General features: G+C 45.3%; 4 protein-coding genes across 4 annotated transcripts; all 4 read right to left on the reverse strand.

Annotated features, from left to right (window-relative positions):
- Positions 1-8061: 8061 nt before the first annotated feature.
- On the reverse strand, positions 8062-12456 carry LOC109574525 (keratin, type I microfibrillar 48 kDa, component 8C-1-like). The gene is made up of 7 exons (XM_019982583.2): positions 12065-12456; positions 11879-11961; positions 11204-11360; positions 9550-9711; positions 9330-9455; positions 8938-9158; positions 8062-8492 (listed from the first exon to the last, which is right to left on the reverse strand). The coding sequence occupies exons 1-7, from the start codon at positions 12410-12412 to the stop codon at positions 8414-8416; spliced, it is 1176 nt and encodes a 391-aa protein (XP_019838142.2). The 5' UTR covers positions 12413-12456; the 3' UTR covers positions 8062-8413.
- Positions 12457-30332: 17876 nt separating this feature from the next.
- Positions 30333-34060, reverse strand: LOC109573405 (keratin, type I microfibrillar 48 kDa, component 8C-1). Its single transcript, XM_019980624.2, has 7 exons — positions 33681-34060; positions 33401-33483; positions 32911-33067; positions 31974-32135; positions 31754-31879; positions 31362-31582; positions 30333-30717 (listed from the first exon to the last, which is right to left on the reverse strand). The coding sequence occupies exons 1-7, from the start codon at positions 34026-34028 to the stop codon at positions 30564-30566; spliced, it is 1251 nt and encodes a 416-aa protein (XP_019836183.2). The 5' UTR covers positions 34029-34060; the 3' UTR covers positions 30333-30563.
- Positions 34061-42239: 8179 nt separating this feature from the next.
- On the reverse strand, positions 42240-49652 carry LOC109573303 (keratin, type I cuticular Ha7-like). Its single transcript, XM_019980466.2, is given in 8 exon segments — positions 42240-42640; positions 44219-44439; positions 45131-45256; positions 45345-45506; positions 45820-45976; positions 46951-47033; positions 49223-49591; positions 49593-49652. Coding segments are annotated over 8 exon segments (1299 nt in total). The 3' UTR covers positions 42240-42519.
- Positions 49653-61380: 11728 nt separating this feature from the next.
- LOC109573304 (keratin, type I cuticular Ha7) lies at positions 61381-65609 on the reverse strand. Its single transcript, XM_019980467.2, is given in 8 exon segments — positions 61381-61576; positions 61578-61613; positions 62219-62439; positions 62908-63033; positions 63122-63283; positions 63648-63804; positions 64838-64920; positions 65118-65609. Coding segments are annotated over 8 exon segments (1473 nt in total).
- Between the last annotated feature and the right edge of the window lie 5535 nt (positions 65610-71144).

Here is a 71144-nt window from a genome sequence, read left to right on the forward strand (position 1 = left end):
GAGACATGACCCAAAACAACAAAACAATGGTGTCATGAGACCCACATTCTGCCCAGTGAGCTCAGTAAATTAATGACTCCTCGGATATGCTCTCTACATAGATGAAAAATTATGGAAAAGTGACATTTCAAAGTAAAGATCCTCATTATACTGAAACCTGAAATAATTTTCCATTGTGCCATGACAGTTCTGGCTTGACCATGTAGAGACAAGAAAACCCCCCAACCCAACTTGGAGGAGGAGCTGATGTTGGAAGCACAACGTCTACTCAAGAATGAGGAAGAAAGTAGTCTTTTCCCCCTCTTCACTTTTTCCTCTGATTGTAAAATGGTAGCCCTCTAAGTTCTTGGGGCAGCACCCTCTTGTCCACCCACTCATAAGCCTCACAAGTATCCTATTCTAATAAATCACTTCTTATCTATCAGTTTGCTTCTTGGTGAATTCTTTCTGGGCTAAGACATCAAGGACCAGAGCTCTTAGGAGCCCCCTGAAATGCCACCTAGTGGTTTCATTTTGAAGGTAATTATATCCTCGCCCACATTCACAATCCACAATCTGCTCCTCCTGCCTGAATCTCTACCTTTAGGGAGATGTGGAACAGGTGTGTTAGTTCAAAATCACTACCAAATTGACTGAAGCATTCCTGGACAAGATCTGATAACGTAAAGCCAATTTGTTGTTTTGTTGTTATTTAGTCACTCAGTCTTGTCCAGTTCTTTTGAAATCCTATGAACTATAGCCCTCCAGGCTCCTCCATCCATGGGATTTCCCAGGCAAGGATACTGGAGTGGGCTGCCATTTCCTTCTCCAGGGGATCTTCCTGACTCAGGAATCAAGCCCAAGTCTTCTGCATTGCAGGCAAATTCTTTATCTCTGAGCCATCAGGGAATAGCTGAATTCATTAGCTTTTCTCTTTCTCCCCTTCTTCAATACCCCAAGCTTCAAAAGATAAAAATCTAGACAACAGCACTTTTTAAGGAATAGGAAAGGAATAATGTATTGTAGACTGGTAAATATGTCCATGGGGATCCCTATAACCATTACTGTAGCTTTCACCTCAGTTAGGAATAATCCAGAAGTAAGTATCCTGTATCTTCAAAAGTGGAGGGCAATGTTTAGAAAAGGCAACCATCTCACATCTTGCATAGAAGTAACTATGATCACTGCATAGTGGTCATTAGATGATGGTTGAGAGGACCTGTATCTATTAAGAAAACAGCCAAGTTTTAATTCACTTCCCAGAAATTCTGGAAGGCAATTGCCTTTTATTTTTTCTACTTACTGTGTTCTGTGAATTCTTACCTTTGTGTTAGTAATGACCTTGTCCCTAGTCAATGATCCTTCAATAAAAATGATGAGCAAATCAACCGCTAACAAACAGAAAGGTTTTACACCTGCTCATGTAATTGTGGCAGACGCCATGGTAAGGCTTCTGGTCTCCAGATGTGAGCAAATTGCAGTTGAGGTTGAAGGATACTATTTATTATGGAAGCCAAGGCTATTTCTGTGGGAGAGATCACACGCAAACTCTTAACCATGGAGTAGAGTCAGGGCAGATGTGCTGAGGCATCCTCCCTTTGGCAGGAATTTAAAGGCATCAGAAGCCTCTCTCCTCCTTCCCAAAACCTTCTCCCCTGATGGCCAGGCACTGCACCTGAAGTTCTCACCACCAGAAATGTAAAATGTATTCTGTGGGAGATGTGAAGTAACATCTGACCAAGCGGGATAGGGTGGGAAGGGAGGTAGGAGGGGGGTTCAGGAGGGAGGGGACGCATGTATTCCTACAGCCAATTCATGCTGAAGTATGGCAAAAACCATCACAACATTTTAAAGTAAAGGGCTTCCCTAGTGACTCAGCCAGTAAAGAATCTGCCTGCAATGAGGGAGACCTGGCTTAAATTCCTGGGCCAGAAAGATCCCCTGGAGACAGAAATGGCAGCCCACTCCAGTATTCTGTCCTGGAGAATCCCATGGACAGAGGAGCCTGGTGCACTACAGACCATGTGGCCACAAAGAGTTGGACTCGACTGAGTGACTAACCCACAAACATTTTAAGGTAATTATTCTCCAGTTAAAATAAATTACCTAGTTTTAATGTTTACACACAGCAAGGAGAGGCCAGGAGTGGAGTCACTAGGTGCACACAGATCAGGGGGATCGACTAATGCCAAAGAGTGATGAAGTATCGCTCACTGAGTGACAAGAAAATCAGAAACAGTGTCCAATAACAACACCAGGCCACCCAAATCAGCCCAAATTAGAGGTGCTTATAAGAACAGGATATAAGGCTTCCACAGACTGTTCCATAAAGGCTGCTGCTACTGCTGCTACGTGTCCGACTCTGTGTGACCCCATAGAAGGCAGCCCGCCAGGCTCCCCCGTCCCTGGGTTTCTCCAGGCAAGAACAGCAGAGTGGGTTGCCATTTCTTCTCCAATGCATGAAAGTGAAAAGTGAAAGTGAAGTCGTTCAGTCATGTCCGACTCTTAGAGACCCCATGGACTGCAGCCTACTAGGCTCCCCCGTCCATGGGATTTTCCAGGCAAGAGTACTGGAGTGGGGTGCCATGTTACCAATTTATTAATTATCCAGCCTCACTGCATTGAGGAGAGAAATTGTGATGGTGATATAGGAACTAAGCCAGCAGATTTGGCTCTGAGAAGATACTCACACAGGATTTCTATTGAGGGACAAGTAGCAGAGGACCTGGAGAATGAATCACCTCAGGAGCAAAATGAGCTGAGCAAAGAGAGATATAGACACTTCAGAGAGGATTCAGGGACCACTCCACAAAGCCTCTCCAGAGCACACATTTTTTCTCTTACACTTAGTCCTGGATTCTCAATAGGAATGGAGTCCAGGGAGGTTCTAAGAGACAAGCCAAGTTAGAAAAATGCAAAATTATTCCCTATGTTTTTAACTCTACCAGTCTAAAATAAAAAAGTTAAAAAAATGTGAAACAATCCAGGACAATGTAATCTCAATGGTTTTAATCTTCTGGGTGAGCTGGATTCAGGGCCCACTCAGAAAAGAAATGAAAGCCTGATTATGTGACTGCTCTGCCCCTCAAAAAGAAATCAAAGTTGCTCAGTCGTGTCTGACTGTTTGTGACCCCATGGACTATTCCATGTGACCCCATGGAATTCTCCAGGTCAGAATACTGAAGTGGATAGCCATTCCCTTCTTCAGGGGATCTTTACAACCCAGGGATTGAACCCAGGGCTTTCACATTGCAGGCAGATTCTTTACCAGCTGAGCCACCAGGGAAGCCCTCAAAGGGAAGAGCTAAAACATTTATCAAAGAACACAGAGAAAAAAGCAAGGTAAAATTCATGTTTACTATCAATGCACTGAGTTGAATTCTTGCATTAAGTTCACTATGGAGTTGGTGATCTAAGACAGATGTGAAAGCGCCTTGAAATATGACTCCTTCACCCAGAGTCCAACCATCTCTCCATATAGCCACCAGTGATCTCCCTGTTACTGTACCCAGTGGATTTGTCTGAATACCCATATTCCTTGCCCCAGATGCTATTGATCATGCCCTTGTCGAAACTGACTCCTTTAGACTTCTGTGCTTCTTCAGTTGCATCCCCACCTCCCTCTCCAACTGCTTATAACGAGACCTCATCTATTTCCTCAGTGGTGGCTTAGTCACTAAGTCGTGTCTGACTCTTGCGACCCCATGACCTGTAGCCTCCTTCTCCTCAGAGACTCAGCTCAGATCAGATCAGTCGCTCAGTCGTGTCCAACTCTTTGTGACCCCATGAATCGCAGCACGCCAAGCCTCCCTGTCCATCACCAACTCCCGGAGTTCACTCAGACTCACGTCCGTCGAGTCAGTGATGCCATCCAGCCATCTCATCCTCTGTCATCCCCTTCTCCTCTTGTCCCCGATCCCTCCCAGTGTCAGAGTCTTTCCCAATGAGTCAACTCTTCACATGAGGTGGCCAAAGTACTGGAGTTTCAGCTTTAGCATCATTCCTTCCAAAGAAATCCCAGGGCTGATCTCCTTCAGAATGGACTGGTTGGATCTCCTTGCAGTCCAAGGGACTCTCAAGAGTCTTCTCCAACACCACAGTTCAAAAGCATCAATTCTTTGGCGCTCAGCCTTCTTCACAGTCCAACTCTCACATCCATACATGACCACAGGAAAAACCATAGCCTTGACTAGACGGACCTTTGTTGGCAAAGTAATGTCTTTGCTTTTGAATATGCTATCTAGGTTGGTCATAACTTTCCTTCCAAGGAGTAAGTGTCTTTTAATTTCATGGCTGCAGTCACCATCTGCAGTGATTTTGGAGCCCAGAAAAATAAAGTCTGACAGTTTCCCCATCAATTTCTCATGAAGTGGTGGGACTGGATGCCATGATCTTTGTTTTCTGAATGTTGAGCTTTAGGCCAACTTTCTCACTCTCCACTTTCACTTTCATCAAGAGGCTTTTTAGTTCCTCTTCACTTTCTGCCATAAAGGTAGTATCATCTGCATATCTGAGGTTATTGATATTTCTCCCAGCAATCTTGATTCCAGCTTGTGTTTCTTCCAGTCCAGCATCTCTCATGATGTACTCTGCATATAAGTTAAATAAACAGGGTGACAATATATAGCCTTGACAAACTCCTTTTCCTATTTGGAACCAGTCTGTTGTCCCATGTCCAGTTCTAACTGTTGCTTCTTGACCTGCATACAAATTTCTCAAGAGGCAGATCAGGTGGTCTGGTATTCCCATCTCTTTCAGAATTTTCCACAGTTTATTGTGATCCACACAGTCAAAGGCTTTGGCATAGTCAATAAAGCAGAAATAGATGTTTTTCTGGAACTCTCTTGCTTTTTCCATGATCCAGCAGATGTTAGCAAGCTAAACCAAGGCAAACCTCAGGTCAAGGACTTTGGAGAACTCCAGGCCTGTTCTGTCATCCTCTACAATGATCCCCAAGGTTCTTTCCTACTCCAAGATCTTCTCCTTGACAGTCTAAACAACTCCCACAGCTCTATTATCATCTTTATTTAGGTAACTTTCTGACATCCCTCCCAAGTCTAGTCATCCTTTTCCAGCTCTCTCTCCTGGAGAACCACTGTTACTTCACTTTCTAAGCCTCAAAAACTTTATTCATGTTGACCATACCAGATAGTCAATCAGTACTGCCAGATAGTCAATCAGTACTGTTTCTTTCCTTTTCTCTCCATTGTTTCTCTACCTGCAGTTGGCTTCCATGTGCCTCTGAAATCCACCCCACCATTTGCCCCATTACTTCCCACCACCACCAACCATCTCAGTTCTCATTTTCTCTCACCAGCCTCCCAATTGATCTTCCTTCTATTTCACAAACTTCTAGGACCCATTACAATCCATCATATACATAGCTGCCCTATAGATCCTATGTCAACCTACCTTAATAGCAAATCTTACAGGTAACCATTCAAAGAACTGTTAGATATGGCCCTCCCTAACTAATTTGCAGTATCATCTTCTGCTAAACCACATTAATCCTCTGCTCCAAGATAGAAATTGGTATGTCAGGCTCTAAACACACCTCAGGCTCTCTCATCTCCCTATCAGGCAAAGTTAATGCTTAAAAAACTTTCCCTCTTCTTAGACTTGCACACATTCATCTGTCTAACCAAATCCCATCAAACTCTATTTCAGAATTATGCTAATATCATACAGTAATAGTTGATTGAAGTTGCAACTGTGGGCATTATATAAAGTTTTAATAACCTTCTCATGAACCCTCATTAGTGTTACTGTTCCTTATTTATTCCGCTTACAGTGCTCCATGGTTTACACTAGGCTTCTGTTAGGTGAAGATACTCTCTCTTGAAGGACCTATAATCAATGATGCAGGCAGGTGAAATTTATAGGAACAATGTTTGGGTTTTCAAAGCTTTGATTGAGTGCTACTTTCTTCTTAGAGTCTCTTGACACTCTCACATCTTGGAAATTCATCATTTTTATTTACACCTTTCTTGAGCAACATTTTATGAGAAATTTTATTGTGTCAGCTTCTGCTGTAAGGCAAAATGAATCAGCCACATGTATGCGTATAGCCCCTCTTCCTTGGATTCCCTTCTTATTTAGGTCACCACTGAGCACTGAGTAGAGTTCCCTGTGCTATATAGTAGGTTCTCACTAGTTATCTGTTTTATATATAGTAGTGTATATATGCGGAGAAGGTGATGGCACCCCACTCCAGTACTCTTGCCTGGAAAATCCCATGGATGGAGGAGCCTGGTAGGCTGCAGTCCATGGGGTCGCTAAGAGTCAGACACAACTGAGCAACTTCACTTTCACTTTTCACTTTCATGCATTGGAGAAGGCAATGGCAACCCACTCTAGTGTTCTTGCCTGGAGAATCCCAGGGATGGGGGAGCCTGGTGGGCGCCGTCTATGGGGTCACACAGAGTCGGACACAACTGAAGTGACTTAGCAGCAGCAGCAGCAGTGTATATATGTTGATCCCAATTCATCTCACCCACCCCCTTCCCCCTTTGGTATCCATACATTTGTTCTCTATGTCTCTGTCTTTATTTCTACTTTGCAAACAAGTTAATCTATACCATTTTTCTATATTCCACATATAAGTGTTAATATATGATATTTGTTTTTCACTTCCTGACTTATTTCACTCTGAATGACATTCTCTTGGTCCATCCATGTCTCTGCAAATGACACAGTTTCTATCATTTTTGTGACTGAGTAATATTCCGTTGTACATATGTAACACATCTTTTTATCCATTCCTCTGTTGATGGACATTTAGTTTGCTATTGAAAAATAGTGTTGCAGTATCCATTGGAGTGCAGGTATCTTTTTGAACTATGGAGCCACACTTATATTTGTCTGTATGATGTTTGTCTCTTTGTCTTCCCCACTCTAGACTATTAACACACTGGGGTCTAGGATTGGGGTTCACTTATTTGTGTGTCTGCAGTACCACACATAGTACTACACAACAGATGGTTGTTGGGGGCTGTGTCAGTCAGCATCAAAATGAATGAATCATTGAGACAGTGGCCAATAGAATTGAAAGTGTTGAATATTCAGAGAGGAGGCAAGTGAGGGTGGGGTAGGATTCATGTTCGTTGTAGGGAGACTTAATGAACACTGGCCTTTCTTGAAATGATAGGCAATGAAATGATAACAAGGTTATGGAAGAACATTCCAGATATGAGCAAAGAGCTAGTGGAAAGAATAACTTTGAAGAGAGGGAGGTAAAGAGATACACCCGTCTGCATTAAAGGGTCCTTAGATTACAAAGTGTTGAGTATAACAAGTGGGTAACAAGATGCACCAGTTTGGCAAAGACAAGTTGTCGTCCAATTAAATGCGATGTGATGACTTGATACCAAGTGAAACTGTCCTATGTGTGAAGACTTGGAACTCAAGCTGAGGTGCAAGATTTTGGAGTTGTCAGCATAGAGGTGTGAGTTCTCCATGAGCAGAGATGTAGAAGGAGAAACACAGACTCACAAATCCAGGCATTTCCTCCACTTGAGACAGAAAGAGGAAGGCAGGCTAATCAGAAGACAGAGAACAAACAGAGATCTAACAAGAGGACCCAGAATGTGCGGGGTGATGGAAATCATTGTAGGTACATTCTAGAAAGAGTAGGCATCTCCACTGGTGACACGTGTGCAGCCAAGAGGCTGAGACGAGAGGAGAGCTCCTCTTGAACAGTCTCCACAGGAGCTAGTCTTCACAGTTAGAGAGAAATGTAAACAGAGAATTCCAGAGTGATGGGGATGAGAGTGGGAGAGAGGTGTAAGGTTTGGGGAGGATGCTCACAATTGCAGCCGTGGCCAGAAAAAAAAAAAAAAGCATGAGTTTTAAAAGCCAGTTTTTCTGCATAGTCTTCCTGGGTGGGAGCCTCCCAGGAGGACAACCTTCTCTCTCCCTCTGTATTTACCAGTGGAGCATATGACTAGGACAGTTACTGAACTCATTTCATCCTCCTAATGAAGGGTTATTCTTATGAAACAGCCATAACAAGTACTTTACAATGCATGCATATGTATGAGAAACACATTTACTATGCCAGAGAAATAAAGTTTATTGGGAAGTAAATGAAGTAGCCTCCTTGCATTCCAGAGAATATCAAAGAAGCTAGGAAAGCAGGAAGCAGGAAACACAATACCTAGAGGAAACACCCTAAAGTAAAACCTGGAGCTCAGATTGCTGGACTGTCTTCAGAGACAGAGACTTGACCTTCAGCAGGAGGGAGTTTTCCAAACATCGGAAGCAGATGAGGTGTGTCTTGGCTCGTGGAGAGCATTTCCATGGGTAGAAATTTCAGAGCTGGCTTGACAAGGTATCTAAATGGTAACTGAGCTCCAGCCAAGGCAGGACCTGGGGATCTTTCCTGTGCTTGTTCTAGGCTTCATTGTCGTCTTCAAAGAGAAGGCAGGTTTTTGAATTAACAGCAACGATTTTGAGCGGAGGACCTACAGGAGATGCTACTAGCATTGGTGGTGGCACATGGGTTGCAGGGGAGCCTGGAAGAACACAGAGATTTAGAATGGGTTGGGGAGAAGACTGGTAAGAGTGCTGAGGTACTTTACGAGATACATCTGATTTCTCAGTGGTTGAAGTTTGTTGCAATCAACTTTGATTGTTACCAAACCTCTCTCCCTCTCTGCCATGTGCAGAGGGGGACAATTGTTATCTAATGCTCTTGAGATCTCACAGAACTCAACAGTCTCCCTTACCCAACAGCTGCTACTGTAACAGTTTCTACCACCACCCCTCCACTGTTAGCTCCCCGAGGCAGGGAATGACTGCCTTTCACCTTTGAGCTTTCACATTTGCCTAACCATCACAAAGGAGACACTCCATGAATGTGTGCTCTTTGATGAACTGAAAACATGGCCAACATGGGCATGCCCAGGGTCTTGTAGACCCACCACACATTTTCCCAGGATCCCTTCTCTCCCTACTCACTTGGAGTCCTCGCTGTCCAGCAGCCCACGGTAGGTGTTGATCTCACACTCCAGCCGGGCCCGCACGTCCAGCAGCACCTGGTACTCCTGGTTCTGCCGCTCCAGGTCACTCCTGATCTCCGCCAGCTGTGACTCCACGTTGCCGATCAGGCCCTGCACCTGGGCCAGCTGGCAGCTGTAGCGGGCCTCCGTCTCCGTCAGGGTGTTCTCCAGGGAGTCTCTCTGTCAGAGGGAAGGGGAGGAAAGTCACAGAGCTGCTCCTTCAGGGGCTTCTCCATCGCTTCCAAACAAGTCACCAGCTCCAAGGGTTCAGGAGAGGGTGGTCCGGAGGGCATCCCAGTGCCCCTGACTCCCCAACCTCACCTCCTCACCAGGAGTCTCATCAGTACCCACCAGGTTGTGCTGGGCCTGAAGCTCCACCTCCAGGGCGTTGACCGTGCGTCTCAGCTCGATGATCTCTGCCTGGTAGGACTGCAGCTGCTCTGAGCTGGACACCACCTGCTTGTTCAGCTCCTCAGTCTGAAACACCAAAGGGCAGAAGAGAGAATCAGACCCCACCTGAAGGGCCCCAAGGGGCTGAGGGTCCTGAGAGACCACGTGCCGAGATGCTCACCTGCCTGATGTACCATTCCTCCACGTCCCTGCGGTTGGTCTCCACCAAGGCCTCGTACTGAGCCCTGGTCTCGTTGAGCACACGGTTGAGGTCCACAGTGGGGGCGGCGTCCACCTCCACGTTGAGGCGGTCTCCCAGCTGGCTCCGCAGTGAATTGGCTTCCTGAGGGAGGGAGGAGAAGAAGTGAACCCACAGAAATGGATCTGCAATCTTCCTGCTGCAGGGAAGTGAGCACAACGCTGCCCAAAATGCACTGAAAGGAATATTCTGATCATTCCCCCAAACTGACACAGATAAGGTGTAGGAATAAACCCAAACAGGCATCACATCCATTCCCTTCCCCCAACACTGAAACAAGCTCACCTTTCCCATAAGCCTAAGTCCAAACTCGTTCACACATGCAGGTCCTTCCTACCTCTTTCCCATTACATCCCCGTAGATACTGCTTTCCCAGCCATACTCCCCAGGTATGCCATGCTCTGCCACATCTGTGTCTTTGCTCAGTCTCTTCCCTTAGACCAAAGTGCTGAAATCCTCCTCTTTCCTCTGATTTGCCTCTGAGAAGACTTCCCAATCTCCCTTCAGGCAGATCAAATTGTTCCCAGAGCCTGAGGCTCATACAACATGTACATATAAAGATTGTCTCTATATAACAAAAGCTTCTATAATAAAATACCCATTGGGCAAGTTTGACAAGCAAAAGATAAATCTAAACTTCCCATTCTACATGCCTACATGCCATGGAAGACATGTAGCAAAAATGTGTTTTTACTGTTTAAAAGCAGTGAGTCATCACTAAGGGCTTCCGCTTAAAATGGTAGAATAAGATCAGAATCAGAATTTAAAACTTCCTTGAGGTCCAACTATCTCCCTGACCATCCAAGATGCCCACCCAGGATCACAGTCAACCTCATTGCAGGTGGGACACACTCCCCCCAAATGGGTATTTCCAATTCCTTCCCAGAATTTCACCTGACCAACATGTGTTCCCATGGAGCAGTGATAGGAGAGAATATCAGTGCAACAGCAAAATGTCAAAGTCATGTGACAAGCGCTTTGTAAGACATTGAACCCACAAGGAACACGGTGACATCCACTAAGGATGAAATGTGACAGAGCTTTCTACTGCAAACACAGAGGCACACCAGGAAAAGGAAATGTGTTATTTTCTCCATTTGGAGTACCTAGCTAGGAACACACAATTGTGGAATTAAGTGATTTTGTTTTCTAGTAGGGCGAGTAATAGCAAGGAAATAATGATGTCATGATAGCAGCTATTGTATATTTATACTTCATATAATACTTATTTCCTTCTACCTGTATGATGCACTGTTTTGACATGATCACTTCCACAGCCTTAAGACTAGAGAGCGTGTTATTCCTTTTTCTCTCCCCCTCTATCTCTACCACCAAATTCAGGACCAGCAGAGAGGAGACCTCAATGAATATAAGTCCTTTCCCAGCATCTCCAACACCATCCACTACTCAGAGCTCCCCTCACCCCAGCTCTCTATGGAGACAGCATCGCCGTTCCCGGAGCTGACCTTGAGTTCCTTAGGGAAGAGTCCCAGCCCAGGAGGTCTGACAGCAGTTGCCTCCTGACTCCCAATGCTAAAGGCTTATCCCTGAAGCCTATGGTTTCTTTTCCTCTCACCTCCTCATGGTTCTTCTTGAGGCAAAGCAGCTCCTCCTTCAGGGACTCCACCTGAGCCTCCAGGTCGGCCTTGCACAGGGTCAGCTCGTCCAGGATCCTACGCAGGCTGTTTATGTCTGATTCCACCAGCTGCCGCGAGGAACGCTCCGTCTCGTACCTGCACGCACAGACCAGAGTGGGAGAATGAGCCAGGCAGAAGCCCTGCTCCCTGCCCCATGTCTTGTGTTCATGGGATTGGCCTAGCTCTCTTTGCACTGACAGTTTTCTGCCTCTTTGCATCCATGCTTTCTTCAAGATCTACATAAACAGGATGGAGAAGCCTTGGACTTACCCTAACACCAGAAAGCACTCAGGGGACTCATGAGGTGGACTCTATCTCCTGTCAATTTTGTTGGTTGATGTATCACCCAATCAATCAACTCCACCAAGAACAATTCACTACAGTCTCTGAATTTGTGGGGTTGAAGGCCTTTCAGAAAGAGTGATATAAACTGAAGCTCAAATAGCACATGAGTCCAGATCTCTGTTTGCCAATGGTTTTACCTAGCCAGCCTTAAAAAAAAAAAAAATGCCAGGAGAAATAAAAAGGGAGAAATGGCTTTCTCTTCTCTTCCAGGCAATGTTAGGCCCACACAGGGGCCTTGGAGGTCACCTGGCCCCAAAATCTCAACGTACTTGGTCCTGAAGTCATCAGCAGCCAGCTTGGCATTGTCGATCTGTATCACCAGCCTGGAGTTCTCAGACTTGGCACATAGGATCTGAAAACAAGATTCCATGGTGAGGACCATTTGAACTTGAGAACATTTTATTGCTCAAAGACAGGAAGCTGCTGCTGTGCATCCTCGCAGCCCAGCCCCTCACCTTCTGCTGGAGCTCCTCGATGGTCCGGAAGTAAGACTGGTAGTTGGGGCACAAGAGGGGCTCCTGCTGCTGGCTCCGCTCCAGGATGCGGCTCTCCAGCTCTGCATTGTCCCTCTCCAGCTGCCGCACCTTCTCCAGGTAGCTAGCCAAGCGATCGTTCAGAAACTGCATGGTCTCCTTCTCGTTGCCATTGAAGGAGCCCTCGCAGAACCAGTTACAGCTGCCCACATTGGCAGGGATGTTGCAGGCCCCGGGCAGGGTGGTACCACGGCAGCTGTGGGGCACACAGGGCCGGGAGGAGCAGCTGGAACGGTAGCTCAAGGTGGGCAGGCAGCAGCTGTAAGGCATGGTGCTGGGAGAGGTGATGGAAGGGCAGGTGAACTGATGGAGGTGGAAGTGGATGAGGTTTGAGTCTGTCCTTTCTCCATGGTCCTTTTATACCCATAATGGTGGGTGGGGTCTTGGCACTCCACATAGTTTCCTTTCCTAATGCTTTGGCTAATTTTTCTCTCCAAAATACGCTACTTAGGTGCCTCCCAAGAGTCCCCCCTCAACTCATAAAATTATTCCATTCAGCTTATGTCATAACAGGCTCCTCCAGGGTGCTCATGGCTGGTGATATCAGAGTTTCATCAGATGGCTTCAAAGGAGGTAGAATCATCATGGCCCCAAGTGGCTCTCCCCATTACTCAGAGGGGAGGACAGCCAGGGACATGGGGTGGAGTTGCTTAAGAATCAGGAACTCCTCGCCCATGAATTTCTGCCATTGGACTCCTTGGAAAGAGAGTGTGGAGTGAATAGTCTTTTCAATGGCCAGCCAGCTTCTCTCAAGTCTTCCCATGCTTCACTGTTCAGTTCAACCCATCCTTAGAGCAGAAGCTTTTTCTGTATTAACTATGAGGATTCTGAGCCTTACTCAGGGAGAGTATTTACTGGGGCTTAGGGAATTTGTCAATACCCGAAGAGACTGAAAATAATTGAGCATTATATGTAACATAGATAACCAAGAAGGACCTCCTGTAAAGCACAGAGGACTCTACTCAGTACTCCATAATAACCTATACAGGAAAAGAAACGGAAACAGAATGTGCTGTGTATTGTGCTAAGTCGCTCAACACGTCCAACTCTTTGTGACCCCACGGACTGCAGCCCCCCAGGCTCCTCTGTCCATGGAGTTCTCCAGGGAAGAACACTGGAGTAGGATGCCATTCCCCTCACCAGGGGATCTTCCTGGCCCAGGGATCAAACCCAGGTCTCCTGCATTACCGGGATTCTTTACCGTTTGAGCTACTGAGAAAGAATACATATATGTATATGCGTAACTGAATCACTCGGCTATACACCTGAAACTAACACAATATTGTACATCAACTGTACTTCAATAAAATTTTTTAAAAAATAAAAAAATAGGGGACTTCCCTGGTGGTCCAGTTGTTAAGAATCCTCCCGCCAATGCAGGAGGCATGGATTTCATTCCTGGTCAGGGAAGATCCCACATGTCCTGGAGCAACTAAACCCGTGTACCACAACTACTGAGTCTGTGTACCGCAACAACTACCAAAGCCCGTGCGCCTGCAGCCTGTGCTCCGCCACAAGTAGAGAAAGCTCATGCGCAGCAACAAACACCCAGCACAGCCAAAAATAATAAATAAAATTATTTTAAATAAAGAAAATAACTGAGTGTTCATGGTTAGAAAATGAAACCTCTGGACAGATGGGAGTGGCACTGAAGCTGCAGACTACAGCCCACAGGTCAGCCGGCAGCCTCTTTTTTGTAAATCAAGTTTTGTTGGGACACAGCCAGGCCTTTTCATTTAGGTGTTGTCTATGGCTGCCTTTGTGCTACATGAAAGTTGAGTAGTTGCAACAAATACCATTTAGACTGCAAAACCTAAAATATTTACTATCTGGTTCTTTACAAAAAAACGTCAACCAACCTGCACTGAAGCCATAATCTCCCTAAAAGTGAGAATGGGAAGAAATACCTAGAAGAAAAATTATGACGGAAATATTCCACAGAGTGAGAGTTCAAGGGTCAGTGTCGAAGCCTAAATACAAAGCAGACTACTTCAGACTCAACAAGAAAGTAAAACCAGAATCAGGCACTCAGAGGGATCTTTGTATCCATAGCAACCTTATCTCAAAGCCTCTAGAAATTTCTCTTCCTTGCTATTAGACTTACTCCTTTGAGAGCACTGAATACCCCTAGAGATATGACTTTTCCAGCCTGAGATGCTCTCAGACAGTCAGAGCCCATGAGAATGCAGTTGATTCTCATCCCTAAGAAGAGGGCACCACCCTGATAAGTACACAGCTCTCCATCAGCTCTGGGTTCAGATACCCTTTGACCCCTTCCCAGCCCTAGGGAGTCTCCCTTATTGCCAAGTAACAAATATTAATAAATTAGCCTTCCCCAGATCACCTTCTATTCCCTGTCCCTCTCCAGCTGTCCTTTGTTCCATAAAGGAACAAAATCATGGTTCAGAAAGAAGTCCCAAAAGATTATTCGTGGAACACAATATGAAAAGTGAAAGTGAAGTCGCTCAGTCATGTCCATCTCTTTGTGACCCCTCGGACTGTAGCCTACCAGGCTTCTCCGTCCATGGGATTCTCCAGGCAAGAATACTGGAGTGGGTTACCATTTCCTTCTCCAGGGGATCTTCCCGACCCAGGGATTGAACCCAGGTCTCCCGCATTGGAGGCAGACGCTTTAACCTCTGAGCCACCAGGGAACACAATATAAGACACTTTACAAGAATGTGTCCAGATTTTAAAAGCAGTGTTGAAGAGCAGAAAGGACCACATTTGAATCTAAATGACCTGGGTGCACATCCTTCCTGACAGTATGAGCTCAGAGAAGTGGATCCCTTTTTTGACTCTTGTTTTCTTGATCTCTTAATTTGAAGTAATGATAATGCTGCCCACCTCATGGGTTCATTGTGAAAGGTAACTAAGACATTGTATGTGAATATGAGTGGGGGTGATGATAGTTACTTCTGTAACCTTCCTCCTTCCTACTGTTGGCTCAAATGACTCAGGTGAAGAATTTTGTGAACATTCAATTTTGTTGAGCAGACACCTGGGCAGGTTGTCCAAGCCAACCCAGTGGTGATCAAACCTTACTCATCTCATGAATAGTAGAGGCACCGGACTATATTCATGAGTTAATCAACAAAAATGCAAATATGAACATTAATTTAGTGGCTAGATTAGGAAGTTGACAGATGGTCTATTGTCCCTACTTTCTCTGCTAACTTCCTCATCTTCTAGGTTTGTTTACCTCACTTGGGGTGATTCTTGAGGAGGAAGAGTTCTCCGCATGGGGTGATATTGCCAACAAGCCTCCTTTCTGGTGCTTGCATTGAAACAGGCTCTTCTCATCCTCTGGGAATCCTCCAGCCTTACAGCTGTCTGTGAACATTCATAAAATAATGATAGTGTTACTGCTGCCCCTGATGATGACGATGGCGACGATGATGCCACCATTTCATGAATACTTAGAGCTTCCCAGGTGATGCAGTAGTAAAGAATCCACTTGCCAATGCAGGAGTTGCAGGTTCAATCCCCAGGTCAGAAGATCCCCTGGAGTAGGAAATGGCAACCCACTCCAGCATTCGTGCCTGGAAAATTCCATAGACAGAGGAGCCTGGCGGGCTACAGTCCATGGAGTTGCAAAGAGTCAGACACAACTGAGCACACACACACACACACGAATTTACTTATTATGTGCCAAACTGGTGCTAAGTGCTATGGCACATTTCTCATTTCATCATCCCAACAACCCAGTAAGATTGACCTATAAAATTATTCCTATTTTACAGATAAGGGAACAGAACGAGAAAGGCTCAGAATTTTCAAAGCCTATAAGTAGCAGAGCAGGGATTTGAACTATTCAGATGTCTAACTCCTGAGCCTGGATACCTAAACACAGTGTGAACATTCGGCACAGAAGCTTCTCTGGTTTTGTGAGAGGAAAGAAACCTTAGATTCATTTCCGCTTATCGTCCCTCTCTTTATAGTTTTTGTTTCTGGTCCCTGCTGGGGCCTTCTTCCCCACTCCCCTTACCTCGTCAGTCCTCCAAAGGCCTCTCTGCTCAAGCAGTCCTTATACCCCGCTACGCACCATAGTACCTTCCTGAACTTGGTAAATAACCAAGTTTCACTCATTTACTTTTTCCCAAGAGAAATTTCTCTCCTTTTGCACAATTGATTGATCTGTCCAGATTGAAAATCAGATTGCCTTTTCTTAACATCTAAGCAAATGAAAATGCACAATGGCATGACCTAGGCAATTTAGAATCTGGGAGAAAGTCTACCTGCCTTACCCTGTAAACGTTCACCTCAGAAGTAAGTTCTGTTTTCTAGAATCAAAGAATCTGAAGCCAGAAAGACGTGAACTTATGAAGGAGAAAACTGAGGACCAGATAGTGATGTAGGCTGGAAATGAATAGCAATGGATATCTTTCTAGTCCGATGGTCTTCTAGGACACTTCACACGTAGTATTCCGTCCTCACCCAAAACACTGGGTGTTTGGATTCTGTTACTGTCATTGATTAACAGAGATGAAGATTCTAAGATATTAGGGATAGATTTAACTTGTGCAAATGACACAAGTGTGTAGACTCAAGTTTGCCCAGCCCAATGTACCTCGTTGTAAATTAGAGATGAGACACTGTTTAGAGATCAAAATGTGTCAAAGCACAAGAACTAGGAGAAAACACAGAAACAAGATCATGAATTCTGAGGCCAGTTCTGAGTACAGACAGGAAGACATACCTAGACTTACTGCATGCTGCTTTGCTCCTCAGTAAACTAGGGGTCAAAAAGTGACAGTCCTACAAGCTTGCAATGAGGCACGAATCCTGGAAGTGATGTGATGGGCTTGTATACAGGAAACTGCTGAGCACTCCTAGACAGCCCTGATCTTCCTGACAGCAGCCTCCGACCCCAAAGAGAACTGAAACCATGGCTTTAACATCAGATATGAAGATGGGGGAAAGTGCCTTACCTCTATCCCAAAGCAAATATAAAATAAGAGGGAAACAGAAATAAAAAGAATCAGCAAAGATATCCAGAATGTAAGCCTGGGGAAAAATCAAAGTGTGAGAATGGTATGTCCATTTGGCTAGGAGTTCAGACCAGGACAACCAGGAGCCAGTAAAACAGGTCATCAAGAGCACTGATGTACAACTGAGAAGGAACTGGGCCCCAGCAGAAGGTGGATCTGGAGTCAGAGTATCAGGTTAATGCTTAGTAGAGCATATACTCCTGCTGCAGAGCTGGGTGGGGGATTTGAAGAAAGAAACAGTGGCATAAAAGAACAGGATGATATAAAAGTTCTAACGTTGGGCATGAAAGAAAAAAGAAGACCATTGTTTTTTATTCTTAAGAATCTTAGCTATGTGTTAAGTCAGCAATAATCAAAATGATTAATAATCATAATAAAAATATCTGGTTTGCAAAGTCTTTCCATAAACATGGTCTTCCATGATCATCTTGGTAGATATACAAAGCCGATAGAGAGGAGAGTGTTACCTCCACTCTACCTTTGGAAAAACTGAGGCTCAGAGAGACTACATATTTGTCCAAGGACACAGAGCTGATGACAAGATAAATTAGAACTAAAACCCGGATTCTGGTAACCTGGCAAACTGACTCATTAGAACTATATACATAGCTTCAAAAATTCCCAGTGGCCAGGCTACATCCCAGACCAATTAAATCAGATTCTCTGAGGGCAGACTCAAGCCTCAGCTTATTTTTAAGTGTTCTAGGTTATTCCAAAGCACAATCAAGTTGAGAACCACATCCTGGTGTGTGTGTTTGGTGATGAGCACCTATAAGCAATTTAAAAGCCACGTGGGAGTATTTAAGCGACTGTAGGACATTTATTTATAAAATTAAGGAGTAGCTACAAAGACAGAGATTTAAAAAAAAAAAAAAAAAAAAGGCAGAGTTTACAGATCCAAAAAGCTTTGTCTCTGGCCAGAATTTATCCTTTATTCTGTTGATACTCTCTGCTCAGAGCATGTTTAGACCTTTCTGTTTTGACAATGTCTATGTCCTTCTAAGGGGCTTCCCTGGTGCCTCAGACAATCTGCCTGCAATGCAGGAGACACAGGTTTGATTTCTGGGTCAGGAAGATCCCCTGGAGAAGGGAATGGCTACCCACTCCAGTATTCCTGCCTGGAGAACTCCATGGACAGAGGAGCTTGGCGAGCTACACCCCATGTGGTCATAAAGAGACAACTGAGCAACTAACATTTTCACTTTCACATATCCTTCTAATACCCAGTTGTTTTTTTTTATGCAAACCTTTGTAATTTATTAATGGGTTTGATTTTTTGAAATTCATTCGAAAAGAAATCTTGTGAATCAGATAGACAATGAAATTAGATAATAAAAATTTTTTTCTATATGACTGAGGCTCATAATTGACTGGAATGCCATTTCCTAAATAGATTTGCCAAAAATTAGAACTAAAACCCGGATTCTGGTAACCTGGCAAACTGACTCATTAGAACTATATACATAGCTTCAAAAATTCCCAGTGACCAGGCTACATCCCAGACCAATTAAATCAGATTCTCTGAGGGCAGACTCAAGCCTCGGCATATTTTTAAGTGTTCTGGGTTATTCCAAAGCACAATCAAGTTGAGAATTCTAAAGTTGGAATTTGTGTGTAGAAGACAACTTTGAAACATGTCAGTGACTTGGATGGTGCAGTGGTAAAGAACCCTCCTGCCAATACAGGGGATGCAAGAGATGCTGGTTCGATCCTTGGGTCAGGAAGATCCCCTGGAGTAGGAAGTGGCAACCCACTCCAGTATTCTTGCCTGGAAAATTCCATGGACAGAGGAGACTGACAGGCTACAGTTCATGGGGTCAGAAAGAGTCACACATGACTGAGCACACACTGACCTGGATGTGTCAATCTGCTCCAATTTTTAAATTATTCTCCATAGTATCTTATGGATATAAGTATATACTATAAGTATCCTTATAGTATCCATAGTATCTTATGGATATCTATAGACAGAACTTGGTTCAAATCCCATAATTGCTAATGACTAACTGTGATTTGGAGCGTATTTCTAAGGCTCAGTTTCCTCATCTGTACAATGAATTTAATTTGCAGCACTTATAAAGATTAATTAAGTTCCTAGTATTTTACCTAACTTGTAGTTGATATTCAATAGATGCAAGCTATATTTTTTTCGTATACCTGCTGTCACAAATGACCTCAAATCTAGTGACTTAAAACAATACAATGTGTTATTGTAAAGTTCTATAAATCAGAATTCTGACATGGGTCTAAAATCAAGGTATGGAGTTTCATTTCTAAATGCTAGCAATAAGCAATTTGAAAAAGAAATTAGGGAGAAAATTATATTTCCAATAGCATCAAAAGGAATAAAATACTTAGGAATAAGCATAAGCAAGGAGGCAAAAGACTTATACACTGAAAACTGCAAAACATTGCCAAAAGAAATGAAAGAAGACTTTCCAAAAAGCAACAGTTAGAACCAGACGTGGGACAATGAACTGGTTTAAAATTGGGAAAGGAGTACGTCAAAGCCACATATTGTCACCCTGCTTATTTAATTTATATGCATAGTATATCATGGAAAATGCCAGACTGGATTAATCAAAAACTGGAATCAAGATTACTGGCAGAAATGTCTAACTTCAGATATACAGATGACACCACTCTAATAGCAGATAGCAAAGAGGAACTAAAGAGCCTCTTGATGAGGATGAAAGAGGAAAGTGAAAAAGCTGGCTTAAAACTCAACATTCAAAAAATTAAGATCATGGCATCAAGTCCCATCACTTCTGGGGGAAAAGTGGAAACAGTGGCAGATCTTATTTTCTTGGGCTCCAAAATCATTATGGATGGTGACTGCAGCCATGAAGTTAAAAGATGCTAGGTCCTTGGAAGAAAAGCTATGACAAACCTAGACAGTGTATTAATAAGCAGAGACATCCTTTTGCACAATGAAGGAAACTATAAGCAAGATGAAAAGTCAGCCTTCAGAATGAGAGAAAATAATAGCAAATGAAGCAACTGACAAAGAATTAACCTCCAAAATATACAAGCAACTCACGCAGCTCAATGCCAGAAAAATAAATGACCCAATCAAAAAATGGGCCAAAGAACTAAACAGACATTTCTAAAGAAGACATACAGATGGCTAACAAATGCATGAAAGATGCTCAACATCACTCATTATCAGAGAAATGCAAATCAAAACCACAATGAGGTACCATCTCACGCCAGTCAGAATGGCTGCCATCAAAAAGTCTACAAGTAATAAATGCTGAAGAGGGTGTGAAGTAAAGGGAACCCTCTTACATTGTTGGTGGGAATGCAAACTAGTACAGCCACTATGGAGAACAGTGTGGAGATTCCTTTAAAAACTGGAGATAGAACTGCCATATGACCCAGCAATCCCACTGCTGGGCACACACACCAAGGAAACCAGAATTGAAAGAGACAAGTGTACCCCAATGTTCATTGCAGCACTGTTTACAATAACTATGACATGGAAGCAACCTAGATGTCCATCAGCAGTCAAATAGGTAAGGAAGTTGTGGTACATATACACAATGGAATATTACTCAGCTATAAAAAAAAAAAAGAATACATTTGAGTCAGTTCTAATGAGGTGGATGAAACTGGAGCCTATTATACTGAGTGAAGTAAGCCAGAAAAAGAAATACCAATACAGTATATTAACACATATATATGGAATTTAGAAAGACAGTAATGATGACCCTATATGCAAGACAGCAAAAGAGACACAGATGTAAAGAACAGACTTTTAGAGTATGTGGGAGAAGGTGAGGATGGGACGATATGAGAGAATAGCATTGAAACATGTATATTATGTAATGTAATATATGTAAATTTTACATGTTTACATATGTAAACATAAGTAAAATAGATGACCAGTGCAAATTTGATGCATGAAGCAGGGCACCCAAAGCTAGTGCTCTGGGACAACCCAGAGGGATGGGTTGGGGAGGGAGGTAAGAGGGGGGTTCAGGATGGTGAGACACATGTACACCCATGACTGATTCATGTCAATGTATTGCAAAAACCACCACAATATTGTAAAGTAATTAGCCTCCAATTAAAATAAATTAATTTATTTTTTTAATGAAGAAAAAAAAAAAGCAGAGACATCACTTTGCTGACAAAGGTCCCTATAGTCAAAGTTATGGTTTTTCCAGTAGTCATGAAAAATGACTATAAAATCATTTATAGTCATTTGGATGTGAGAGTTAAATGGTAAAGAAGACTGAATGATGAACAGTTGACGCTTTCAAATTGTGGTGCTGAAGAAGACTCTTGAGAGTACCCTGGACAGCACGGAGATCAAACCAGTCAATCCTAAAGGGAATCAATCCTGAATATTCGTTGTAAGGACTGATGCAGAAACTGAAGCTCCATTATTTTGCCACCTGATGAGAAGAGCCGATTCTTTGGAAAAGACCCTAATTCTGGGAAAGATTGAGGAGAAGGGGACAACAGAGGATAAGATGGTTGGATGGCATCACCAACTCAATGGACGTGAGTCTGAGCAAACTCCAGGAGATAATGAAGGACAGGGAGGCCTGGGGTGCTCAGTCCATGGGGTCACAAAGAGTCAGACATGGCTTAGCAACTGAACAGCAACAACAGTGTAACAGGAAAGACATTCCACATTTACGGATTGGAAGATTTAATCTTGTTACAAAGATATTATTGCCCAAAGTAACCCACAGATTCAATGCACTCTGTATCAAAATTCCAGTGATGTCTTTTGCAAAATGGATCATAGACCTAAACATAAGAACTAAATCAATAAAACTCTTAGAAGAAAACATAAAGAGAAAACCTTCATGACATTGGATTTGGCAATGATTTCTCGGCGATGACACGAAAAGCACAAATAGCAAAAGAAAAAGTAGGTAAAATGAACTTTACAAAAATTAAAAATAAAGAGAGATTTCCTTGCTGGCCCAGTGGTTAAGAATCTGCCTGCCAATGCAGGGAACATGGGTTTGATCCTGATACATCACTGACTCGATGGACATGAGTTTGAGCAAACTCCAGGAAATAGTGAAGGGTAGGGAAGCCTAGTGTGCTGCAGTTCATGAGATTGCAAAGAGTTGGACATGACTTAGTGACTGAACTACAACGGAAGATTCCTCATGCCTCAGAGTAACTAAGTCCATGCACCGCAACTACTGAGCCCATGCTCTAGAGCCTGTGCTCAGCAAGTACTGAAGCCACTGCAATGAGAAGCCCTTGCTCCAAACCTGGAGAGCAGCCCCCACTCGCCAAAAGTAGAGAAAGCTCATGTGCAGCAACAAAGACCCAGAGCAATCAGCCATAAAACAGAACGAATCTGAGTCAGTTCTAGTGAAGTGGATGAACCTAGAACCTGTTTTATAGAGCAAAGTAAGTCAAAAAGAGAAAAATAATTATCATATATTAACACATATTTATGAAATCTAGAAAAAATGGTATTAATGAACCTATTTGCAGAAAAGAGGAGAAGGCAATGGCACCCCACTCTAGTACTTTTGCCTGGAAAACCCCATGGATAGAGGAGCCTGGTGGGCTGCAGTCCATGGGGTCGCTAAGAGTCGGACACGACTGAGCGACTTCACTTTCACTTTTCACTTTCATGCATTGGAGAAGGAAATGGCAACCCACTCCAGTGTTCTTGCCTGGAGAATCCCAGGGACGGGGGAGCCTGGTGGGCTGCCGTCTATGGGGTCGCACAGAGTCGGACACGACTGAAGCGACTTAGCAGCAGCAGTTGCAGAAAAGAATGGAAGTACAGATATAGAAAATAGACTTGTGGACACAGTAGGAGAAAGAAAGAGTGGGAAGAAGGAAGAAAGTAGCACTGACATATATACATTACTTTGTATTAAATAGATAGCTGGTGAGAAGTTGCTATATAACACAGGAAGCCCAGCTTGGCACTCTGTGATGACCTAGAGGGGTAGGGTCGGAGGAGGGGAGGGATGTCAGGGAATGTTTAACAGGAGGATTCCTACGTGCTGTTTCTCATAAATCCTCTGTTCCTTATCAGTTTCTGTTACCAGAAACCTGTGGAATGGCATGCCGCTCCCAGGACTGAGGTCATAGGATGAAAGAGGCTCGAATCTCCTTCAGTAAACATTCTCCTTATGACAAAACGGCTTAGTCTCGATCCTCTTTTTTGAGATATGGATTGTCTCCTGACCTTGTGACCATTATTAATCCCTTGTTCCCTTGGTAACGGTTGCTGTATGTTTGGTTTTCTGATCTTTATCATTGTCAAAAGAAATTTCTTGTATACCAGCCTATATATACTCACAGAAAGATCATTAAAGCACCTTTGCTCCATAAGAGCTTGGGTCCCCATGTCTTTCTTTCTTTCTGTCTCTCTCTCCCTCCCTCCCTCCCTCTGGCTCTCTCTATTACTTTCCTATCACTGACTCCGAACCACCAGATTCTGGTCTATTCAGTTCAGTTCAGTCGCTCAGTTGTGTCCAACTCTTTGTGACCCCGTGAATCACAGCACGCCAGGCCTCCCTGTCCATCACCAACTCCCGGAGTTCACTCAGACTCACGTCCATTGAGTCTGTGACGCCATCCAGCCATCTCATCCTCTGTCGTCCCCTTCTCCTCCTGCCCCCAATCCCTCCCAGCATCAGAGTCTTTTCCAATGAGACAACTCTTCCCATGAGGTGGCCAAAGTACTGGAGTTTCAGCTTTAGCATCATTCCTTCCAAAGAAAGCCCAGGGCTGATCTCCTTCAGAATGGACTGGTTGGATCTCCTTGCAGTCCAAGGGACTCTCAAGAGTCTTCTCCAACACCACAGTTCAAAAGCATCAATTCTTCGGCACTCAGCCTTCTTCACAGTCCAACTCTCACATCCATACATGACCACAGGAAAAACCATAGCCTTGACTAGACGGACTTTTGTTGGCAAAGTAATGTCTCTGCTTTTGAATACGCTATTTAGGTTGGTCATAACTTTCCTTCCAAGGAGTAAGCGTCTTTTAATTTCATGGATGCAATCACCATCTGCAGTGATTTTGGAGCCCAAAAAAATAAAGTCTGACACTGTTTCCACTGTTTCCCCATCTATTTCCCATGAAGTGATGGGACCAGATGCCATGATCTTCATTTTCTGAATGTTGAGCTTGAAGCCAACTTCTTCACTCTCCTCTTTCACTTTCATCAAGAGGCTTTTTAGTTCCTCTTCACTTTCTGCCATAAGGGTGGTGTCATCTGCATATCTGAGGTTATTGATATTTCTCCCGGCAATCTTGATTCCAGCTTGTGTTTCTTCCAGTCCAGCATTTCTCATGATGTACTCTGCATATAAGTTAAATAAGCAGGGTGACAATATACAGCCTTGATGTACTCCTTTTCCTATTTGGAACCAGTCTGTTGTTCCATGTCCAGTTCTAACTGTTGCTTCCTGATCTGCATACAGATTTCTCAAGAGGCAGGTCAGGTGGTCTGGTATTCAAGTGGGCCTTAGAAAGCATCACTACAAACAAAGCTAGTGGAGGTGATGGAATTCCAGTTGAGCTATTCCAAATCCTGAAAGATGATGCTGTGAAAGTGCTGCACTCAATATGCCAGCAAATTTGGAAAACTCAGCAGTGGCCACAGGACTGGAAAAGGTCAGTTTTCATTCCAATCCCAAAGAAAGGCAATGCCAAAGAATGCTCAAACTACCGCACAATTGCACTCATCTCACATGCTAGTAAAGTAATGCTCAAAATTCTCCAAGCCAGGCTTCAGCAATACGTGAACCGTGAACTTCCTGATGTTCAAGCTGGTTTTAGAAAAGTCAGAGGAACCAGAGATCAAATTGCCAACATCCGCTGGATCATCGAAAAAGCAAGAGAGTTCCAGAAAAACATCTATTTCTGCTTTATTGACTATGCCAAAGCCTTTGACTGTGTGAATCACAATGAACTGTGGAAAATTCTTCAAGAGATGGGAATACAAGACCACCTGCCCTGCCTCTTGAGAAATCCGGTCCATTAAAGGACCGCAACAAAGGGACATTCAAGAGAAAGGTGATATATGTATAAATATGGCTGATATGCGTTGTTGTATGGCAGAAACCAACACAATATTGTAATTTTTCCCCAAATGAAAAATAAATTAAGAAAAAAAACAGTGCAGCCATTAAGTAAATAAATCTTTAAAAAGAGAAAAGGAAAAGAATGAAAAGGAAACCCACAGAATGGGAGAATGATATTTTCACCAATCATATATCTAATAAGTGATTAATGTCAAGAATTTATAATGAAGTTCTACAACTTAAAAAAAAAACAGAAAATGAGTATTGGGGAGAAATTGGAATCTTTGCACATTGTTTCTGGGAATATTAAATGGTGCAGCTACCGTGGAAAAGAGTCTTGGGTTTTCTCAATTAAGTATAGAATTACTGAGAAGTGAAGTGAAGTCGCTCAGTCATGCCTGACTCTTTGCAACCCCATGGACAGTAGCCTGCACCAAGCTCCTCCATCCATGGGATTTTCAAGGCAAGACTACTGGAGTGGGTTGCCATTTCCTTCTCCAAGGAATCTTCCCAACGCAGGGATCAAACCCAGGCCTCTCACATTGTAGACAGACACTTTACCTTCTGAGCCACCAGAGAAGTCCTGTATGACCCAGTAATTCCACATCTAGGTATACACACACACACACACACACTGGAAAGCAGGGACTTGAACAGAAGACATATGTTCACCAATGTTCATAGCAGCATTAGTCACAACCAAAAGTGAGAATGACACAAAATATCATTGGTGGATGAACAAACAAACAAAAAGGTTTAGATATATAAAATGAAATCCTTATTCGCTCTTTAAAAGAACTCGGAGGTGATGGTGGCAACTATGGCAGTGGTCCTGGTTAAAGTAGTGGAGAAGGCTGTGGTGGTATTGGGCCAGAATATGGTAACCAAGGTGGGGGGTATGGTGGCGGTGGTGGAGGATATGCTGATTACAATGAAGGAGGAAAGTTTGAAGGTAATTATGTGGTGGTGGAAACTATAATGATTTTGAAAATTATCATGGACAACAGCAATGAAAGTATGGACCCATGAAAGGGGGAAGTTTTGGTGGAAGAAGCTCATCCAGTCCCTATGGTGGTGGTTACGGATCTGGTGGTGGAAGTGGTGGATATGGTAGCAGAAGGTTCTAAATACTCAGAAGAAAAGGGCTACAGTTCTTAGCTGGAGAGAGAGCGAGGAGTTGTCAGGAAAACTGCAGGTTAGTTTGAGACAGTCATCCCAAATGTGTTAGAGGAACTTTAAAAATCTGCCACAGAAGGAACCATAGTCAGAAAAGTTACTGCAGCTTAAACAGGAAACACTTCTTGTTCGGGACTGCCATGGCAACAGTTTGCAAAAAGTGCAGCTATTGATTAATGCAATGTAGTGTCCACTAGACGTACATTCCTGAGGTCTTTTATTTGTTGTAGCTTTGTCTTTTTCTTTTTCTTTTCATTATATCAGGTATATTGCCCTGTAAACTGTGGTAGTGGTACCAGGAATTAAAAAATGAAGGAATTTTTAACTTTAAAAACACAAAAGAGAAAAATTTCAGTACATGTTACAACATGAATGAACCTGAAACAGTATACAATGAAAAAAGCCAGATATGAAAGAACAAATAATGTACAATTCCATTTTTTTATACAAGGTACCCAAAAGAGTCAAATTCTTATGGACAGAAAATAGAATAGACATTACCAGGGGCTTGGGGCAGGGGAGTATGGGGAGTTATTGTTTAGTAAGTCCAGAGTTTCAATTTGGGATGATGAAAAATTTCTAGAGATGGATAGAGGTGATGGTTGCACCACAATGTAAGTATATGTTATGCCACTGAGTTGTACACTAAACCGGTTAAAATGGTAAATTTTATGTCATCTGTATTTTACCAAAAATATGTTAAAAGTTGAGATGGTGGCAGGACTGTGTTCCTTTCTGGAGGCTCTCCATTAGAGTTAAATCAAGATATCCATTCTTGTTGAATACTGATGTCACGGTCAGCATTCTGAGATTTCCCTGCAGTGCCAGCCTGAGTATTCACAGTACCAGGGACTAATTTATAATAGCAGTAATTGCGGATTAGATTTAAATTAAAAATTAGATAAAAGATCCCTTTTAAGACTTTATAAACAACCTGCAAATAGATAGGGAAACAGTGGCAGACTATTTGGAGGTGGGGAGGGGGCGGGGTTCCAAAATCACTGCAGATGGTGACTGCAATCATGAAATTAAAAGACACTTGCTCCTTGGAAGAAAAGTTATGACCAACCTAGACAGCATATTAAAAAGCAGAGACATTACTTTGCCAACAAATGTCCGTCTAGTCAAGGCTACAGTTTTTCCAGTGGTCATGTATGGATGTGAGAGTTGGACTGTAAGGAAAGCTGAGCACCGAAGAATTGATGCTTTTGAACTGTGGTGTTGGAGAAGACTCTTGAGAATCCCTTGGACTGCAAGGAGATCCAACCAGTCCATCCTAAAGGAAATCAGTCCTGAATATTCCTTGGAAGGACTGATGTTGAAGCTGAAACTCCAATACTTTGGCCACCTGATGCAAAGAACTGACTCATTTGAAAAGACCGTGATGCTGGGAAAGATTGAGGGTGGGTGGAAAAGGGGACGACAGAGGATGAGGTGGTTGGATGGCATCACTGACTCAATGGACATGAGTTTGAGTAGACTCCAGAGTTGGTGATGGAGAGGGAGGCCTGGCGTGCTGCAGTCCATGGGGCTGCAAAGAGTTGATCACAACTGAGCGACTGAACTGAACTGAACTGAAAACAACCTGCAGCCAGGACTGTATCTTTCATAATGTGTCTCCCCTTCCCCACCATCCAGGGTCTACATAGAGTAGGTATCCAACAGGTACTGGTTGGATTGGATAGAGAAAGATAGGAGTATAAACAGAAAACCTGGTGGGGCCTCTGAGCCCCAGAGCCCGAGAGGAGGGGAAGCAAGCTGCTGGAGCCCAGGCTGATTATGATCCCTGGGAAGGAGATCAGGAGGAAGGAGGAAGTCCAGGGCACAGTAGGCAAGCCAGGGGGTCCCTTTATTGTGTGATCCTGAGGCTGCCTGGACCACCAGTAACACAGATAATACAGTGCTAGATCTAAAACTTCCTGCTGAGTACAGAGTAAAGTAAGTCAGAAAGAAAAAAACAAATATTGTATATTAATGCATATATATGGAATATAGAAAATGATGCCAATGAACCTATTTGCCAGGCAGGAATAGAGACGCAGATGTAGAAAACACACTTGTGGACATGGCCAGAGGGAGAAGGTGGGATTAACTGAGTAACATTATCATATATACGCTACCATGTGTTAAAAAAAAAAAAAAAATACAGCTAGTGGGAAGCTGCTGCATAGCACAGGAAGCTCAGCTCGGTGCTCTGTGATGACCTTGAGGGGTGGGATAAGGGGTGTGGTGGGAGGGAGGCTCAAGAGGGAAGGGCTGTATGTGTACATGCAGCTGATTCACCTTGTTATTCAGCAAAAATTAACTACCGCACTCATCTCACACGCTAGTAAAGTAATGCTCAAAATTCTCCAAGCCAGGCTTCAGCAACATGTGAACTGTGAACTTCCAGATGTTCAAGCTGGTTTTAGAAAAGGCAGAGGAACTAGAGATCAAATTGCCAACATCCACTGGATCATCGAAAAAGCAAGAGAGTTCCAGAAAAACATCTATTTCTGCTTTATTGACTATGCCAAAGCCTTTGACTGTGTGGATCACAATAAACTGGAAAATTCTGAAAGAGATGGGAATACCAGACCACCTGACCTGCCTCTTGAGAAACCTATATGCAGGTCAAGAAGCAACAGTTAGAACTGGACATGGAACAACAGACTGGTTCCAAATAGGAAAAGGAGTTCGTCAACGCTGTATATTGTCACCCTGCTTATTTAACTTATATGCAGAGTACATCATGAGAAACACTGGGCTGGTAGAAGCACAAGCTGGAATCAAGATTGCCAGGAGAAATATCAATAACCTCATGTATGCAGAAGACACCACCCTTATGGCAGAAAGTGAAGAGGAACTAAAAAGCCTCTTGATGAAAGTGAAAGAGGAGAGTGAAGAAGTTGGCTTCAAGCTCAACATTCAGAAAACGAAGATCATGGCATCTGGTCCCATCACTTCATGGGAAATAGACGGGGAAACAGTGGTAACAGTGTCAGACTTTATTTTGGGGGGCTCCAATCACTGCAGATGGTGACTGCAGCCATGAAATTAAAAGATGCTTACTCCTTGGAAGGAAAGTTATGACCAACCTAGATAGCATATTCAAAAGCAGAGACATTACTTTGCCAACAAAGGTCCGTCTAATCAAGGCTATGGTTTTTCCAGTAGTCATGTATGGATGCGAGAGTTGGACTGTGAAGAAGGCTGAGCGCCAAAGAATTGATGCTTTTGAACTGTGGTGTTGGAGAAGACTCTTGAGAGTCCCTTGGACTGCAAGGAGATCCAACCAGTCCATTCTAAAGGACATCAGCCCTGGGTGCTCTTTGGAGGAATGATGCTAAAGCTGAAACTCCAGTACTTTGGCCACCTCATGCAAAGAGTTGACTCATTGGAAAAGACTCTGATGCTGGGAGGGATTGGGGGCAGGAGGAAAAGGGGACGACAGAGGATGAGATGGCTTGATGGTATCACCAACTCGATGGACGTGAGTTTGAGTGAACTCCAGGAGTTGATGATGGACAGAGAGGCCTGGCATGCTGCGATTCATGGGGTCACAAAGAGTTGGACACGACTGAGCAACTGAACTGAACTGAATAAATAAATAAAACTTCCAGCTTAGAAAAGATGAGGTTTGCATAGCCTCTTTCCAGCCCCCAGCTCATGCCTCTTCATTTTAGTTTCAGATACAATCAACTCTAGGAGATATCCTGGTCAACAGGGGTGAAGGAGTAAACCCAAGAATGGCTGAGGGGAGATGGAGCCACACTTCAGTTGTCCTGCCCTCTTTCCTGCCCACCCCCACTCACCCACGGGACCAGCCACCTGCCTACCAGGCCTGGAGCAGCTTTCCTATCCAAGACTCAAGCCATTATATGTAAGGTTCTGCTTTCAAATGGCCTTTTATAGAATGCTCAAGCAACAGGCGTGGTGAGACAAATGAATACCAATGAGAAAGGCATGTACTTTGCCAAGGAAATTGAGTTTATTAGAAGGTTACAAGGGAGGGTTGCTGACACGTGGGCAGGCTCTCTGGACAAGCCAAGAAGAAACAGTCCCCAGGGAAGGAAACTGTGGGCAGGGATCATCTTGAGGAGGTTGGGTGAGCTTCTGGATTCCCCTCCTGGGGCAGCTCCAGGCATGCACATTGTGTTTTCTAACCCGTTTGTTGGAAAGAACCAGGGCCAAGTCACAGCTCCAGAACCCTGGGCCCTGTCTCCTTGCTCCTTGGGCAACCACTGGACTCTAGCGCACATAGGAGTTGCAAGGCCCACAGCGGGAGCGGGGGACACAGGGCGTGCAGGGGGCAGCAGGAGCACAGGGGGTACAGGGACTGGAGATGCAGGGTGTGATGGTCTTGCCGCAGGCATTCGTCGTGGCACAGGGATTGCAGGGCAGCCTGGAGAAAGGGAAAGATATAAATTGAGGGAGGCTTGTGATGTAACCAGAGAGACCCCGAGAGTGGACTGCCCACTGAGACTTGACCTGACCTATAATAGAGAAGGTCACAGGCTCACCTGATACAAAGCTCACTATCAATGCTAGTGGTCTCCCTGTCATATGCTATCAAAAGTGCTGGACAGAGACTCAGAAACTCTGGTCTCAGCTCCCAACACTGTCCATTCCTAGCTGGTGACCTTGGATAAGTCACTAAACTTCTTCAAGCCCCAATCCCTTCACCCACAGAATGATGAGAATACTGATCCTGTCGACCTCGTGGTAACTCTAGCGGCAGATGAGGTAGTATGTGGAAATGTACCCTCTACACAGTATGGTATTACAACATGTAAGAAATGTCATTGACCACATATCAATATCATCACAGTAGACTGCAGAGTTGGCTGTACAATTTTAGTTTGTCCCTCAAGCAATTCGTGCCACTTTATTTTTTAATGTTAACCACATTGCTTTCTGTGCTCTGTTTGAGCATGTCTGGTGTGAAGGTATAATTTCCTCTCCAAGGTATGCAGTCTTTGCCTGGAGTCCAACTAAGAAGTATGCCTATGTGCACAAGGCTTCACCAAACACCTGCTCGGTACTCACTTGCAGTCCTCGCTGTCCAGCAGCCCCCGGTACGTGTTGATCTCACACTCCAGCCGGGCCCGCACGTCCAGCAGCACCTGGTACTCCTGGTTCTGCCGCTCCAGGTCACTCCTGATCTCCGCCAGCTGTGACTCCACGTTGCCGATCAGGCCCTGCACCTGGGCCAGCTGGCAGCTGTAGCGGGCCTCCGTCTCCGTCAGGGTGTTCTCCAGGGAGTCTCTCTGTCAGAGGGAAGGGGAGGAAGGTCACAGAGCTGCTCCTTCAGGGACTTCTCCATCGCTTCCAAACAAGTCACCAGCTCCAAGAATTCAGGAGAGGGTGGTCTGGAGGGCAAACCAATACCCCTGACTCCCCAACCTCACCTCCTCACCAGGAGTCTCATCAATACCCACCAGGTTGTGCTGGGCCTGAAGCTCCACCTCCAGGGCGTTGACTGTGCGTCTCAGCTCAATGATCTCTGTCTGGCAGGACTGCAGCTGCTCTGAGCTGGACACCACCTGCTTGTTCAGCTCCTCAGTCTGAAACACCAAAATGCGGAAGGCAGGGTCAGACCCCACCTGAAGGGCCCCAAGGGGCTGAGGGTCCTGAGACACCACGTGCTCATGTACTCACCTGCCTGATGTACCATTCCTCCACGTCCCTGCGGTTGGTCTCCACCAAGGCCTCGTACTGAGCCCTGGTCTCATTGAGCACCCGGTTGAGGTCCACAGTGGGGGCGGCGTCCACCTCCACATTGAGGCGATCTCCCAGCTGGCTCCGCAGGGTGTTGACTTCCTGTGGACGCAGAAAATGCAAGAGCGACTATCCTCAATGAAGAGTGGAACCTAAGAAATGGCACTGCTTGTTGACATCCTATTCATCTATTTCCTTGGAAAAGGAACGTCTAGTGAAACAGCTATGACAGAAGGTAAAGTGGTCTGTGTTCCATGTGTTCAACTCCTTCCCACCATGACTGTGTCATGATCCTTGGATTAAAAAAAATTTTTCCAGGGGTTTGCCTGGGGGCTATTCAAGGATGTATAAATGCCCAAATTTCCTAGGTTGTAGACTGGCTGCAGACAACCCCATAAATAAAAAGAATTGGCTGTATAATTTCAGATTGTATATCAAATCATTCTTGTCATCAAGTAAGATATTGTCATGACCCCTCCCAGGAGAGAGAAGGAATCCTGGATCATTTTTCATCAAGACTTTGAAAGAATAGAGATGTTGATTCACCAAGACTGATATTTTGGCTTTGGGGAAGAGAGATGGCTTCAAACGGCATGATCAGAGCAGTGCTGGGACTTCTACAAATCAGCAGCCAATCACAAGCCCAGGGAGGTGCCCTGGGAAACAAAAGTGATGCCCCAATTTTGAGTGAAAGATACACCTTATCTGGGAACATGGATAGGTTTCATCTCACAATGTTTTCTTTCATCATGAAGTTTTGGTGTTTTCGAAGAAATCTGAAAGATTCTTATCCCTGATTCTACCACCCCAAGTCACTAAAGCCACCCTAGGCCTGAGGCTGAGTCAGATTTCTTCATTTCTCATCTCCTGGTCTCACCTCCTCATGGTTGCTCTTGAGGCAGATCAGCTCCTCCTTCAGGGACTCCACCTGGGCCTCCAGGTCGGACTTGCACAGGGTCAGCTCATCCAGGATCCTACGCAGGCTGTTGATGTCTGACTCCACCAGCTGCCGCAAGCCCAGCTCCGTCTCATACCTGCACAAGGAGAGGGTCAGAGCAGTAACTGGCAGACCCTGAAGACTCACAGGAATGATCTTGGATAACCCCAATCACCTTGCCTTCCCCCTTTGGCAGTGAGTAGACCCAGGAGACAAAGGCAGGGTGCTAGAGGCTCAGTCAAGACCCAATATTAATCCCAAAATTGACTTGAGTCCTCATCTACTTTTGTGACTCCTTTGTTTGGTCCCCCCAATCCTCTGCAGAATCCTTCATGATTGATGGTTGACTGCTGTTCAGTCAGCCATGGAAAACCCTCTTCTTTTACTGAACAAAAGGAGCGGGCACCCATGCGAAATCTGAACCACTTACTTGGTCCTGAAGTCATCTGCGGCCAGCTTGGCATTATCGATCTGCACCACCAGCCTGGCATTCTCTGACTTGGCACACAGGATCTGGGGAATGAGAGGTTTCTGGGTCAGGACTGAAAATAACTATGAAATCATTAACTTCTTTAAAAATGCTTAAAAAGCCATTTTGAAGGTAAAAGGAGGAATCAAGATGGCCTAGATGCAAGAAACACAGTTCTCTCCCCCAGACTGAGAATCCTGAGACACTCCCCCTGCTTAGAGAGGACAGCAAGGCCCCTCACCTTCTGCTGGAGCTCCTTGATGGTCCGGAAGTAGGACTGGTAGTTGGGGCACAAGAGGGGCTCCTGCTGCTGGCTTTGCTCCAGGATGCGGCTCTCCAGCTCCGCGTTCTCCCGCTCCAGCTGCCGCACCTTCTCCAGGTAGCTGGCCAGACGGTCGTTCAGGAACTGCATGGTCTCCTTCTCGTTGCCATTGAAGGAGCCCTCGCAGAACCAGTTGCAGCTGCCCACGTTGGCGGGGATGTTGCAGGCCCCGGGCAGGGTGGTGCCACAGCAGCTGGGGGGCACGCAGGGCCTGGAGGAGCAGCTGGAGCGGAAGCTCAGGTTGGGCAGGCAGAAGTTGTAAGACATGGTGCTGAAGGGAGTGAGGTGCCCGACTGAACACAGAGTCCAAGTTCTCCAAGGAGCTTGTGGGCCTTCTGCCTCTGTCGAGCATTTATACCCCATCCCCAGAGGGTGTGGACACAGTATGTAATGTCCTTTTTCTTTTTATTTTTTCACTGCTCTTCAAATGCCCTTCCCTTCAATCTGTTATAGGCCTTCCTCAGAAGAGTCCCTTGTGCCATAAATTTTTTTACTTGGCTTCTTGTTAAGTCAGGACTACTCTTCACGCTGTACACCCATGAAATCATTGTCCTGCGGTAGACCTTCAAAGAAGCCACATGGTCTAGCCCGAGGATCTGCCCTTGTTAATTGGGAGTTAGTCCGTCCAATGACATTCTTTTGTGTTACGTGATCTGGTAAAACCATGATCAAATTCACCTCCTGGCCCACCTGGCATTTCCAGGGAGGGACTAGGATTGAATCAAGGAACAAGTTGCATTAAGTCAGAAGTGTGTTCCCTTTCCATCTGCTTTGAGACAGAATCCTTCAGTGATACAGAATCCTTCAATGATGTAGAATCCAAGCCTTAGAAGACGCGAGGTGGATAAGAATCGACTCGGGCCACAGCCAAGAAGGATGGACATCTATTTGTGTAATGCCACCTGTCTATCACTCAGAAGGACGGTAAAAGGAAAAGAATCTAAAAAAGAGTGGATGTATGTATGTGTGCAGGCATGTTCAATCACTTCAGTAGTGTCCACGTCTTTGTGACCCTAAGGACTGTAGCCTACCAGGCTCCTCTGTCCATGGGATTCACCTGGCAAGAATACTGGAGTGGGTAGCCTTGCCCTCCTTCAGGGGATCTTCCCAACCAGGGATCAAACCCAGGCCTCCCACATTGCAGGCAGATTCTTTACAGCTGAGCCACTGGGGAAACCCAGATATATGTATGTGCATAACTGATTCAATTTGCTGTACAGCAGAAACTGATATAACATCATAAAACAATTTTCCTTCAATTAAAAAAAATTTTTTTTAAGTAATAAGTTTTAATTAATTAAAAAAATTAAATTTAAAAAGGTCTGTAGAGAAGGGACTCCCCTGGTGGTCCAGTGGTTAAGACACCACATTTCCATTGCAGGGGCCATGGGTTCAATCCGTGGTCAGGGAACTAAAATCCTATATGCTTCCAGGTGTGGCAAAAGAAAAAGGAATGTAGAGGAATTTTAAAGATAGAGGCTTTGATAATTAGTTTGAGAATGAGAACAAGGAAGATTCTGGAAGAAGAGATCATTTAGGAAGAAGGTTGAGAAAATGCAAGCTGAGAAATCCATATAAATGCATTAAAATTAAGGAAGTCTCTGGAAGCGGGTGTGAGAAAGGAATACTGCTAGGCTTGCAAAACTTTTCCAGTGAGGTATCTAGCCATCGTGTTAGAATAGAGTGAGTGGTAAGTCTAGGAGATAGTCCAAAGGAGCCCCCTCAAGCATGAAAATTGCATGTTGGGTTTAACAGAAAATGTTTTTAAATTTCCAGTTAGAATTTCTAACATTTTGCCCAATTCTCCAAGTATAATTGTCACACCAGGAAGATGCATCATACCCTGTCCCAGGCTCCCACCATCAGCCTTACTGGGTTACCTGCTACCTGGTTTAAGAATCAAAGGTTGAAAGATGCCAAGGGAGGGGGCTCCATGGTCATGTCATTGAATCCAAGGACCTCAGTGCCCAGGAGAGAAAATGAGGAAACACGGCTAAAGGGGATTTTGCAAGACAATCTTGGAGTCACTGAAGGCACTAGAAGGTCTGAGGAAGGGTGACCAAAGTTCTGAACATATAAATATTGCACCACCAGGTACCACCTGCCCCTTGGGGAGCAGCACCCCAGCCTCTGCTGTGGTTTTGGCTGCCCTCCAGAGGCAGTTTTATTGACAGCTTATTGAAGTCCTTCCCCCCAGCAAGCTTTCATGATGGTATTCACGCAGCACTCCGCTTTGTCTCAGATGAAAGGTCCTTCGTCTACCCTCTCCAAGGCCATTATCGCCACTTACTATAACGCCATTGACCAAAAGCTCCAGACTTATAATAAAATCAGAATCTCTTTGTTTTCCTCCAAGGCAATTAAAAGGGGAGAAATAGGTGGGCCCTAAGGCAAGCATCACTGAGACTTCCCAGAGGAAAGACTCAGGCCAGGAGCTCCTGTCTCACTCATCCAGGCTTGGGACAAATGGAAAGCCCTGTGAATCAGACTGATGGGCATTTGCTCCTAGGGAACAGCACAAGCCTGCTTCCCAACTCTTGTCAGCCTGCTTTAAAGCACTGGCTTTCCAGCAAGGCACCACAATCCTGCCTTCTTCCCCACCTGGGGAGCTCAGACTAAATGCCAGCAGCATCCTTCATGATCTTTGGTCTTATCTACTGATTGGCCAGCGTAGCATCATGGAGGCTTTACACAAAGGAGAATGCTTAGGTTCTAAGTATGAGAAGATTCAAGGATTGGGACAAAAAAAAGCAGACATATCTTGCATACAATTCAGAAAGAGCCAAGAAATGGGAAAAGAGGGAAGCAGGGAGAGATGTGTTTAATAAGAAAGATAAGAATGCAAAGAAGAGGCAAGGAGGGAACCTAGAAGGAATCCTCTGAACCACAACGGGTAATGTTGATCAGACGAAGCTAGCCCATCTTCAAGTGAGGGAACCTGGAGGATGGAAAGATGAGAAGTAACCAAGACAACCTAAATGAAGGTACAGAAGAGTGGTCCACCCTGATGAGTATCCTGAGAGATGTAAATGGAGACTCAGAAGAGATCTACAGACATGGGACCATAGTTTCTGAGGCCTCAGACAGAAGTGACATTGTTCCAAGGTGTCCAGACCAGAGCATCAACTCCATGATCCAGTCTGAGATTTGTTTGTGGCTAAGAAATTCACTGTTGTCTATATCCAGGCTGCAAAATGTCAAAAGGGGCCCTGCTACCTGTTCCTGAATGATAGGAGTGTGTAGAAGAGAAAGGAAGAAAGGAGCTGGGGTAGTCACACCTGTACATCTTCAAGGCACAGTCAATCAGCAACCACAAAGATGCAGCAAAGAACAGGTTACACCTGTTACCTGCTGGCTTCTCCTGGAGATTCCTTTTTTCCCTGCAGAAGGTGAAATGGCACAAGAATTCAGGAGAGAGACAGTGGACTGAGGAGCTGGTAAGTAAACAATAATGCTACCATCCCTTTTAAATCTAGCTTCTTTCTTGCAATGCTTTCAAAATATCAATAGGCTTATGTGAATTTACTTCTTGAATTAGTGGGAAAGATGGGACTCCAGGGGCTTCCCTGGTAGATCAGACAGTAAAGAATCTGCCTGCAATGCAGGAGACCTGGGTTTGATCCCTGGACTAGGAAGATACCCTGGAGAAGGGAATTGCTACCCACTTCAGTATTTTTTCCTGGAGAATTCCGTGGACAGCCTGATGGGCTACAGTCCATGAGGTTGCAAAGAGTTGGATATGACTGAGAAACTAACAATTTCATGGGATTCCAAGATTATAAGGTCTCCATGGCCTCACACAGATTAGGAGTAGACTTCATGTACTCTCTTGATCTCCTAATTGAAGTACTTGCAGAGTTTATTCACTCAGAGAGAAACTGAGCAGTCCAGGACTATCAAACCCACAATTTTACTTAGTTAAGTTTTTTCAAAGCACGTTTAAAGAGCAGCTTCTCCATGCTGGGCATGGGATGAAACTGAAATAGAATAATCACAGTTCCTGTAGCAAATTATCATTTTATGAAAAACTCAAACTAACATGGGTTCCCCAAATATATGAGAAATGACAAGAAGATGAGGAGAGGAGATATTTTAAAGGTATATGGACATTTGGAAATTTATTTGTATTTAATGGATTTAGAAGACTGTATATATGATGTTAAAGACAGTAATCACTTTTTGAACTTCTACCAAGTGCCTGGCATAGTCCCAGGACTGTGGGATTGGGGGTTGAGGGCCAGGGTGGGTGGAGAGGGGATACTTGTGGGGGACAAGCAAATGATGTGGTCTCAGTCCCGCTGAGCAGGCAGTCAAGCCTATAACTAACTCTAATGTACGGTAATATAATTGAGCCCTTCACCTCCTCTCCAAAAAAAAACAATTCCTTCCTTCCCCCTCCCTCTTTTCCCACACTTGTTCCTGCCCCAAACTCCAGTCAGGCCATTTCAACCCAGTTCATGATTCTCAGCCAAGAGGTGACGGATGCAGCCATTTCAGATTATCTCCTTGTCCCCTAAAGGAAATTTATTGGTGACTCTACTCTCTAGGTGACTCAGAGGTTGGTTTCAAACAACTGATCTCACTAATCCCTAATCCCTTTAAGAATCTTTTCTTCAACCAGGCCTGGTAATGAGTTATTTTATTTTAATATCAGTTCTCATTTCTTGGTGGTTCTGAAGCATCCCTGTAGAATCTGTGGTCATTGAGATGAGTTTCAAAGCAGGTGAAGGAGGCTTCAAGGGATGGGGCATGGGACAGAAGATAGAAAAGAGGCAATGCTGAGTCAAGCAAGTGTAAGAGCTTCCTCTTTCTAGAAAAGGGAACAATATTAGCAGGGAGAAATAGAGGTGATGGGTGACCCTGCTGGTAGGTGGACACAGTGGCCACCCTCAGAATCAGAGAGAGATACTGGTGGTGGAGGCCTCTTGGCAGAGGGCCTTGAAGCTAATGTGAATGAACAAACTACATGTTTAGGATGTCTGACAAGCTGGGGGAGGAAAGGGGAAGGAAGGCAAGAGAAGTGTGGGTACAAAAACTAGCCTAAAGTGGGAGCCTCAGCTGAAGGAGGCCAGGAGACTCAGCCTGCAACGTGGTGGGCAGGGAGGACATTGCAGGGTGAGAGGATGCACTGGGAAGATTATCCTTTGGGGGATTCCCAGGCCCTGCAAAATCCATCTCAGCCAGCTCCCCCCAGACTTATTGCTGTTGTTCAGTCCCTCAGTCATATCCGACTCTTTGTGACCCCATGGACTGCAGCACACCAGGCTTCCCTGTCCTTCACCATCTCCTGGAGCTTGCTCAAACTCAAGTCCATTGAGCCAGTGATGCCATCCAACCATCTAACCATCCCCCCAGCCTTGGAGAGAGTCTAAATCTAAAGTTTTATCCAGAGGTACCTCAGTAAAATGCTTGGCAGTTTGGTTCAGGGTAATGCGCCAGGAAGGAGAAGACTTGGGCTTGAGTGCATCCCTAACTTTGAACTTCTTCTGCTGCAAAATGCAGATTGCGGAACCTGTTCTGTCTCTCTCAGGGGTTGGGGGTGGGGGCTCCAGTTGGATAACAGATGTGAAAGCACTTTGTAAATGGTACAGTGATGAACATACATACAGGGTTCTATTTCTCTTCTCCTTCTCTACCTCAATGGACAAAGTGGTCCTAGTAATGGCGGAGAGTGACTAGCCTTCTTTGATGATTTCCCACCATCACAATTGCCAGGCTCCTCATGCTATTTTCATTTTATGGCATAAGTTCTCAGATATGAAAGGATTCTCAAGCATAAACACTGTCTTATTCCCTTCAAGGAAAACAAATCAAAACGATTTGTTTTTGCGATTACGGTTCTGTTGTTCTGCTGACACAAACTGAGATTTGGCCTCTGTACAGCACAATGGTTGGAAGAACAGTTGCTGCAGGAAGACTACCTGGATCTGAACCCTGGCTTCCCCACTGAGTAGCTGTGTGTCCTTGGGCCTTTAGCCTTTCTGTTATTTAGGCTTTCAGCTGTTATTTAGCCTTTCTGAGCTTTGGTTCCTCATCTGCAAAATGGGGATAACAATAATATTGGCTTCATAGGATTGCTATAGGGTTAAATGAGTGTATGTATGTAAACTTATCCCTAACTTAAATTAGTGCCTGGCTAATTAGTAAGAGCTCAGAGAGTGTAAGCATCAGTGATGATGATAATGATGAAGATACGTAATGACGATGATGATGGTAGCGATGGTGATGATGGTGATGGTGATGATGAAAAAGATAATTGTGGTGGTGGTGATGGTAGTGATGATGGTAATAAAGGATTGTTTGGTTTCCAGGGAAGCTCTTCACACCTTCCCAAGCATAATTATCTGCTTTACCCAGCATTTCTTCCCAAACCACTTCACACATTCACACACAGACACACACACAGACACACAATGTCTCATCAAAGCTAATATTTTAATTATAGATGACAAGGCATTGTATATGAACTTAAGAAACACAGGTCAGTCACCTTGAGGCCCCACTGACTCATTTCATGTCACCAGAAGAATCCTTCCACCACTGAATGACTCACCTCCTCTCCATCTCCTTACATGGGAAGAACAATGCTTCCCTCCTCTCTCATGGTGCAAGAGTAAGTGGCTTTATTTTGTTAAATGGCTTTGAACTTGTTGGATGAAAGGAGCTATATAAGTACAAAGGAGAAGCAAAGGTGTTTGGGCTGGGGAGCTAAATTAAGACTGATTGAGATTGCTCTTTCTTATTGGGACCCACTCTTAGATATGTGTCTCAGGGATGCATCGCCTGTGCCCACACAGCTCTACACTTGGGAAAAGAGCAGAGGCACAGGGGAGGGGAGGGGAGGGGAGGGAAGGGTGAACAGCCTCTGACCTTCCAGAGCTTCCTACGAAGCAAGTCCTGATGGCTCCCAAGCAAATCAGTCCTGTTTGCAGAGACAGTGGCCAATAGCTAGGTTTCCAGGCTTGAAAGCAGTTGGAGGCACAGCAGCCAGGTTCTGACTTAAAACCATGGAGATCCCTGAGACTTGGGACTGTGGTCACTCCTGCAGAGGATGGGCTAGACTTTGTAAATTTCTCAGCAAGCTACTCTGATTCAGAGAGTTCAAGGGGTAGAGAGGGAAGACAAGAACCAGCTGCTGGATTCAGTGTTTTGGCTCTGCTTGTAGTTTCACTGATTAATAAGACCTAGAAAGCAGAAAGTCATCAATTTGAGGGGCTAGAAGACCCTCTACAACCATCTTATCCAGTTCCATCAGACACCTAAGTGACTTCCTCAGTGTCTTCACCATGTGGTTATAAAAGCCCTCTTTGAATGCTTCCAGTTATGGGGAACTCACTACTTACTACTTGGCCAATTCTGATGCTGCTTTCTGGAGACATGCTCTTTTTAGCCATCACTGCCGAAATATGGAGCTTCTGGTTCATGTGTCTTGGAACCAGAAGACAGTTCTGGAGAATCCCAGGGACGGGGGAGCCTGGTGGGCTGCCGTCTATGGGGTCACACAGAGTCGGACACAACTGAAGTGACTTAGCAGCAGCAGCAGATTGATATAGTGATCAGCTCAGCAATTACCATTGCTCAACATGTTCACCACTAACTCAATGGGATCAAGAGTTCCTCATCCATGAGATCAGGGGAGTAAGGCCCATCCCTTCTGCAGTGATCTCACTTCCCAAACAAACCCCCTAACAATGGTTCTTAAACTTGATTATGCATAGAATCACCTGGAAGGCTCAATGAAACAGACTGCTTACTCAGAAAGCCTGGGGGTGGGGCCCAAGAAGATGCATTTCCACCAAGTTCTCAAATGATGCTGGTATTACTGGTTGGAGGACCACAATTTTAGAACTACTGTCCTAAATTTTCTCATGTTTAATTTTTGCCTCTTCAAAGCTTCCAAAGTATGGACTTTGGATATAGTTCAAAGAAACTGGGCTTCAAGCCTTGATTCAGCACCCCCGCTAAAAATGGTAATAGCCACTCCCTCTTTGCAGGGTTTTTGTGGGACCCTGTGTCCCAGTGTTTATAAAGCCCCAAGACGATGCCTTGCTCATAATGAGCATGTGATCACAAAAACTTACTTCAAGGAAAGTATTCTGGAGGGACCAGCAGAAGTTCTGATCTGAGTTTTTCCTTTGCTCAAGGACCAGCTGGCTTCATCCAGATAAAAAGGTGGGGGCATGGGGGGTGTTATTTAGTCTGTATGTTTGTATTTAGCTCTGCAGTTTGGCTCTGTGATCAGGCTTGATCAGGTCAAGAGCTAGGTATTTCTCCCCTGTGCCATTTTGCTGAACTTTCATATTTTAGCCACAGTCCTCACTGGCTTTGCCCTCTCCCAGAACCACCCTGTGAGTAAACCACAATCTCTGCTTCTACACGAATGTCTGGCTCAGGGAGCTCCACAGCATCACTCTCAGCATCACTCAGCATGGGATGAAGGAACAGACCCGCAGGCACTGGGCTCTTTATGCTGCAGAAATGAAGTTTATTAGCAAATTAAAAGCAAGGTCTGAAAGACCAGGAGGCAGCAGAAGAGAGAAAGTAGAGCAGTCAGGACACTCTGAAAGGAGGAAGGACAAATCCAAGGGCCAGGGCTGAGTGGCTGGACCAGAAAGCCCATCAGTAGAGAAGTTCTTCCTGCCTTCAGTCTCCCCATAGGCTGACTGGGGCAGAAAGGCCTGGGGTGGCAGGCCTGGGGGATGGAGCCAAGGGACTACAGGCATTTGCCATTTTCTGGCTCCTCCAGGTGAGGAGTAATTCAGCATCGAGGTGATGAGCAGGACCCAGCAGGCCCAGAAAGGCAGGGAGAGCAGGAGGTACAGGCTGAAGAACCCACACAGGTGCTGGAGACTGGGGTTGCACACGGGTTGCAGGGGAGCCTGTAGAGAGAGAGAAAAAAAAAGTGTTTAAACATTGGCATGAATTGTGGTGCTGGGGAAGACTCCTGAGAGTCCCTTGGACAGCAAGGAGATCAAACCAGTCCATCTTAAGGGAAATCAACCCTGAATACTCATTGGAAGGACTGATGCTGAATCTGAAACTCCAGTATTTTGGTCACCTGATGCAAACAGCTGACCATTGGAGAAGTCCCTGCTGCTGGGAAAGATTGAAGATAGAAGGAGAAGAGGGGATCAGAGGATGAGATGGCTGGATGGCAACACGCATGCAATGGACATGAACTTGGGCAAACTTTAGGAGATGGTGAGGGACAGAGAGGCCTGGTGTGCTACAGTCCATGGGGTCACAAAGAGTTGGACACAACTGAGAGACTGAACAACAAGAATGAATGAGAAGTGCATGAAAGTCCAAAATAAATACACTTTAGAACTGGAAGAGCAGGGGATTTCTCTTGTGGTTCAGTAGCTGAGACTCCATGCTCCCAGTGCAGGGGGCCTGGGTTGAAGCCCCGGTCGGGGAACTGGATCCCACATGCTTCAACTAAGAGTCCTCATGCCACAATGACAGATCCCACATGCCACAGTTTGAGATCCTGCATGCCACAATAAAGACTGAAAATCCTATGTGCTGCAGCTAAGACCTGGTGCAGCCAAATAAATTTAAAAAGAATTGGAAGAGCAAAGCGGAGCTTAGGCCATACAGGTCCCTCTAAGCCTAGAAAGGGGAGGGACTGTTCCGAGTTCTCAGTGAGGCTACAGCCAGAGCTCAGAGCGCCTTGTGCAAAGCCAGTGTTCTCTCCCACGAGGAAAGGAACACAGTGGAGAGAAAGGCAGAAAGCAGGTGGAGCAGGAACAGGCCAAGGCCAGCCACCCTCTCAATTTCAACACAGCCACTGGGGGCTTCCCAGGTGGCTCAGCGGTAAAGAATCCACCTGCAGGCACAGGAGGCCCAGAAGATTCGGGTTCAATTCCTGGGTCAGGAAGATCCCCTGGAGAAGGAAATGGCTACCCACTCCAGGATTCTTGCCTAGAGAACCCCAGAACCCAGAACCCCAGGAGCCTGGTGGGCTACAGTCCATGGGGTCAAAGAAAGTCGGACACAACTGAATGTTGAAACAACAGCAAAGCATTTATAAACACAGCCCCGACCCTGTTCCTGACTGCTCGGAGGGGTACACCATCTGTCCACATATGTCACAGTCCTACTGAGAGACTAAAAACGAGAGAATAGGTACCAGTGCTCCACGCAATATTTTTAAATGCTGAAAGTGACGCTCCTGGGATATTCCAGAAGGAATTTAGCAAAACCTAAATGTACTGAAGCCTGAGTATGTTAGCCCCGGTGGGAGTGACTAGCACCTGGAAACGTAACATGGATGGCGTGAGTTTCAGAATTGTTACACACCTTCCTCCATGTCCAAGCAGCACCAGGCTTCCTGGGGAGCAAGTCTGTCCTCAGAGGTAGAATCTGCAATGCAACTCCCTCCTTTTAGTTCATTCCCACTAAGAGGTCTCTGCTTTTACACATGATATTGATATAAACAACATCAGGCTACGTACTTGCAGTCCTCGTTTTCCAGAAGGTTCCGGTATGTGGCAATCTCACACTCCAGCCGGGCCTTGACATCCAGCAGCACCTGGTACTCCTGGTTCTGCCGCCCCAGGTCAGCCCGGATCTCAGACAGCTGCTCCTCTATGTTGCTGATGAGGCTCTGCATCTGGGCCAGCTCAGTGCCGAAGCGGGCCTCAGATTCACACAGTGAGTTCTGCAGACAGTCCTTCTGTGATACCAAAGAAAGAGGGGAAGAGATTAAAAGTCACGGACCCTGTCCTCAACCCCTTCAGACCATGACACCCCAAGCCGTCATTAGGCTCAGAGAGCAAGTCCTCAGCAGCAACAACTAACAACACGCTGTGGCTCTTCATCATAGACCCTAGAAGATGTTTGCAGAACCTCCCTCACTGCATGAATGTTCACTTCCTCAGCATCCACACACACTAGAGAGTTCTTGCAAAGGCAAAGAAAGTGAAAGTGAAAGTCACTCAGTTGTGTCCAACTCTTTGCGACCCCCATGGACTATTCAGTCCATGGAGTTCTGCAGGCCAGAATACTGGAGTGGGTAGCCTTTCCCTTCTCCAGGGGATCTTCCCAACCCAGGGATCGAACCCAGGTCTCCCACATTGCGGGCAGATTCTTTACCAGCTGAGCCACAAGGGAAGCCCAAGAATACTGGAATGGGTAGCCAATTCTCTTCTCCAGTGGATCTTCCCGACCCAGGAATCAAACTGGGGTCTCCTGCATTGCAGGCGGATTCTTTACCAACTGAGCCATCAGGGAAGCCCAAAGGCAAAGAAGTCAAGGTTAAAGCTGGGTCCTTGGACGATATCTAAGTGAGGCATGTACTGAACCTGGGGACTGCCCATGAGAAGCGGGAGCCCACCTGAGTCTTCCACGCTCCCAGAGGAACTCACCAGCGTGTGCTGAGCCTGCAGCTCCACCTCCAGGGTGTTCACTGTGCGTCGAAGCTCCAGGATCTCCAACTGGCAGCATTGCAGCTCCTCTGAGAAGGACATGGCCTGCAGGCTGATGCCTTCAGACTGTAGCACGAGCACACAGAGAAGTGATCGATTACCTCTCTGGCCAGATGCAGCCGGATCCCTCCCTGCTCCGCAGCACCTCCCTCACCTGAGTTTGGAACCACTGCTCCACGTCACGGAGGTTGGTCTCCACCATGGCCTCGTACTGGCCCCGCATCTCTTCCAGCACCCTGCCCAGGTCCACAGTGGGCTCCACGTCCAGCTCAATCTTGAGCTTATCTCCCAGCTGACACTTCAGAGTGTGGACTTCCTATGGACACAGGAGGACATCCCGTTGGTGGGGCTCCTGCTGCCCTCCACTCAGAGCCTCACCTCCTACTTCCCATTCGCTCCAGTGATTTCCCTGCACTCCTCTGAGGACGAGGCACTGTCTGCATCAGTGTGGTAGTTTCTGAAGCCATTCAGTGGGCGGGCTCCCCGTGAAAGCCAGAACTCCCCTTTGAGGCTTAACCACAGAGCACAAGTATCTACCCCGAGCAGGAGGAAGAGCCTCATTGCTTCCTCTGAAGAAGCCTGAATTCACCCCAGGACATCTCCATGTGCCACCCAAAGGGCCCCAGCACCTGCTCATGGTTCTTCTTGAGGCAGAGCAGCTCCTCCTTCCGGGACTCCAGCTGGGCCTCCAAGTCAGCCTTGGCAAGTGTGAGGTCATCCAGCGCCCTGCGCATCCCGCAGACATCAGCTTCCACCAGCTGGCAGAGGGAGTGCTCCGTCTGGAACCTTCACCAGGGCAGACGCAGGGATTGGGGTTAAAGAGAAGAGGGCCCATGGGACACAACCCACAGGGTGACTCGCTGGCCTTCTCTCTGCTGTCCAGTCGTGAGTTGGCATTGCCTGGGTCGTGTGCTCACAGAAACTGCAGGGTGATTCTCACTCATTCAACACTAAGCACCTAGGACAACCAGGCAGAGCGGCCGGTCCTGAGGATACCAGCATGGCCCGCGGACACTGCTGCCCTCGAGGGAAGATGGCCAAAGGGGAAGCGGCAGAGTAGACCCTCATCTTCCATGCCCCCCGACTGAGATGGACCTTGGACTCTGTCCCAGATTAGGAGCCAAACCGCCAGGATGGGAAGAAGCTTCTTTCACCCCGGGGGAGTGAGGCGTCCACAGTGCCCAGAAGAAAGACAATAGACTGTAACGTCCTTCCTGCTGCCCCGCTGGACCCTCTCAGGGAATGTAAACCCTCTGACCTCCACATGGCTCCAGGCTCCCGATTTCTATCATGAATTACTAGAGCTCACAAATTGGTGGAGCTGCATTGCAGAGATACATCTTTTACCAAGGCAGCAGAATTTCCTACAAAATGACCTCGGATAGGAAATGAGGGGGCGAGTTCTGGTTCTACTGCTCAACAGCCATGTGACTTCCAGTTGGCAAGTTCCCTCAGGGCTCTGGGCCCCATGTCTTCAGAAAGCAGACACCAGCACTGCCCTGCCCGCCTCACCGGGGTCTTCTTACACAGAATCAAGTGGAGGAAGCATTTCAAATCACACTGTAAACTATAATGGCTAAACAACTGCAGAAGGTCAGGGGTGTTTTCTCAAGACCTTGAACTTAATGCCCTCTGTTTATGTCAGCTGTAACTGTTGGTTTGGGCCCTTGGTTGATTGCATCTCTGATGCCAGGTGCATCACCAGAGAGGCATCAAGGTAGGCATCTGGATCCTCCCCCAAGCGTGCTACCCCAACTCACTTGGTCCTGAAGTCATCTGCAGCTAGTTTGGCATTGTCTATTTGCACGACCAGCTTGTTGTTCTCAGATTTGACGCACAGGATCTGAGGAAAGAAAGCACACTCAGGGATTCATTTATTCCCAGAGTCACCTATGGCCTCAGTCAAAAGAAGAGCCATTGGCTGGGTTCAATCTACAACATCACCTTGACAACACAAACTCCCAAACGTGTGAGCAATGCTGCTGTGGCATGGAAGGGGCACACGCAAGAGGGTACATGGCAAAGGGGAACGTGTAGAGCCAAAGGAAGCAAGAGGTGGGAGATAGTAGTAAACTGAACACATAGCTAAGACTTATTATTTTGCCAGATCTGAGGCTTAATCTGATATAAACAAGAAGAGCCAGAATCTAGGCCACAGAACAATGGGCTGGTTATGAAAGTTTCAGGTAAGATGGGATCCATTCTTTTTTAACTTTTTTTTCCTTGAAGTATAGTTGATTTACAATGTTGTGCCAGTCTCTGCTATACAGCAAAGTGACTTAGTTATACATATATATACATTCTTTTTTATATTCTTTTCCATTATGGTTTATCACAGGATATTGAATATAGTTCCCTGTGCTATATATTAGAACCTTGTTGTTTATCCATTCTCGATGTAATGGTTTGTCATTAGCCCCAAACTTTTAGTCCATCCCTCTCCCTTCCCGCCATTCCCTTGACAACCACTACTCTGCTCTCTATGTCTGTGAGCCTATTTCTGTTTTGTAGATAGGTTCATTTTGCCATATTTTAGATTCCACATATAAGTGATATGATATGGAATTTGTCTTTTTCTGACTTACTTCACTTAGTGTGATAATCTCTAGTTGCAACCATGTTGCTGGGAATGACATTATTTCATTCCTTTTATGGCTAAGTAATATTCCATTTTGTATATGTACATCTTCTTTATCCATTCATCTGTTGATAGCCATTTATATTGTTTCCCTGATTTGGATATTATAAATAGTGCCGCTATGAACACTGGGGGTGCATGTATCTTTCTGATCCTGAATTATATTTTTGTCTGGGTATATTTCCAGGAATGGAATTACTGGATCATATGATAATTCTATTATCATAATTCTATTCTGTTAGAATTAGTTTTCTGGGAACCTCCATACTGTTTTCCATTGTGGCTATACCAACTTACACTTAAGGTAGGATCCAGTCTTAATAAGTTGTCTCTACCACTGGTTGGTCAACCTCCTCAAAGTTCTTCTCTGAATCTAGCCATAGCTCCATGGCCCTTATTCTGACATTCTCTGTCTTTCTGTTTCCAAAACTAAGTAAGCTCTACAGAAGCATTCTATTTATAATTGAAGGGGAGAGCAGATATACATAACAGATCAATGCTACTGAATACACTGGCTCTTAAAGGACATAGAACATATATCCCTGACCCCTTTAACAGCACCAGAACTTAACTTGCACTGTTTTTGCAACTACAATTGAAGAATTGTAAGTTATCATAAACTCAGAATCCCAGAGAATCAAATGCTGGATCTTATCCTTTACATATTCACATTCACCTTCACTCAAGAGACTCTCTTCCCCCCAAGTCTGGGGTTAGCAGGTGCAAACTATTATACAAAGACTGGATAAACTGTATAGCTCAGGGAACTATACTCAATATCCTGGGATAAACCATAATTGAAAAGAATATTTAAAATAATATAGGGACTACCCTGGTGGTCCTGTGGTTAAGATTTCTGCAAGAGGTGCAGATTTAATCCCTGGTGGGGAAGCTAAGATCCCACATGCCTTGCAGTCAAAAAACCAAAACATTAACAACAGAAACAGTACTGTAACATTTCAATACTTTTAAAAAATGATCCACATCAAAAAAAATTTTTAAGAATATTAAAAAGCATATATACATATGTATAACTGAATCACTTTACTGTACAGGAGAAATTAACAGAGCATTGTAAGTCAACTACACTTCAATTAAAAAAAAAAATCAGCTACAGCTAATCCCACCATCAGTCCAGGCCCTGAACATTTAGTGCAAAGGTCAGTCATGTAAAAGAGCCAGACAGTTAATCCTTCAGGCTTTGCAGACCATGAATCTCTATCACGACTACTGGACTCTGCCATTGGAGCATAAAAGCAGCCAGAGACAGTACTTCAGTGAATGAGCATGGCTGTGTACCAATAAAACTTTATTTACAAAGTCAGGCAAGAGGTTGACTTTGGCCTAAGAACTGTTGGTTGCCCACCTCTGATGGGAAGCATCACAAACCTCACCTTCTGCTGCAGCTCCTCGATGATGCGGAAGTGGCTCTGATAGTCCGGACACACGGTGGACTCAGGGCATTTGCTCAGCTCTCGGATCTGGCTCTCCAGCTCCGCGTTGTCCCGCTCCAGCCGGCGCACCCTCTCCAGGTAGCTGGCCAGCCGGTCATTCGAGAACTGCATGGTCTCCTTCTCATGGCTGTTGAAGAAGCCTTCACCGAAGGTCCCGCAGATTCCGATGTTGCCTGGAATGTCGCAGGTGCCCGGCAGAGGGCAGGCAGCGTTGCAGCTGTGGGGCAGACAGAGGCTGGGTCGGCCGAGGGGGGTTGTGCCCACTTGGACTCGGTTGGCGTGTGCCAGGGTGGCCGAGAGGCCCAGGGGGGGCGGCCCCGGCCTGTGAGAGCGGCCCACTGAGGAGAGAACTGCAGCTGATGGAAGTCATGGCCAAGACTCTTGCTTTGTCCACGGTTGGATTTGCTCGAGTTTGAAACCTCCCTCTTTCCTAGACCTATCGTGGGCGCTGGTACAAGAAAACTGGCGTTTTCCTCATGAATATGTATATGGATTCTTAAACAACCGCGCTATTACTCAGTTGAGTTTGTCCCCTGTAGAGTTAATGAGCTCATGAAAGAGGCCATGACCCACACAGCCTCCTCTGACCGCAGGGTCCTAGAAAACAGGGAAAATGAGGTCGTCTTTGAGCTGCCACGTCCTACGGCCTTTGTCTCTCACCCCTCTGTCCACTGATCCCTGTGAAGGCACGGAGAACCAGAGCCTCCAACAATGTCCTCAAAATTGCTCTCACTTCCATACTCTTTTCCTGCCACTGAATGTTCCCATCATGGCAAGTTTAAAATATTAATCCAGTGGGCACACTGAGAAAAGGAAAAAGTCAGGAGTTCATTTCAGCAGATTGGTGTGGACTATGCATTGTGGGACACTGCTGGAGGGAGGGAGTTCTATTTTAATAAGAAGGATAAGAAATTTAGTGGTCTTGATATTAAAAAGGCAATAATAGAGAATGCTAGAAAATAATTTTTTAATTAAAAAAAATTCTTAAAGAACTATGATGATTTTAAGTAGAAGAAAACACACTGACAGACCAGAAAGACTTCATGGAAAAGGGAATAGTTAAATTATTTTTCTATTTATGTATTTTTGGCTGTGCTGGGTCTTCATTGCTGCATATGGGCTTTCTTTGTTTGGTGAACAGGGGCTACTCTTTGCTGTGATGTGCAGGCTCTAAGAACACAGGTTTAATAGTTGTGGTGCCCAGGCATAGTGGCCCTGTAGCATGTGGGGTCTTCCTGGACCAGGAATCGATCCCATGTCCCCTGCATTGGTAGGCAGATTCTTAACCACTGAGCCATCAGGGAAGTCCAATAGGAACATTTAAAATGTGTTTTGGGGACTTCCATGCTAGTCCAGTGGTTAATACTTTGCCTCCAAATGCAGGAGGTGTGGGGTTCAATCCCTGGTCATGGAGCTGAGATCCCACATGCCTCATGGCCAAAAAATCAAACATAAAACAGAAGAAATATTGTCACAAATTCAATAAACACTTTTAAAATGGTCCACATCAAAAAATAAAAATAAATGTGCTTTGAATGATGGCTTCCAGAAGGGTTGGGGGGAAGAGCATTTCTCATAGAGAACGAAATGAACAGAATGAAACACGTTTGAGAAATGGAAAATAGTCTACCTGTGTTGGCACTTACTATGAAGACTATATGCCAACACTGGAAAGTTGTGTTTGGTCCAGGTTGTTGGAAGCCGTGAATGCCAGGACCATTTCATATTTAGTCTTCAGTTAAGGGGAGTCAAAGACAGGACACTTGGCCTGGAAGCTGATTCTCCTCAGATCTAAGGAAAAATAAATATCCAGGTTCCTTTAGAATGAAAGTAACAGAAAAGAGATGGAAGTTTCCTACGTAAATATGAGGGGAAAACACTAGGCCAGACAATGAAAGAGAAACCTAAATTCCAAGCTGATTTTGGTGGTTGAAAACTGAATAACACACTTAAAAAAAAAAAAAAAGTTTTATTTTGTATTGGGGTATAGCCCATTAAACAATGTTGTGATAGCCACAGGTGAACAATGAAGGGACTCAGCCATGCATGTACATGTACCCATTCTCCCCCAAACTCCCCTCCCACCCAGGCTGCCACATACATTGAGCAGAGTTCCATGTGCTCTAGAGCAGGTGAAGGGACAGTTAGGGAGTTCGGGATGGACATGTACACTCTGCTGTATTTTAAATGAATAACTAACAAGGACCTGATAACACACTTCTTAAGAATCCATGCGCCAAAGTCAAATGAGAAATTAAAGTATTTTAAACTAGATTAAAATGAAAATACAACTAATTTTGGCAATTTAGACGTTCCCTACACAAGTGTAAAGCATAATTTTTGGAATTGGGGGAAAAAACTAATGAATGAAACTAGGTAATTCAAGATTCTCAAGAACTTAAATTATGCTCCTGTGTATTGGCGTCCATAGACTAATTAAGGTGGGCATGGTTAGTATTTTTTGATGTCTGTTCTCAGATGTCTCCCCCTGCTTTCTGGCATCTTCCCTTGTTAGACACTGGTCCTCTCATTGACTGACTTCTTCCTCATCTTATTTAAGAAGATATACACTCAAGAACTTTGATCTTTCATCTTTTGAAACTTCCTGTGTTTTCTTTGAAAGTCACTTACCTTGGTTGTCTGTGACTCTAGGGGACTCTAGAACAAAATTTGAATGTCCTTGATCTTCAGACACACTCAGAGGATCAGAAGCTCTATGGCCTCTTCTATTCCTCAAACAAAGTGTCCTGTTGTTCAATAACCCCTGGAAAAGGGCAGCCAGCCAGCTTCCAGGCTATGCTAACGAAGATGCTACCTTGACCCCACTCCTAAGATGAATGAATTCACCACGAGGGCCCCTGAGGCAGCAGTACATATTTTGCTGTTGTTTAGTCACTCAATCTTGTCTGACTCTTGCGCAACCCTGTGGACTGTAGCCCATCAGGCTGTTTCTGTCTGTGGGACTTCCCAGGCAAGAATACTGGAATAAGTTATCATTTCCTTTTCCAGGGGATCTTCCCAACCCAGAGACCCAACCCACCTCTCCTGCATTGGCAGGCATGTTTTTAACCACTGAGCCACCAGGGAACTTTAAAACATGGACTCTCCAAGCCCAAAGAGATCTCAAAGTCCTCTAGTCTAGGAGCCTTTAGCATTGTGTGTGTATGTGTGTTTGTGTATGTGTGTTAGTTGCTTAGTTGTGTCTGACTTTTTGCAACCCCATAGACCACAGCCCACCAGGCCCCTCTGTCCATGGGATTCTCCAAGCAAGAACACTGGACTGGGTTGCCATTCCCTTCTCCAAAAGGAATTATAGAAAGAAAGAAAGTGAAGTCGCTCAGTCGTGTCTCACTCTTTGCGACACCATGGACTGTAGCCTACCAGGCTCCTCCATCCATGGAAGTTTCCAGGCAAGAGTACTGGAGTGGGTTGCCATTTCCTTTTCCTCCTTTAGCATTCTGCTGCTGCTGCTGCTAAGTCGCTTCAGTTGTGTCCGACTCTGTGCGACCCCATAGACGGCAGCCCACCAGGCTTCCCTGTCCCTGGGATTCTCCAGGCAAGAACACTGGAGTGGGTTCCCATTTCCTTCTCCAATGCATGAAAGTGAAAAGTGAAAGGGAAATCGCTCAGTCGTGTCAGACTCTTAGCGACCCCATGGACTATAGCCTACCAGGCTCTTCCATCCATGGGATTTTCCAGGCAAGAGTACTGGAGTGGGATGCCATTGCCTTATAACCTTCCAATTCATTGTCTCACCTACCACTTTCAAAGATGGCCCATCCTGTCACTGGCCACTTGACTCCTATAGCTCATGGTTTCCTAGGCTTTGTGCAAGGCACTGGAATCAAGAAATAAATATCTTTCCATCTGTTTGTATCATCTTCAATTTCTTTCATCAGAGTCTTACAGTTTTCAGAATACAAGTCTTTTGTCTCCTTAGGTAGGTTTATTCCTAGATATTTTACTTTTTTTGGTTACCAAGAAGAATTTTCTGGTCTTTCACTGTTAGTATATACACTATAGGAAGGCAAGAGTTTCTGTGTGTTACTTTTGTAACCTGAAACTTTACCAAATTTATTGATGAGTTCTACTAGTATTCTGGTAGCATCTTTAGGATTTTCTATGTATAGTATCATGTCATCTACAAACAGTGATGGTTTTATTTCTTCTTTTCCAATTTAGATGCCTTTTATTTCTTTTTCTTCTCTGATTGCCATGGCTAGGACTTCCAAAATTATGTTGAATAAAAGTGGTGCCAGTGGACATCCTTGTCTTGTCTCTGATCTCAGAGGGAATGCCTTCAGCTTTTCACCAACTTACCATATAGCACAGGGAACTCTACTGAATATTCTGTGATAACTTATATGAGAAAAGTATCTAAAAAAGAATGAATATATGTGAACGTATGAGGGCTTCCCAAGTGGTGCTAGGGGTAAAGAACCCGCCTGCCAAAGCAGGAGACACAAGAGACTTGGGTTTGATCCCTGGGTTGGGAAGATCCCCTGGAGGAGGACATGGCAACTCACTCCAGTATTCTTGCCTGGAGAATCCCATGGACAGAGGAGCCTGGCGGGCTACAGTCCATAGGATCGCAGAGAGTCAGACACAGTTGAAGCACCAACTAAACACACGTGCATGCATGTATAAGTGAATCACTTGATGTGTACCTGAAATTAGCACAACATTGTAAATCCAAACATTTTTTTGAAAAAAAAAAAAAAAAAAGATAAATACCAGCTAGCTCTGCTTTAAAGGGGCTTTAAACAATATAGGAGATTGTTAGAAAGTTCTTTATGCAGAAACAAATCTACCTCCTTCCATGATATTTCTGCCTATTGCTTTCATTTGTTCTTTCATTCATTCAACAAATATTTGTTGAATACCACTGCTGTGCCAGGCAGGTTTGGGTGCTGGATATTGGTGATATATTAGCAAGTAAGTCAGAGAGTTTGCCCTTTAGTTAATTTAGTTTCTAGGTCTACCCATGGGAGCTTACAGAAGATAAGTACAGTCCTTCTGCCACATGGGCAGACCTCAGCTCTTCATGAAAGGTTGCAATTTCCCATTCCTGGTTCTTCCTTTAGCAAGGTTCTAAAGCCCCTTACCAGTTTGAAGCTATTCCTCTGAATACACTCTGTTTTTCCTATACTCTGCAGTGGGGGCCCTAGAATGAAATTTCTGATGAATTTGGATTTAGAGGCAACCAGTAGATTCCCCAGAAAAACCTCTTGTCCAAGCCTCTCATGTGAACTATGCTGACATCACCACCACACTCCTGGGCACCAGCTGGTTCTATATACAGTTAATGAGACCCTTGGGGACATTTCCCCATAACTACACCATGTAAGCAATATTCACTGAGGTGCCTTGTCCCAGTGACCTTCTCCAAATGATCTATTACTCATGAGCTCCTATCCCAGCAAAACCCTTCCCAAGCACCAGAGGCAAAGCAGAGAACTCCCACCTCTCAAAAAACTCAGAGCAGAAAGAGGAAAAGGTCATGTAACTCAGAGAAGGAGAGGTCACGGAGAGATAGAAAGGTAGAGGGACATCAAAGAGACTGGATCTGGAACCTTAAAGATAAGTAGATTTGGACAGGCAAAGAGGATTTTCAAAGAAAAAAAGAGGCAAGCACAGGCACTCTCAGAAGCAGAGCTATGCACACGGGCTCAAGAGAAGCACTGTGCAACCTCAGAAATGTGAGGTTGCAGCCAGCAGGGGTCTGCCCCTGAATGACACGAAAACACAGCTCTGAAGACTCACAGGTTGCGCTAGTGGTAATGAACCCACCTGCCAATGCAGGAGACATAAGAGACCCAAGTTCGATCCCTAGATCAGGAAGATCCCCTGGAGGAGGGCCTGGAAATCCACTCCAGTATCCTTGCCTGGAGAATCCCATGGACAGAGGAGCCTGAGAGGCTACACTCCATAGGGTCGCAAAAAGTTGGACACAATTAAAGTAACTTAGCCCACACATAGAGAGTCACAGAGCATTTCTAAGGCCAATTTAAACAAACTCAGGCTAATTCACGGCTAAAAATGTGGTCTCCTATTTTTGTAACATCTGCACAGGTGATTCTCACACTTTCACCAACATCAGAATCACCTGGAGAGCTTACAAAATGTAGATTGCCAGGCCCCACATCAGAGTTTCTGATGCAATAGGTCTGGGGTCGGGCCTGAGAGTTGGCATTTCTAACAAATTCCTGGGTGACACTGGTCTGGGGCCAACACTTTGAGAACAGAAGGGCTGCTTTAGGAAGATAGATGAGCTTTGTTGTGACTTTCATCCCGTGTACATGAAGCCCACTGTACCAAAACGGTGTTTCTGAGTGCAAGAGGAGCCAGTGTTTGAATGATCACATTTAAAATCTGTTAGCCTGTGTTTTTGTCAATATAATAGGCAAGTTCTGTTTGTTTTCCTAGTTTTCTCTTCTTTACCGAGGTTTGTCTCATGAGAACATCTGAGATGGAAGAAAGGAGGGGCAAGAAGGGAAACCCATACAGTGCTTGTTAATCTTGTGGGTAAGAAACAGGTGCAAATGAAACAATGCTTGTGGAGGACAGACAGAGGTCAAGTTTGCACCTTCAGTTCAGTTCAGTTCACCTTGACAAACGTCAAGAAGCAACATTTATTTACATCTATTATGTGCTGGGAATCTCATCTGGCACTTAACATACAGGATGGCCTTTCTTTTCTCTCTCTCTGACACACACATACCCCTATATATTCAAAGTTGATATACCGTATTTGACTATCTCCTATGTGCTTCCAAGTAAGGTACACCATGTGCTTCACATATAACCATCTCTCTTTTCTAAATACATTATTTTAATTAACCTTTACCACTATTGCTTTCTTGCTGTTGTTTCTTTTGTGTATGTGCTCAGTCGTGTGTGACTCTTTGCAACCCTATGGACCGTAGCCCACCAGGGTTACAGAGGGTGCATGGACTCTCCCAGGCAAGAATACTGGAGCTGGTTTCCATTTCCTTCTCTAGGTAACCATATCTTAATTATAATCACACTGCAGAGTAGTTTCAAGCGTCCCATTGTAGAATAAGGAAAAACTCAGAGCAATTAGTTAACTTGCATGAGCTCACAAACCTTGAAATATTAGCTCAAGTCTGCCTGACTCTCAAGTCCAGGTTCCTTGTCTCCGAACACCAAGTCAAAGCCACTAGATCTCAGCCACAGAATGTCCAACAGACCCATCTGATCATTCTAATCATTCAACAGACAGGTACCAATTTCCTGCTCTGGACCACACACTCATCTAAGCAGCTGAACATACAGCAGGGGACAGAACAGAGTTCTCCGGTGGTTTTTGAGCAAAAGGGAGCAATGATGAAAATAGCAGTTCAGGAAACTTAACTAGTACTAGTACGCACCCTGGGGTAGGAACACTAAATCTCCATTTTGTGCGCTCTCTAGTACACAATGCAGCACCTGGTACATAATATATGCTTAAGACATGTTAAATGGAAGAGTAAAGGGCTGGAAGTGTGTGCAGGATGAACTTGGCAGAGAAGGGATGAGGCAGGAAGAGGCTTTTAAAGAATCCAGACAGCATGTGATAGAGACCAAATCCAGCCACCTGCAGTGCCATCAGAAAGAAAGGGATGGAAAACAGAGATATTACAAAAGAATGCTACAAGTCTGGGCCATGTACTCTATATGGGGGTGGGGGTCAAAGGAGGGACTTCCTCAGAGAAAGGAGGACCCCCAAAAGTGTGCTTGAGGTCACCTCTGGGTTCCTGGGACAATAAGGTAATGTGAAAGGAAGCTGAGAAGTCAAGGCAGAGAGCTGGCTTGAGAAGAAGAAGCTGAGTTCAAGTTTGGAGCCAGTGAATGAAAGGTCACCGCCCGGCAGGGGGTCAGAGATAAAAGCCTGGAGCCAGGAGAGATCGGTCTGGACTCTTTGGAGGGACCGGGAAGCTCTTTGCAGATGCAGATACTGATATTTATTACACCTGGCAGGCAGGTACAATGGCTAGATTTAGGCCAGGGGCCCGTATTCAAGCCAGCAGTGCAGGTCAATGAGAGTTCCTCCTCCCCTTGCTAAGACTGGAGGGGTGACAGTCTCCAAAACAGGTGGCAGGAAGATAGTTTGCTTAGAGAGCATGGCATTTGAAACCAATCACAATCTGTATTATAACTGAACTGTCACTAGTTTGTATTTATATTTTTGAAAGTTAAAACAATTTTAAGTAAAAAGGTGGGGTTTTTTTCCATATATATTAATTGAAAAGGCATGGTTGAGAAACATGTAATTAGATAGGAAAAAGACAGAAAAATGATTCAACAAGATGAGCTCATGGAAATTATTGTAAGTGGGCTTCAGAAGAGGCAAATTTGATTTTGTTCTTAGGAAGATGTTGTTCAGCGGCTAAGTTGTAGCCAACTTTTTGTGACCCCATGGACTGCAGCACGCCAGGCTTCCCTGTCCTTCACCATCTCCCAGAGTTTGCTCAAACTCATGTCCACTGAGTCAGTGATGCCACCCAACAATCTCATCCTCTGTTGCCCCCTTCTTCTCTTGCCCTCAATCTTTTCCAGCAACAGGGTCTTTTCCAATGAGTTGGTTCTTCACATCAGGTGGCCAAAGTGCTGGAGCTTCAGCACCAGTCCTTCCAGTGAATATTCAGGATGGATTTCCTTTAGGATTGACTAGTTTGATCTCCTTGCAGTCCAAGGGACTCTATAAAGGAGAGGAAGACGAAGTGGAGCCTTAGAGTCGCATATCAAGGGCCATCCAAAAAAATGGTGTCCAAATGAAAAAATGCTCGTATTATGGAAAGTCTAGAAATCCACCTCAGTTTTCTTGTCCTCCCAGCATAGACAGTGGTGGGAGCAGAAGTGTGAGTTCTTTCCCAGAGCTCTCTGCGTGGGCCAGCATCCACCACAGGGACCTGCAGGCAGTCACACTTACTCCCTTCCACTTTGCTAGGATTTGGGGTAAATGCCATTTGGAGTCAAAAAACAGGTGATGAATGGAGGGGCCGGCAGAGACTTAATTGGTATTATTACGTGAAGCTTGGAAAGAAATATTACAGATGAGCACCTTGGTAATACAGGGCTGATAAACAGAAAACTAATGGCCTTACTTACGAGGTGGCTCAAAACTGGATGTGGTCCCAAGCCAAAGGAGCAAAAATCTCAGGGGAAAAAAATAATCAATCCACATGGCCCAAGTAAAATCAGATACTGAATTCAGGGCCCATATCAGTCTAATCCATGAGGGTAGTGTGATACGGGGAGACCAGAGAGAGGAACCTAGTGGGCAGGTGGGACAATCACCTGTAAGAAGAGGAGGGCTTGGGATTTGGTACCAAAGGGAGCCCTGAGTCCTCTGGTTGCAAGAATGGATGTGAGTGAAAGCACAATGTCCAGGTGTCTTGGGCCAGAATGGTCACCACCTGCCAGCCTCCCCGGCCTGCAGTCCCCTATATCTGAATAGCCTTTTCCTTCACACCTCATAGCCCTGGGGTCCCACAATTAGAGTTCATTCAGGATGTGGCCTGGTCAGGCAAGTGGGGTACAGGCCAGACTTCCATGGCCAATCACATGGTGCTCATGGCCACTCCTTACAACTTCTGACATTTGAGTTACTTGTTAGAAGAAAGCCCACAAGAGCCCCCAGGACATTATTGTCCCCTGACTGCCCATAGAAAGCTTTTTGATTTTGGTTAGGCCACTTGGAGTGGAAAACTGAGCTCCCAAAGTGATAGTAGTTTATTTCATTATTGTTTATAAGTGGCCAAAGAATACAGCCAAGCTTCCAGTCCACCCACATGGGAATGTATGGCCCCCCGTGCTGCTAATGGGTTCTGTGACCACCTCTCTAGCTCCTCTGTCCCTCTAAGAAGAAAAAACTATCCCTGCAGTTTTCCCGGGAACCCCATAAACAAATATGCCACAAGCACCTTCCGTATGACAGGAGCACTATATGGATTATCCCTCAACAACAGCGAGAGGAAAGTACAAAGTTTCTAATTTTACCACTGAGGAATAGGTCTAAAGAGTGTGTAGTGACCTGGCCAGTTTCACTCAGCTAGTGTCACAGAGGTCGGACTGGAGCCCAGGTCTGTCTGACTCTGGAGCACATGCTTTCTCCCCCACACTATGGTACTGTCACCAACCAGGGCTCGTAGCCTCCTGCAATCAAATTAAATTGATAAGAGGCCAGACAAGAAATTCAGGTAAGGCATTATGGGGCTCCTGCAGCCACGGGAGGGAGCAAAACAAGTTGACAGGTTCCCTTATTCACTGCCCAAGGAGGGGCAAGCTGGTTCCTTAACATGCAGTGAGAATAGGGGTGTGTCCAGGGGCCACACCAGAGTGGCTTAGATGGTTGGCCCACCCCTTTGGAGGTGTTGAGTGTAGGGGCATTTGCAGTACCCTGCTTTCCCGACACCCTGTTTTTGTCACCAGCTCTTCAGAAGCAACAATTGGTCTTTTTGGTCTTTTTGCTTCTTGTTGTCTAGGCTTTGCCTTAGCTGGGCATGCGCGCAGTTATTTTTAGTCCCTTATAGTTTCTTTGTATTCTGTTGCCTGAGGAGACATTTGTCTAGGTGCATGGCTTCCCAGATAGTGCTAATGGCCGAGAACCCGCCTGCCAATGCAGGAGAATGCAGGCTCGATCCCTGGTCAGGAAGATCCTCTGGAGGAGGGCATGGCAACCCACTCCAGTATTCTTGCCTGGAGAGTCTGATGGACAAAGGAGCCAGGTGGGCTACAGTCCATAGCATAGCAAAGAGTCAGACGCAACTGAAGCGACTTAGCACACATGCATGCATTGCAGTCGAGGGTCCCAGGTCCCAGCTTGTCTCACTACCATGAAGAAGAATCGACTCTGCACTGGTCATTGGACCAGGGTTCAAGAGGAAGCTGAGACCTGAGAGTTTCATTCTTCTGGACCCACTCAGCATAAATATGCCAAAAGCTAAATTGACTAGCACCACAAGGAGAGAACAGAGCCTCTCGGGTGCTTTTCCCTGTCTGCTCTCTCACTGTGTCTGGCTGAGAACCATCTTGGCCAGGGTCAGAGCCACGTCCAAAAAGCAGACAGCATTCATGTCTACTGCATTCCTCACTCTAGTACTTCAAAGGCAGCAGCAGAGGAGATAAGCCTATACAAAAGTGCCAGCATCTGTCTATAGAAAAATATAAACAAGAGGTGGGCCAGGACCAAGAAAACTGTCCCCGGAACCCAATCTGGGCTGCCATGTCTAAGAGAATCGATGAGGATCCCATGCCTTCATGAAAGTGTAGCAGTGCAGTGTTAGCTGCTCAGTCATGTCGAACTCTTAGCAACTTCACAGACTGTAGCCCACCAGGCTCCTCTGCCCATGGGATTTTCCAGGCAAGAATACTTGAGTGGGCTGCCATTTCCTCATCCAGGAGATCTTCCTGACCCAGGGATCGAACCTGGGTCTCCCACATTGCAGGCAGATTCTTTACCATCTGAGCCACCAGGGAAGCCTGCCTCTATGAAAAGGACCAATTCAAACAAGAAGAAAAAACTTGGCAACTTGGCCAAGGCAGCTCTCAACACGACCTCCCTCTGACCAGACTGGAACTCTGAGTTGTGTGATTTTTGCTCTTGGACAAAATACCAAGAGGCTGAAGATGCCAAAAGCACAGTAGGGACATGTTAGTTCTGAGCTGTTTTGAAGGAATTCAGGTTTGGCAACGAACACCGCTTCCCTTCACCAGTCAATTGAGATTGATGGGCAAGATATGTACACATCCCAATGTCAGCAAAGGGCCTCCATCCAGAGGCTAAGACCCCAGTGCCCCAGAGAATTCCTGGCAGCGACATGCCAGGGCCGGTGACCACCCAAGGTCTTGACAGCCAGGGCTCTTTATCACATCACATACATTGCCAAACACCAGAAGCATGTCATACAGGAAGGAGGTTTATTGACCACTGAATACAAGAACACAATTAAATTTGAGGAGATTCTGAAGCACTGGAGTAGAACCAAAATCCCAGAAGAGACACTGGGAAAAAACAATAGCTTTAGTGAAAGACCATTACAACATGGAAACAAAGGGAAAAAATACAGCTTAAGGAACAAACAGGAAACCACTGCTCAGAAGTTATCTGTTATCCTATGATTCAGTGAAAATGCCTCCAGTGGGTTTGGTCTTTTTGGAAGGAAGACTAAGCTGGTGAGGGCAATACTAGCCCCGGTACCAGCAGCCTGGATCTTCTGCACTGGGCACAGACCTTCAGAACTGGCTCTTAGTGCCGGTGCAGGCAGGCAGAGCACTGCTGGGATGAAGGGTTCTAGAGGCAGGCATAGAGCAGGGATTACAGGGGAGTCTGCAGGGAGAGAGAGAGAAGAATGAGCTTGACCTGGGAGGTGAAAAGTATCTCAGTGATGGACAGAAAGGTAAGACCAAAAGTCTTAAGGACAGGTCCACCAGCAACAAATTACACAGCCCAGTGGAATCTACAGAGCAGTCCCACTTTCACTCTCACTGTATCTCTCCACATCCAGGAGTCCCTTGGTCAATGTGGCTTGGGGACCCTGCTATCATTCCTGAAACGTTCTATCAGCATTGCAGTCTGCACGCACCAGGAGAGGTGAATGTTTCACTGAGAGAGCACGCACAGGGAAGCTTGTTCTTTACAATGAGATCTTGAACAAGCTCTTGAGTGCTCTGTGGAATGGCATGGCCAGAAATTGCCTAGATCAGCGATCCCCAACATTTTTGACACCAGGGACTTGTTTTGTGGAAGACAATTTTTCCAAGGACTGGGACTCGCGAAGAGGGGATGCCTTGGGTGGTAATGGGAGCGGTGGGGAGCGGCAGATGAAGCTTCATTCATCTGCTGCTCACCTCCTGCTCTATGGCCTGGTTCCTTATGGACCAAGAACCAGGATGGCCTTGGGCTTGGGGACCCCTGGCCTAGATCATACATACTTGCAGTCTTCACTCTCCAGAAGGTTCTGGTATGTGTTGATCTCACACTCCAGCCGGGCCTTGACGTCCAGCAGCACCTGGTACTCCTGGTTCTGCCGCTCCAGGTCAGCCCGGATCTCGGACAGCTGCTCCTCCACGTTGCTGATATGGCTCTGCATCTGGGCCAGCTCGGTGCCAAAGCGGGCCTCAGATTCACACAGTGAGTTCTGCAGACAGTCCTTCTATAATGGGAAATAACAGGGTGAGAGACCTAGCTGCCCCCAAATCATGCAGTGAAAATCCTGGCCATGCTCAGCCACATGGGACAGATTCCAAGAAGTCATAGGACACTCCTGAGCTCTGGATAAACCACTGTCAATACGGCCAAGACTTTTCACCAAAAAAAAAACCTAACTCAAATGGTGTCATGGTTACCCATGCATCCCCCAGGCCTGACATAGACATTCAGTAAAATCATGTAGAATGAGTGCCTAAACCACCACACCTGATTCTGAAGGAAGTGACTTTTAATGGAAAGCATCCTCTGGGTCAAAATAACCTTGATAACAAGGCATCAAGTTTCAGAGGACTCAGATCCTGAGCTCTGACTTAACTGTTAATGAAACTGATTAGTGAGACATCTAAGGGATGCTGCTGTGAGCCCCGGGCCTGGGGCCCTCACAGCGTGGTGAGGGTGAGGAGGACCATACCAGGTTGTGCTGGGCTTGGCGCTCCACCTCCAGGGCGTTCACTGTGCGTCGAAGCTCCAGGATCTCCGACTGGCAGCATTGCAGCTCCTCTGAGCAGGACATGGCCTGCAGGCTGATGCCTTCAGACTGTAGCACGAGCACACAGAGAAGTGATCGATCACCTCCCTGGCCAGATGCAGCCGGATCCCTCCCTGCTCTGCAGCACCGCCCTCACCTGAGTTTGGAACCACTGCTCCACGTCACGGAGGCTGGTCTCCACCATGGCCTCGTACTGGCCCCGCATCTCTTCCAGCACCCTGCCCAGGTCCACAGTGGGCTCCACGTCCAGCTCAATCTTGAGCTTATCTCCCAGCTGACACTTCAGAGTGTTCACTTCCTACAGAGACAGAGAGACCAAGACCTGCAGTAAGAAAAGGGCATTGCAGAGAGCACCTGAGCCCCCTCCCCAACAAGCAGCATGAGATGCGACACCACACACACTGATGTGAGACGTCTTGCCCTGGGTCCAGTGGGAAGGACCCACCTGGAGACCTGCCTAATCTTACAAGGCATACCTTTAGAGAAGAAACCCCACTCTGCCACATCCCGTTGGGCCAGTCTGACTCTCAGGCCCAGATCAGTCCTTTATCCTGCTGCCACCTGAGCCTAGACTCTAACCCTGGAGACCCTTGGTGGGAGGCGCTCCCTTCTCTGCCCAGCACCCTCCCCTCCCCATGATGTCTGCAGCTGTAGGACCAGACCTGCTCGTGGTTGCTCTTGAGGCAGAGCTGCTCCTCCTTCAGGGATTCCTGCTGGGCCTCCAGGTTGGCCTTGGCCAGGCTTATGTCGTCCAGGATCTTGTGCAGCACGCACAGGTCCGCCTCCACCACCATGCGCAAGGAGCGCTCACTCTCGTGCCTTCCATCACAGAAGGCGCAAGTCAACCGAGATGCCAAGGAGAGCCCCTCTCAGCTGGCCCTGCCCCCACCCTCTTTACCAGCTTGGACCCTCGTTTGCTCATTTGGCTCAGCACTGGCCTTGGAGATGACTTAGACACAGTGCCCACTCTCAAACAGCTCACCGTCTAGTGAGACATTCACAGCACTTAATCATTTTCACCACTGTGAAATGACGCAACTTTGGTTCAGAAAGATTAACTGACCTGCCTAAGATCATGTACCTTAGGACCCAACACAGGGTTCATGCCATTGTATGAGCTCTTAGTTAACTAGGATAAGCAATAGCCAACTGCCTGGTCATTGATTTGCTCCTTTATCCCTTATGTTGGGACATTTTTCCATCTCTATTTTTCATCTTTGTTTAGTGGAAACACCTGGCACCTGAGAACTCCATAGATTGCTCCATAGGTAAATCTGGACCCTGGCTTATCTCTAAGAGGCTCCCTTAACTTATATGTGAAATTCAGTGGCTGTCAATGGCTCAGTTTATTCTAGAAATCACTTTATTTTGCTCCTGGTTAATGAAGTCAGACTGCCTTATCACAACCATTTTAGGAACCATAAATGAAGACAGACTAATACCAAACTATAGATACTCAATTCAATCTACCTTCTATTAGTTTGGTTTGTAAAAGTGAGAGAACCCCAGCAAAAAAAAAAAAAAAAAAATTTAATAAGGAAGAAAAAGGACAGTAATTCACTCATCCAGCAAGTATTTGGACATTGGGACTCACAGTGGAGGAAGGAGTCACTCTGAGCCCTCCTTCAACCTTACTTGTTAGTCACTCAGTCGTGTCTGACTTTTTGTGACCCCATGGACTATAGCCCGCCCGGCTCCTCTGTCCATGGGATTCTCCAGGCAAGAATACTGGAGCAGGTTACCATTTCCTTCTCTGGAGGATCTTCCCCACCCAGGGATTGAACCCAGGTCTCCTGCATTGCAGGCAGATTCTTTACTACTGAGCCAACAGGAAAGCCCCAACCTTACTTACTTGATTCTAAAGTCATCGGCAGCCAGCTTGGCATTGTCCACTTGGATGATCAGCCTGGTGTTCTCAGCCTTGCTGCACAGGATCTGAGCAAAGCCAGGAAGATAGTTCACATAACAGAGCATCACGCTCCAGGTTCCTGCTCTACGTGTGATGTCTATGTTCATGCTCAGGAGACTCCAAGAACCCAAAGCTCCTTCAGCTCTTGGTGGGTGTTTGCCTTCCATGCCCTTCTACCTCCCTTGGTCCCAGCACACCCCACCCGGGCTGCTCCACACCTCACCTTCTGCTGCAGCTCCTCAATGATGCGGAAGTGGCTCTGCTAGTCTGGACACACGGTGGACTCAGGGCATTTGCTCAGCTCCTGGATCTGGCTCTCCAGCTCCGCATTGTCCCTCTCCAGCCGGCGCACCTTCTCCAGGTAGCTGGCTAGCCGATCGTTCAAGAACTGCATGGTCTCCTTCTCGTGGCTGTTGAAGAAGCCTTCACTGAAGGTTCCGCAGATTCCGATGTTGCCAGGAATGTCACAGGTCCCCGGCAAGGGACAGGCGGTGTTGCAGCTGTGGGGCAGACAGAGGCTAGGTTGACCCAGAGGGGTTGTGCCCACTCGGACTCGGCTGGCATGTGCCAGGGTGGCCGAGAGGCCCAGAAGGGCAGCATTGATCTCTGCCCCAGGCTGGTCTCCAGTGTCAATGGAGGAGACGCAGATGTTTCTTGCTCCAGGAGTGTTGGTGCAGCCCAGAGAGTGGCATGAGCTGATGCAGGAGGAAGTCATGGTGGACTGAGGATACACAGGAGGTTCAGAGCCACTGAGAAGGCTGAGCCACTGCATCTGACAACCCTCTTCCCTCCCGGCCCTTTTATACCCCATCCCAAGTGGGTGTGGGCTCCATGCTTTGACCTCCCTGCCTTGATTCTCTATCTACTGTTGTACCGTCATCCTGTTACTCAGCTGTTGAGTTTACCATTAAGAGTTCCTCACCTCATTAGAGGAATGTTGATGAATCTGAGGTGCCTCCTGGCTCTTTGATATCAGATGAGCTGTTGGTGGGCTGTCAGAAGCTTTTCTTTATTTTTAAAAAAACAAAAGCCCTTTCAGTCATCAGATGGTTGGCCTCCTTAGTGGTATGTCCACACTGAACACGTGACTATTCCTGTAGGTCATCAGAGCAACAAGAGAGACAAACTTCTGTAACTACAGTGGCACTGACCTGGGCGAAGACTCAACCAGCCTTCCCTATCCAGGGAAGAAACTGGTTTTGGCAGATGTTATGGGCTTATTGGTTATCGAGAAGTTTTCTATTTCTTCTTTCTTCAGTTGTTTGCCTTTCTGCTCCACTCTAAGGGGCAGTAAGACTTCTCTGGTAAGTCCATTCATTCAACACACATCTCCTGATACATCCTATGTGCCAGGCTCATACCTGACACACAGTTGGTTAGGCACGATATCATTTCTGTCCTTCAAGAAGCACTATAACTTGGGTAGCCATGGGTGTTTTCAATAGTGTCTGGGAAATCATTAGTATAAGGGTGACTCTGAAAACCTGATCTAGACCAAGAAAAGTGAGCACAAAAAAACAATAACAAAGATTATTGATAATAATAATAATCTTTTTGAATCTCATATAAGAGATTCAAATAATCTTTTTGAATCACATGAACTTGACCATGAAATGCAAGAGTCAAAGTCACTGATGTCTCTCTTCCAGTCTTACTTGCTTGATTCTAAAGTCTGTTTTGGAGCACTTATCATGTGTCTTAGGGGATTTATCAGTTATATTGTCTATATCCTTCCTACATTATGTGAGCTGGGTATTCTTCTCTTAATTTTACAAAAATAAGGCTTTTTAAATTTTATATATTTATTTATTATTTTTTTAATTTTTTTTTTTACTTTACAATATTGTATTGGTTTTGCCATAAATAAGGCTTTGGGGACCAGAGATGTGAAGTTGTTTTTCTCTGATCAGGCCAATTATAAAGTGTCAAAGCTCTCCTCAGTATGTTTCTTTCCACTCCAGAGCCTCTTCTTATTCCCCTTGATCCCCCACCCTAGCCCCCAACAGGAGAACAACTGGGTCATTGCTAGAGGAAGAAGGATTAAAAGGCTCAGAAACTGATCAAGAAGTTGAAATTAAAAGAGAAAACAAGAATCTGATATTCTATATTGTTCTTTTTTTGTCTATATTGTTTCTCCCAGAAAACACAAATGCTGGGGTACCAAAGCAGTAGGGGTTCTCTGACGACTGTGCAGGAAAATGCCCAGGGGAAACGTTCCATCTCCAAAATAGTTATACCTATCAAACACACCACTAGCTCTTAGTACCAGGGAACCAAAACAGCTGATGGCTAAGGTCTCAAATTTTCTCAAAATTTTTGGCAGACTATAGGCCCCTAGTACTGAGAAAGATCTAACATGGGCCCCCAAGGTGGTTGTAACTAGATCTTTGAGAAAATGAGTATTAGGCAGGGCTCTGAGCATAAAACAAGCACTGAACAGACATCTCTATAGGGACTACATACATAGAATAGAGACTAGATATATAGAGACATCTATAGGGACTAGATAACCCTCTCTCTCTCTCTCTCTCTCTCTATATATATATATATATATATATATATATATATATATATATATGAATATATATCTGCTTTCCAGATGCATGTGTGCATGCTAACTCACTTCAGGCATTTCCGACTCTTTGCAACTCCATGGGCTGTAGCCTGCCAGGCTCCTCTGCCCATGGGATTCTCCAAGAAAGAATGGGTTGCCATGACCTCCTCCAGGAGATCTTCCCATCCCAGATATAGAACCTGCATCTCTTTCGTCTCTTAGGTCTCCTGCATTGGCAGGCGGGTTGAGCCAGGTGCCTCAGTGGTAAAGAACCCACCTGCCAATTCAGGAAAATGAGGGTTTGATCCCTGGGCCAGGAAGATCCCCTGAGTGGGAAATGGCAACCCACTCCAGTGTTCTTGCCTGGAAAATTCCATGGACAGAGGAGTCTGGCAGGTTGCAGTCCATGGGGTCACAAAAGAGTCAGACTAAACAACAACAACAAAATGAATTTAAACCTATCTCCTGTGAGGTTTTTATTAATTAGACTCACAATGTCAGGTATTCACATGTCAGAGCTTCAGACTATTCTGAAATGTATCTTAGTAGGTGAGAAAGAATTCACTTCTAAAAGTCCTTAACATCTTTAAAAGCAATTTACTAACTAAATGACTTGGAAGGAAATTCAGGAAAAAATAACGAATGAAACCTCTTTACTACTTTGCATTCTATCAAGAAGAAATACAGAATTCAAAAATTCCATCTACATTCCCCAGAAAAGTCAGCTCTGGCCTAAGAGTCACTCAGAGTTCATCAATGAATAGCCCTTTCCAGACACCATAATTAGGAGGCATCACCAGGCCAGGCCATCCCATCCTTCAGAGGTCTCTGGATGCAATCTGCATAGGTTACATCTTCAAACACTCCTTTGTTACTCTCCTCCACTTCATCACATAGCAACTCGCTTCCCTATAAACCAGAGAACTAGACTTTTAAAGTCATTTCATTTGACTTGCTAAATAGAAGGTATCTTGACCTTATGCTCTGACAGGATTCATTCCATTGGCTAAAATGCATAATATCTTTCATCTCAAAGTACACTTATTACTGCACTACATCACTTCTGAAGATTTGTATGTCTGGATGATGCTCCTCCCTGCTAGAGTTTGACCATGGTCTTGACATGGGTTTCTACTGGATACACTATCTTGTATAATGACACTGACGTTCCCTTGTAAAATTGCTTGGTTCCACTGATCTGCATTTTTCTCAAAGGAAGTGAGTATGGTGAGAATCCTAGCTCTCATACCTAAGACTGCCTTCCTTCCCAGTTCTTTAAAAAGAGTCCCTGTGGCCCTTGGTGATCAAATGTGAACCAGGTTCCGTGACAAGAAGTGGTGAACACAGAGCATGAAAGAGGAGATTATGGCCCTCCTTCTTTCACCTATGTGCATGAAGTTCTCTGCACTGAGTCTAACTTTAAGAATACTGATATCCACAGCCAGGAAGTCTACTGCAGACAGAAGTGAGGAGCTGTGTCTTTGGGGTGCTATCTTCAGATACAGTGTTGATACACGTGGATATATCTCAACCAGTGGGAGAGAAAGATGTGGAGTTGCCAGCTAGAACCTGGAAATGTGCCTCACCCACAAACCTACCTTTTCTATGCCTGCCCTTTGCTGCAGGAAGATGCATGAGGGCATCCAGGGGGTTGTTCCCTGAATAGGGACATCACCATCACACATTGTGATGGATGTAAAGATAAAAGACAACTATTATATGGAGAGCTTTGCATGCCATGTCTGCTAGGTATTAGGAAATGGTGTCAAAGGTAATCATAGGTCAAGAAAGCCATGAAGACTCAAGAGAAGAGGCTTAGCATATCAGCCTATGATAATAGCATATCATACTATTATTCTAGGTATATGACACTTGAGACTTCGATGATGGAAAAGGTGCTTCTTTTTCCAATTAGATAAAACTTTGCCATCTGATGTCTTAGGTCCAAGCCCCATAATCCACAAAGTTTAGTCATTTATCAATGTTGTTTTTCCACCCACCACGAAATAGCCTAGACGCTAGGAGTGTATCAACAAAAGCCATGGTCCCTTAGTTGAAGGGGAGACATTAGTAGCAAGTCTCCACCCTGGATCCATGGGGGTGGTGCCACACTTCTGAAGTCTTTAGACATGTCATTGTCTTTCTTCCCATTATTCTGTTCGTAGCCCAAGAGCAGATCAAGACTGAACCTAGCTTTCTTTGCAACTGTCTAGAGAAAATATGCCTGGTTTTTCTTTACTTGTCCACTTAAATATTTTTGGCTCCTGATGCATGGGTTTTCTACATGTTAGGCAATTCTCTGCAACACCAGCTAGATGTCCTTATAATTCAATTCAATTCTGATACTATCTACCTGGAGTTAAGTGTCAGATCCTGAAAATTAAGGGCTCAATCCCACAAAACTTCTCCCACTCCAGACACTAATTCCAAGTCCCAGATTGTTACCTGTGCTTCTGACCAAACAACTAGAAATCAGAGTTCCCACAGCCTCCTCTGTGTGTTTAATAAATTGCTAACATGGCTCACAGAGCTCAGAGAAACACTTCCCTTTACTAGTATATTATAAAGGATATGATAAAGAATACAGATGAAAAGGTACAGAGGCTAAGGAAGGTAGGAAGGGGTTCAAAGCCTCCATCCCTCTCCAGATCACCACTCTCCTATCACCTCTGCATGTTCACCAAACTGAAAGTTCTCTAAACTTCACATTTTGGGGATTTTCATGGAGGGTTCATCATGTAGGCATGATCAATTATTAACCATCTCCAGTCCCTCTCCCTTTCCCAGAGCATGGGGATAAAGTGGAAAGTTCCAAGCTTCTAATCATGGGTTGGTCCTGCTGGTGACTAGCCATCATCCTAAGTTTTGCAGGGGCCCGACAAGAGTCACATCATTATAACAAAGAACACTCCTATCACCCAGGAAATTCCAAGAGATGTAGGAGCTCTGAGTCAGTAACTGGAGTAGAAGATCAAATAGTAGAACAAAAGATGCTCCCGATGTTCTTATCACATGGAAAATCACAAGAGCTTTAGGAGCTCTCTGCCAGAAAACAGAGACAGAGATCAACATATATATTTCCTGTTACTTCATAGCAACAGAAATAGAAAATACCAAAACCTCCATTTCTGAGCTGCCTGACCTCAACCACATTACCTAACCTTTAAAAGCAGCCAGTTTGTCCTACGTTGTCGTTCAGTCGCTAAGTTGCGTCTGACTCTTTGCAACCCCATGGACTGCAGCACGCCAGGCTTCCCTGTCCTTCACTATCTCCCAGAATTAGCTCAAACTCATATCCACTGACTCGGTGATGCCATCCAACCAACTCATCCTCTGTCACCCGCTTCTCCTCCTGCCCTCAATCTTTCCCAGCATCAGGGTCTTTTCCAGTGAGTCAGCTCTTCGCATCAGGTGGCCAAAGTATTGGAGTTTCAGCTTCTGCATCAGTCCTTCCACTGAATATTCAGGGTTGATTTCGTTTAGGATTGACTGGTTTTATCTCCTTGCTGTCCAAGAGACTCTCAAGAGTCTTCTCCAGCACCACATTTCGAAAGCATCTATTCTTCGGCACTGAGCCTTCTTTGTGGTTCAACTCTCACATCCACACATAACTAGAGGAAAAATCATAGCTTTGGCTATATAGACTTTTGTAGGAAAAGTAGTGTCTCTGGTTTTTAATATGCTTTCTAGGTTTGT

This window comes from Bos indicus, chromosome 19 (genome assembly GCF_029378745.1).
Source record: "Bos indicus isolate NIAB-ARS_2022 breed Sahiwal x Tharparkar chromosome 19, NIAB-ARS_B.indTharparkar_mat_pri_1.0, whole genome shotgun sequence".
Taxonomy (NCBI): Eukaryota; Metazoa; Chordata; class Mammalia; order Artiodactyla; family Bovidae; genus Bos; species Bos indicus.

Excerpts from the sequence above, each read along its gene's own strand:
- LOC109573405 (XM_019980624.2), bottom strand. The coding sequence starts at position 34,028 with ATGTCTTACAACTTCTGCCTGCCCAACCTGAGCTTCCGCTCCAGCTGC. Across the intron at positions 32,136-32,910 it reads TCAAGAGCAACCATGAGGAG|GAAGTCAACACCCTGCGGAG; the intron begins GTGAGACCAGGA and ends CTGCGTCCACAG. Across the intron at positions 31,880-31,973 it reads AGGAATGGTACATCAGGCAG|ACTGAGGAGCTGAACAAGCA; the intron begins GTGAGTACATGA and ends TTGGTGTTTCAG.
- LOC109574525 (XM_019982583.2), bottom strand. The coding sequence starts at position 12,412 with ATGCCTTACAGCTGCTGCCTGCCCACCTTGAGCTACCGTTCCAGCTGC. Across the intron at positions 9,712-11,203 it reads TCAAGAAGAACCATGAGGAG|GAAGCCAATTCACTGCGGAG; the intron begins GTGAGAGGAAAA and ends TCCCTCCCTCAG. Across the intron at positions 8,493-8,937 it reads CTGGACAGCGAGGACTCCAA|GCTCCCCTGCAACCCATGTG; the intron begins GTGAGTAGGGAG and ends GTGTTCTTCCAG.